Raw genomic sequence first — 72,089 nt, forward strand, 5'->3', positions numbered from 1 at the left:
AGGAAAGTTAACTGGGAAAATGTGGGCAAGCCCTTAGTTCTGGCTTTGCACTAGTGTAATTCACTTGATTTCTAGTAAACTATATCTTTCTCAACAAATGGAGATAAGGATCGTTTTTCCTTAGAAGACCAAGTTGAGGCAGGACTGACAATTGTCTTCGTTCCCAGGTGGTGTTCCTTTGTAGCTCATTTTTGGATTTGGCTCTCAAGTTATACATGACTTTGAAGGGAAAAAAAAATAGTTCATCAAAGATGTAGGGGTGATGTTGACCTGCATTCCAAAATATGGAATCTGAGATTTAATGAAGAACCCTGGTTTATTGATCTTGGGGAATCAGCTGAAAGAATTATCCTAATAAGATGGGAAGGGAGACAATAAGGGAGATCAGACTGATGTTAGCAGGGCTTCAGTGTCATGGCCAAGCTCTGCCCATGTATGACAACACTGCACAAATGCCCCAAAGGATTGGATTTTGTGTTGCAACATTATAATGCCAACTTTGTTACTGTGATGAAAGTGACATGTTCCTGTGGCTACTGCTGGTCCTAAGCAGGTGAAAGAAAGGACTAGATCCCAAAGAGTGGTCCAAGAGATGTGTTTTTGGTCTGTTTGTTTTGAAATATCTTTATATGGTAGAAATGAGAAGATGGAGCAGTCTGTTTCTATATGGTCTAGACCAGGGGTCCCCAACCATGGCAACTTTAAGACCTGTGGACTTCAACTTCCAGAATTCCCCATGCTGGCTGGGGAATTCTGGGAGTTGAAGTCCACAGGTCTTAAAATTGCCAAGGTTGGAGACCCCTGGTCTAGACTTAAAAACATGCCAAGGGACTGAACTAGTTTACAGGGATCTTTCTTCTTCTTTTCCCATTTTCAAAACCTTTCATTCATATTTTAATGTATATGTATGTTCTCACACACTTTCTAACTGTATTGTTTTGGTTTGTTAAATTCGCTAATAAAAAATCTTTTCTTATTAAAACAATACTGGCTGGTAGTTATCCCAGATCGGGATAACTTGATGTAGGTTGGTGCGTTGTGCACTGTCACCTTAACAGCATTATGAACAGTATCTGGGTTCTCCAGCTCAAATCATCACAAGTGTCATACAAGACTTGTTCGTTAGCCTAATTGCAGCAACACTGAAATCTTGTCATACAGGGAAGCAAAGTTCTTGAGTGAGTCAGAAACAAAGGAAACAAGGCATATTGTAGTGTGCCATCAAACATAAACTCATTAAGGGAAGAAATCTTTTATCAGCAGCTTATGAAATAGAGCTACAAAACACATTATCTTTTGGCCACTTAGCTGACAGCCTTTTTTTTATTAACTAGAACACCAACATTTGGATTTACAACTGGGCTGATACATAATATTTATCCCAGGATTATATCTAGGATGATAAAGTCTAGGCAACCATCCCACTGGGAGCTGCCCAAACTGTGCTTTCTTTTTTATCCTCTCTCCTTATGAAAAGAGAAAACTTTTTCTTTTCTCTTTTTCTCCTTCTTTCCTCTCTCCTTGAATAATAATAATAATAATAATAATAATAATAATAATAATAATAATAATGGAGAATCCACCAATGGGTTTTCTCTGTCTACCTGCCAAAACTTGACACATCCCCTCTTGCTAGGGGATCCATTCTTAACTTGGTCTCAGCTCTTGAAGACTCGTTTTGGCTTGGCTCTCAGCTATTTCAGGTTAGACAAAGCAACCATTGGTGAATTCTCCCTAAATTATTGGCTATCTTTTAAAAAATTTACCTTCCCTTAACAAATTCCCCACAGGTTCTGAGATCATCTCTGATCTCAAATTAATTAAGAGGTGGGGTGTGGGGGGGGGAATTTCCATTCCAGCTCCCCATCCCATTCCCAGGGCTCTGGGTGGGGGGAGGGGAAGGAGACATCAGCAGAGACTACTTGCTGTGCTTTTCTCCCCAGCCTTCCCAGCTTTCCTCCCCAGTTTGGGGGAAAGTAGCAAGCTCCAGACTCGGATTCAAAATTTGAATCCGGATCGTCGGAGCTTGCTCAAGCAGCCCAGGGCAACCGTGGGCACCATTTTAATTGCTGTTTCAGGCAACAAAGGCTTATTTTCCCCAATTTGGACTTTAAAGTGGTGAAATTAGAATGCTCAACTAGCGCTGCACCCACAATCCCCCTGGGCACTAGATCTTGCCATAGGGCCATGGAGTCCATTTTTGGAGGAAAATGGGCCACGGCCACCATTTTCCAAACCACAGCGATCAACGGGACTTTTTAATCAATTTTCCTTTGTCCCTACCAACAGTTGGGGAACCAGAACTGTAACTCGGCAGCTTGGGGGTAGGCTCCGGAAGGTAGCTGACCCCAGGATTGCGTGGATTTACCACAGGCCGCTCTCCTACAGCAGTGGATACTCGGATACCACGTGAGGCCTTCTAGGCCTAACGAGGCCACGGGAGGCTTTCTAGGCCTAACAAGGCCTATTTGGCTGTAGGCGTGACCAATTTGAAGCCACATGGTGGCCCAGGGAGGCCCAGCAAGGCCTATGGGCAGGATTATAGCATATTACAGCAAATTATAAATCATAGCAGCAAATTAGACACAAAGCGGGGGGGGGGAGGGAAGCCTGTATCTTCCTTCAGTTTGGTAGCCGCCATTTGGTGTTTTTTTTTTTTTTTTGGTTGATCACTTCAGGCCTCCAAACCTCTTCAAGGTTGCCTTGATTATTTGTTTTTCTTTTACTGGTGCACACTGCCTGGTCACCTAAGGCCTCTGGGCGGAGCCTAGAGAGTGGTTCCAAACGTGCCTTCGGTATCTGCCTCAATTACCGTGACCGTAGCCCAGAGAGAATTTTTATTGGTCGGGTGATCAGGGGAACAGTCTTGGTACTTGTTCCAATCTTCTGCCAACTACTTGCCTGCCACAGCTTCTTCTCGGTGTTTTTTTCCTGGGATTGCTCAAACAGGATGGAGGGACCCTCGTTGCCTCAATCCATGAGCACGACCTCTCCACCTCCCAATTACGGCTGCAATGCTCCTTCTGGCCAGAAGGCGGCAGGCAAGTGCAAAGCGAAAACAAAGCATTCGCTTAAGAAGCCCTCCAAGTTGGCGGAAAAGCAAGCCAGCCATAGGCACCAGGCCCTGGAGAAGGAGTTCTCCAGACTGCAGAGGCAGGCCCAATTGGATTTGGATCAAATGGTGGCCACTGAGATGGAATTACCATTGGGCCCATCAACATCAACTCAGGGCGTATGGTCCATTCCGGGAACACCGCCACCACTGGGCTCGCCTCCCACATCGGCCCAACAAACAGCCACTGTTGCGGGCACTAACACTGAGCCTATCTTGTCACCCATGACCACTGTACTCAGGGGTCATGATATAGGGGACATCCTTTCAGACAGACGTCTGGAGGCTTTATTAACCAAGGTGGTGGACCGCACTCTAGCGCAGCGCTATGTCCAACACGATCAGGGGGCCTCCACATCGGCCATGCCATCCTTTGAAATCGCCACGGAGCCCCCAGTTATCCAGGAGCCCACCTCTCCAGCCCAGTCCTCCATGAGCGGTTATTCCTCACCACAAGAGGAGGAGCAACTGGAAATTACCCTGTCAGAGGATGAGGAACTTCCCCCTGAACCATCCCCCTCAGGGGGTCTATTTAATCCCAACCTATTCCTCATGATCCTCCGCAAGGGCACTCCTACTGCGAACATAGGGGCAGACCAGTTTCCTCAACCGCAGGTGGCACCGGGCACCACGCCCAGGCCTATATTTTTTGAGAAAGTGACAACTGAATACTACGTGCCTTGTCCCTCCATTTTCCTGAAAGGAATCAAGAAACAATGGGATTTACCTTCTTGCTTCCCTTCAGTGAGTGGTACGGACAAAAGAATGTACAGTACATCCACAGATCTCAACGAGGCTCTAGAGATTCCCAAGGTGGACGAAGTCTGGACTCCTTTGGTCTCCCAGACAGCCATGGCTGGGGACCTATTGGAGGCTCTCAATGCTGATGACAAAAGGTGGGAGCAAACCTTCTGCAAAACCCATCAGTCAGCGGCATGGGCCATAAAAACGGCCACCTTGGTCTCCTTTTTTGTTCGGACTACCCTCCTGTGGTTGCAACAACTACAAGCCAGGGTTCCTACTGAGGACATGCGGACTCACCAGGACCTGGCTAAGATGGTGGCGGCCACGGAATATGTCGCAGATGCAACACTCCAATCGGCCATCTTTTCCTCTAGATCCATAGCATCCAATATAATCACCAGGAGATGCTGTGGCTAAAACACTGGCAGGCCGACGCCAGGATTAAGTGGCGCCTAGCGACCGCCCCTTAATTAGGCAGCAACTTGTCGGGTAGGCCCTGGCCCCTTATCTTGTCGAGAACAAGGACAAGCGTAAGGTCATGGCCCATGTAAACAAAAGGTCTGACAAATGCCCTGCGACTTATTTTTGAAGGCAGCCTTTTCGGCAAACGACAACCACGTCTCTCAATCAGACCTCCAAGTCATATACTCCCAGACAGGACAGGCCATACGACCGTCCCTATGACAGACCAGGCTTCCGGCCCAGGCAACAGAACCAGGCGAAGCGGCCATTTCGTGGAACAGGTCGTTCATACCGAAAGGCCAAATGACTCCTACCCCGACCTACCCATTGGGGGAAGGCTAGCCCACTTTTTTCACCAGTGGGAACTAACCTCCACGGACAACTGGGTACTGCAGACCATCCAGTCCAGGTTGTCCCTGGAGTTTCTAGTCACACCTCCAGACTGACTCACCGTCTGCTCAGTCTCCAGGGACCCCATCAAACGCAGGCTTATGCAGGAGGCCATCCAACACCTATTGGATATTCAGGCCATAGAATCGGTTCCAGAAGAATACAGAGGCAGGGGATTTTATTCCATCCTCTTCGTGGTTCCCAAAACCTTAGGAGGATGGAGGGCAATCCTGGACCTCAAAAATCTCAACCGTTACATAACATACAAAAAATTCAAGATGCAATCTCTTCAGTCCATTCTGAGAGGCATCAGACAGGACGACTTCCTGGCATCAATAGATCTCACAGAAGCCTACCTTCACATTCCCATTCATCCAGACCACCATCGGTTCCTATGCTTCTGTTACAAAGGCAAACACTTCCAGTACAGGGCTCTTCCTTTCAGCCTCTCCTCAGCACCCAGGGTGTTTACCAAAATACTGGCAGTAGTAGCTGCCAAACTCAGAAAAATTCCAATATGCGTCCAATGCTACCTGGATGACATTTTAATCCAAGCAACATCCTTCCAGGCAGCTCAGGCGGACATAAGGATGTCATTCATGTCCTTCAGCAACATGGCTTCTCAGTAAATTTCCAGAAGAGCCAGACAGTTCCCTCGTCCAGGCTACTGCATCTGGGAGCCATCATAGACACATCCAACTGCATGGTCTATCTCTCCCAGGAGCGAGTGGTCAGCATCAGGGAACTGGCTCACCGGATATACAGACAACACACAGTTCCTCTGGTAATACTCTCCCAATTACTAGGCAAGATGGTCTCCTGCATAGCCATAGTACCCTGGGCCAGACTTCATCTGCGGGACCTGCAGTGGTTCCTTCTTCCATTCCAACGTCAGAATACCAGCGCATCCAACCGCCTAGTCAGGGTTCCGGCGCACATTCGCAGGGCGCTCCACTGGTGGTGTTTTCAGGCTGTGACCAAGGGGTCACCCAGGTAGACAAAATGCCAAATCTAGTCTGAACATCTGGCTGACTGTGCGATGATTCATAATAATAATAACGTTGGAAGGGACCTTGGAAGTCTTCTAGTTCAATCTTCTAGGAAACCCTATACCATTTCAGGCAAATGGCTATCCAGTCTCTTCTCAAAAATTTCCAGTGTTGGAGCATTCATTTAGTAGAGAGCTCTTGCATTTTCCTTTTCTTTGCATTCCTTGCCCATCAGGGATCCTTTGCAGAAGGGCAGCCAGACCTGGCCCTCCTCCTCCCAGCCACTTCAAAGCAGGGCCTGCCAAGGTGCCTGACAGCAAGCAGGCACAAGGGGTCTCAGGGCGTGGCTTGCATGACCTGGCTGGAAGACCCCTTAACTGGATCTCCACTCCACAACCTGTAAGTCTACAGTGGTGTTCAGTTTTCTGACCTTGCTGGTGGCATCCGTGGCTCTGACACAGTCTTGTAGAGATTCATGGAAGATGCAGTACAGGTGGTCCTCCACTTACAGTCACAGGAACTTCCTGTAGAGCTTGCTAAGTGATGCAATCTTATGTGAGTCATGCCCAATTTTACAACTTCTTTTTTTTTTGCCCTGGTGCTTAAGTCAACCACCATGGTCATTAAGTGAATCCAGCTTCCCCCACTGACTTTGCTTGTTAGAAGAACCCTAGGACAGTAGTGGCGAACCTATGGCACGCATGCCAAAGGCCACACTTGGAGCCCTCTCTGTGGACACGCGTGCTGTCGCCCCAGCCCTGCCTCCCCCCGTGGCCCCCTCCTCACCAACAGCCACCCCAGAGGAGAGTTGCTCCCAGACACGGCCCCCGCGGAGCAGTGCAGCCAAGCACATGGCAGCCGGACAGCAGGGACAAGACTCCTCCCTCATGTCCCATCACTCGAAGTTGATGCTGCGGGGCATGGGCAGAGGGTGTGGCCGCCATGGCACTGCTAGGCCTCTGGGTGATCTGCAGCGGGCTATGGAGGTGGTGGGTGGCCCTACGGGCAGGTGGGGCAGGGCACAGTGGAGGCGGAGCGGGAGGTGGGGATGGACCAGGGGGGGCAGAGCGGGGGCGGGCCAGGGGGCAGAGCAGATTTTGGGCACTTGGTCTCTAAAAGGTTCGCCATCATTGCCCTAGGATGTTGCAAAAGGGAGTCATATGACCCTGGGATGCTGCAACCAGTTGCCAGTTGCCAAGTGCCTGAATTTTGATCACAGGACCACAGGAATGCTGCAATGGTCTTATAAGTGTGAGGACCACTTGTAAGTCACTTTTTTTTTAGTGCCATCTTAACTTGCAATGATCATTAAATAAATGGTGATAAGTTGAGGATTATCTGTATTTTCAACATTTGTTAAGACTTATTGCAGTAGATGTTATTGTCCAGAGTGGAAAAGTTAATTTCATTTGTGGACTCATTTAACAATTAAACTGTTCTTCATGTCAAATAATGTTTCCTTTCTGCCAACTATTGGTTGCCTGGATTTTTGCAGCCCAGATCTGGTATCTCTAATTAAATCACCTAATTTCATTCAGATACTTCATTCAGACAATCTGTATTATAATGTGAGTATGTAAATATGTGTTTCGTTTGTATTTGGTCACAGTCAGCCTGACTCTTTAACAGCTTGTTACACATTTCATTTTTTATGGAAATTGACTGATGATGTTCTATGAATCAATCCATAGCTGCAGAGACCAAAGATGTGAAAATAATGGAGCCCTTTTACAAATACATTTATTATTTAAGTAACAGGAATAGAGAAATGGCATTGAAAGATATTAAACACAGAAGGAAACAGTGACATTCCATTTGAAAGAATGGTGATGGGATTGGAAAGGAAACGTGGGAATCATGAGACCTTGGCTTCAGCTCCACATATTTATTTGATCCCTTGGGTGTGAGGAACAGTGGATCCTCGGCAGTACTGGTGTGGTGGGGAGAGATTTGTATGATACCTGAAGAACAGAGACATATAAGTCACAACCCAGTTTGTCATTTGGCACTGCCTTCTGTGCAGAACAGTCCTTGTGACCACCAGTTACCACACTGCCACCTAATGGTGGGAAGTGAAACATGACATTATTTATTCATAAGCTGTCAGCAGGAGGAACTTCCATCACAAATAAATGACTGAAGTAAAATAACAGGAACTGCTCATTGTTTTACAATATCATGTGCTATATATATATTCTCTTCTCACCTCTATGGGTGGTATGTATCTTCCTCAATCTTGGATCTTCTACCAGAAGTCTGAGAGTTTGGGAGTTTTGTGCAGTAACTTAGCTGTTCCTAGCACAGCACTCTTTTGTTGTTGCTACACATATTGTTCCTGGGATCTGTTGGAGCCATTCTCCCAGCTTAGGAGTCACAACCTTGAGTGCTCTACCATCATTTTGTCTTTTACTTTCCACATTGGGTCTAATTCCTCCTTAGGGCCCTACTGCTGCTCTAACTGCTCATACTCATTCCTCATGTTGCTATGTCTACATCTATTGTCATTGCTGTCTTCTGGTCCTTGCCTGCTACCACAATGTCTGCCTGATTGGTCAGTACTTGCCTGAGTGGATTTGGAAGCTGCACAGGATGTTGGCCTTTTTATTCTATACAACCTTCTGTGGAATCTCCCATTTTGTCTTGGGAGGGTCTATCCCATACACTCTGCAGATATTCCTGTACACAATGCCTGATATCTGATTGGGCTGGTTAGTGCATGCCCTTTCTGCCAGCATCTTTCCTACTGCCTCTAAGTGTTGGACTGTCTCTGAGGCCTCTATGAATAATCTGCACCTTGAGTTCTGATTAGTGTGGTAGGTCCCTTGGTGTGGAAACTTCCATACATTGTGAGGAGTTTTCAGGTCTTCACATTAGCAGCCTCTATGTCCTCCTTTGTTCAGCTCACTATATGGTAGAGTATCTGATGATTGGCAGGGCATCCATGTTGATGGTGTGGATCTTGTTCTTCTCATTGAACTGGTTGTTCAGGGCCTGTCTTAGCATTTGGTGATTCTTGGATGTTGTTGCTTTCCTTGCCTCCTCATTGTTGTTCCTATGTGATTGTGGGATACCAAGCTACTTGTAGCTGATCTGTATGTCTGCTATGTGGCCTGCTGGTAGTTCCACCTCATCAGTCTTAAATGTCTTCTCTCTCTTGACTACTATCCAGCCATTATTTTCCAGTCCAAAAGACATTCCAGTGGACTCACTGTAGATCTGTGTCAGATGGATCGGCAAGTTGATGTATCACTCAGTCTTAGCACACAGCTTGATATCACTCAGGTAGAAGAGGTGTCTGATGGTAGTTCTACTTTGGACTTATATTGTATTCAGTCCATATGATTAACTGACATGGGGGTTCAATTATTTGAAGAACAGTAACAGTACATCACATTGGTGTCACACTTGATGACTGCTTGCATGAGCTGTCTTGAATTGACTTCCAGTGTTGTCTTCCACACTCCCATTGAGTGAAGAAGATCTTTAGTGTCTTGTTGACTATGTATTGCACCAGGCATTCACAGATCCATTTGTGTGGCACTGAGTCATAGGCTTTCCAGTAGTGTGTGTATATATGTGTGTGTACATGATTTCTCGCTATCTCTTCAGATTTAGACATCTGAGTATGTCCTTCAGAAGACCTGAAGTACCTGGTTTGGAAAAACAAGGCAGAGAGAAGAAATAACTGCCCAAATTGAGCAATCAATTATTTAAAATATTGTACAAGCTGCATCAATAAATAAGAAAATGTTTAGTATATTTTGAGCAAAATAGAATAATTTTTATAAATTATTTGATTAAGGGAGTTTCCTTAAGGAAACCAAGTATTTTTGTACAGTACTTAGTAAGAAAAATATTTATTAAGTTGTATTATATCTAGATTGATAGAAGGCCATGGCCAGAGATAGATAGTGATTTGATTAATAGATCATGGTAGTCAGGACTTAAATTCAGTTTGTGTGAAAGGTAATTAAAGAAAAATAAGGAAAATTAATTTAGGCGTATCTTGAATGGGACAATTTGAGTGTGTGTCAGTATACTATATTGCATTTAGTGTCAAATGGGAGAGATGAAGGAAACCATTTGCTTTTGCAATACAGAGTTTTGATAAGATATACTAATTTGCATAGTATAGTGTTAGCCATTCCGTCTAGGCTTTTATTGCATATTTTGTGGTATAATTGGCCAAGATTGACCAGTAATGTCTTTACTGTTAGCAGGGAATGCTATATAGATATACATATAAGAACAATGATAATTGTAAGGATGTAGACAAAAAGAAGAAGGAATGGTTACAAATAAAAGAGACAAAGAAAATGCAGAATGATTTTGAGGGAAGTAAAAAAAAACATTTGGCAAAGGATTGAAAAGGGCTAAACAAGAAGCCACCAGGAGGCTATATCAAATTTAAAGTACAGTGATTCTCATCATTTGCTGTAATTATATAAAGTCATTGCAGACACCCAATTAGTGAATACTGAGTCATTGCTCCTAGAACACCTGTTTACAATATGAGAAAAGAAACAGGAAGAGAGAACATCATTTTGTTCGATCTCAACTAAGAATGTGCACATCGGGTCATTCAATTTTTTCATCAATCTGTTCATTTCTGCAAATAAATGCAAAAGTGATTTGGATTATGGATATATTTTAGCAAGTAGGCAAATTCTCAAATATGGAATTCATAAATAATGAGCATTGACTGTATTTGAAAAAAAATGAAAAAATCATATGCTGAAAGGTTTTATTTTAGATATTTACATGGAATGATATTTATATATTGAAGAGTAGAATTGAAATGAATGATATGCATGTTAGTTCTAAAAATATTAACGAAAAGGAAGTCATAAATGCTAAGAGAATTATGAAAACCTATAAAGGTGCAAGTAATGAGAATGTATTTGTATAATTGTCAAAATATGGATGTAATTTTCTTGTTGAGTTGCTGTGCAAGTTGTTTCATATGTGTCTGAAGTCTGTATTTGTTCCTGCATAGAAAGGGAAAGAGTGTATAGAAAAGCTACAAGACGATTAGTTAAGTCTGCTTGGAATATGTTTGGCAGAATTCTGTTTGAAAGTGTATAAGAGGTGACAGAATTAAAGAAGTACAGTAATATAGCTTTATGCAAATGATGTGTTGTTGGCTGAGAATTCAAGTAATTTAGAGAAGTGTTAGATTGTATAATGCAATAAGGATTATGGATCTAAAAAATTAATGTGTGAAGTATTAAGGAAGAAAATTAGATGACTGTTCACAAGATATATGTGAATAGTGAATAACTGGAACAACTAGTGTACTGTGATAGAAAGCACGCTAAAATAAGAAAACGGAGAAATGTCAAGATGTGCAAATACTTGTAGAATTATAGTGAATAATAGGTAGCCTATTGTCATAAATGAATATTTATCAAATGAAGTATAAATGTCTATGTGTTAAGAGTATGCTTCTGCCCATTTTGCTATATTGAAATGTTAAATGGAAGTGAAAGTTGAGTATATCTGGAAAAACATAACAGTAATCTGAATGTAGCAAGAATTAGATACATAAGAAGCTTGTGCAGAAAAACAGGTGTTGGGATAAGCATGAACTGCGTAGTGAAATAAGTGGGTGAATGATACGAAATTCTCTTGGTTTGGTTGCAGAATGGTAAATGGGTTGAGAGAAAAAGGAAAGAAAGTAATACTTGGATGGAGAGGTTCAGATCATGAAAAAGAGGGACATAAGAAGCTTGGTGTAGTAGTTAAAGGCAGCAGACCAAAAACTGGAAGATTGTGAATTTGGGGTCCTTGGTGCTCTCTGAGCTTTCTGCTTTTCTTGCAGATGTTTCATTATTCAAACTAGGCAACATTTTCAGTGCTAGTAAGGAATGGGGTTTGTTCTCAATTTATATTCTAGTGGCTTGCCATGTCAATGTTGGTGGGGGTGGTCTTGGTGGTTCTTTGATTGTGTTGTGTACTATCAGCTTGTTTGGCATTTCCTTGATTGGGGTATTGTTTACTTCTTGATTGTGAGTTCTTGTCTTATTTAGGCATGAAACCAGCTGGAGGACTTTGAGCTAGGCATTCTCTCTTAAAATTGTCAACAATGCTTTAGTTTCCTTTTAAAATGTGTTGGATAAATATGATGTAAAAATGGTTTATTCTGCTTGATTCCTATCCCTGTCCATAATCTCAAAATCCTAGTTTGATTGGCTGCATTTGTTCTGTTTTGAACACAATCTGTCCAGTGTATATCATTAGTTGCATTCTCCCACATTACTAACTTTGAAACAGAAGAACTGACTGGCATAATACTCTTGATCACCTGGGGACAAGAAGTTAATGCCTGTGAGGGTTTTCTTTTGACATGTGAGGGTTTTCTTTTAAATGCTTGTCAGCAATTCATTTCCTGACTGTGTCCCTAGCAGGGGCTTCAATGTGCTTCCTCCCCTCCTGACCCAGGAGGCAACTGGGTCAAGGTACATCCAGTGAATCAAAGCAGGCCATCCTGAAAGTGGGAATCAGTCTTTTCAAGCCCATCACACTAAGAGGTTATGATATTGTTTAAAACATCCTTTAATCTCCCGCTCAAATAATGGTTAAATCCAGCATTGTGCATATTCAGCGAGAATCAGTAAAGTAAAATCTTTTAAATGGTCTCAAGCTTGCTTGGGGGAGGAGGTGGGGAGAGAGATTGGTGAATTTTGCCATAATCAGAGTTTCTAATCACTGTGGTTTTGCTCCATAGACATTTATGCCAAGTCTATTGATCCTGGAGAAAGCAGAGAGGAATGGGGTAACCGAAAGAAAGAAATGCATAGAAGTAATCAAAACAAGGAAGAGACGAAGGAGATCAGAAGTGATGAACTGGAAGTTATGTGAGAATGAGATGAAAGAGAAACAGGGGAGGGAATGAGTTACCTGACATTTGTACATTCTCAGCATTCAAGAAATGTTCGAGATAAGGTGGATATGATGCAACAACAGAATACACCATAGCCATATTGTATTTATGTCCCTAACACAATTAGTTTGCTATAGTAGTTAAGGCATCAGGCTAGAAACCAGAAGAACCCGAGTTCTACTTTTGCCTCAGGTACAAAGCCAGCTGGATGACTTTGGGCCAAGTTCTGTCTTTCTCAGCCCTAGACTATAGATTAACATCATTGGCAAAATTAGGCCAAACCCTAACTTTCTCTACTATAGGGTCCGAGCATGCTTTTACTGTTTTGGACTGGGAATCCCATCAAAGAATATAATAGTGTGTTTCAGTTGAAAGGGAGGAAACTGAACCAGATGAATGGCAGGCAGGAAGAGATCAAACATATCTTAGCTGTTCACTGCTAGTCAATGAAAAAAAAATATCTTGAGAGGACTTCCGGTTCTACATGGTAGCAACTGGTCGCGGGCTTGTGGACCACCGCATTCCCGCAGCTAATTTTCATCCTGCCTGGAGACCCTAATAGGTCCAAGCTGCTCTGGAGAGGCGGCAAAGAAAGAAGGGTGCCCCGGCAACTCTAGAATGATGGTGGTCATTCCGTTCGTCTTGGGGAAAGCCTTCTAACCAGACAGCAGAAAGGCTGTATTTCACCGATCAGTCCAAGCTACTTGCAACCAAAGCCTAAAAGAACTAACCAGCACGACAGTAAACAGCGTGCTTGAAATTGGATGAGGAATCTGATTTTCCCTTTTCTATTCTACACTTAATTTCCTAGAAAAGATCCCCAAGAAGCAGAATACCTCCCAAAATGAAGGAGGGGGACTTCCACCCTCACCTTTATACTAACAGAAGCGGTGAATTAAAATTTCCATGGAGAATCAAAATATATGGTAGTGAAATAAATTTATAAACTTGAAAGCTAAAATTTAACTTTGGACAAGTTTAAAATTGTTGAATGGTTAAGACTCTCATTTTAAAGACCATTGTTCATATTGAAAACTAAATAGATGCTGACACCTAGTGGTGGATGAAGATTATGACAGTTATGATTTCCATAGAGAACTTGCCAAAACCTGGGAAAAGCTAATAATCTGTGTTTGTGACCTTCAAAGCTTTAAAAACAAAGAACAGCTGTGACAAAAAAGACAACAAACTGGGCTGCAGACAAAGAGAGAATTATAAACTTTAGGGGAAAAAATCTTTTTTGAACTCTTTGGATTACAAATAACTATTTAACCAAGACTCTAAAACTATTTGCAGATAAGAAGGAAAACTTCAACTTTTGGCCATCATGGATCAGAGACATGTAGATAGAACATACCAAGAAAACATAAATACCTCTCAGGAGGAGATATATAGTATACTGCAATTAATTCAAATAACATTGAGTTCAAATCACAAAGAAATCCAAAATAAATTTGAAAATATAATCAATCTATTTCTAAGTTAACTCTACAACAAAAAAGCTTCCAGGAAACAAAAACAGAAAAGGAGCACACAAAACAATAAGTGGACATAAAATTGAAAATAGAGACTTAAAGACAATACTTAAGAAAGTAAGAAAACATGATTTAATCCTAGTGGGAAAAATTTACAAGAAATGGAAAAAACAACTCATCCCTTAAAACTACAAAATAAATCTGAGGACAAAAAAACAGATTGAATAAAATGGAATGTAGAGATGTTGAAAACATCAGAGAGAAAGGAAGTGATAAGAGAAGCAAAGAAGGAGAGAAAGAATTTCAAGAAACATGGAAAGGCAAAAGCCTCATATAAAGATACTTTATTCGATTTACTTCTTATACCTACAGCAACAGTCATGAATATATGGAAAAACTTTTCGATTCAGAAAAAGATTAAAGTGAAAATTAAGAAAATAGATGATGGGATCTACCAGAGAGAATATATAAAAAAGAAATATTTATTTGAATATGGTTAAAGAAATAGAAAAGATTCTGAATACATATGTCATTCTAAGAGGGATGAATTCCTTAAATAATACTGTATGCTTTTTCCCTCTTTTTTATTTTATTTATTGATATAAGTAATACAATACTGTTGAAATGGCTTAGATGAAGGAAATATTTTAGATAATTAAATGTGTTTGAATTTAGGGAAATTATAATGTATAAAAAAGAAAAAAACATTTTGAATAAGAGTTAAAGGATTAGATGATTAGACACATTAAATGGAATATTTAAAGATTAAATATACTTTTAATTATGGTTAAAAGAATAAGAAATTTTGGGAATGAATATATATTAACTTAGGAGGAATACTGTATATATTTTAAGTAGTATTTTACTTTTTATGTTTCTTTACTCTTGCTCTCTTTTCCTTTTGTTTACTGTTTTTATCTATTCTTTAAGAAATGTAAAAGTGTTGAGATGGTTTATATGGGAAAAATGGATTTAAATCTTTAAATGTAATTAACCGTTGAGCAAATCTTAACCAGCAAGAATATGTTGAACTTTATGGGAGAAACAAATCTAAATAAGGATTGTAACAGGATATAAGATGAGGCAACAAAATTATTAGATAGAAAAGAAATATTATATTGATGTGATCATTATTTCTAGGAATATTGGGAAAAAATTCATATATGTAGCTGTTATTTATCAAAATAATAAGAACTGTATTAATTGAAGGTTTGCAAAGAAAACGTTTTGGGGAAAAGGGGAAATCAACTAAATGTACTATGTGGATTGTGGATTATAGAAACCAATTGTTAATGATTTTTCTTTACAAATGTAAACCCAGTAAACACACTGTTTACCAACTATTAAGTGATTTATGTTTTTAAAAAAATCAATAAAATATATGGAAAAAAAGAAAAAAATGTCTTGAAGATGATTTTCTCATCAAAAAAACATCCATTGGGGTTCAATGTGGGCCACCTGGATGGTCATGAGTGCATGTAATAATTCCACTGAAAGGTCTTGTATTTGCAGCTTTTCAATAGCCATTACATGAATTTTCAGCCTGAATGACTTTACTCAGAGCCAAATAGAAGGTCACATGTAGACTTGCATTTGGGTACAAATGCCCACATGTGAACTACACATGCTTGCATATTTAGACAGACCTGTAACTTTGGCAATAGGCAGGATATTGGAATAAACATATTGCAACAGTGCTACAGCACAAAGAGGCAGACACACACAAAAAAGTAGTGTGAGATTAGATTTGAAGCTAATTCAGCTGAATCTCCAAAATAATTGATTTTCCAAGTACAATCAGAAAAGCGAGTTTGGTGATTGAATTGAATTAAATACTTGAGAATGAACGTGACAGCTTGATCGTACAAACTAATTCAGGAAATGGAGTCATTTTGATTTGAATTATGGTGTCAACATTATAACCTAGTAACTATTTGGCTAGATACAAAATAGATTTTATATCTGCAAAACGCATCTTAGAATCCTGAGGAAGCCGCCTTGCACGCAAGACTTAGAAGAAAACATCCAAGCATAACTGCTAACCTATATCCCCGAGGCAAAGGTGCAGCCAAAAAAACTGCAGAAAAGGATTTTTTTCCTGATCTAGAGAGATTAGCTGTTTCATATGGGTCAGCCAGCTTCTTCATTCAGTCGAAAGACCTCACCCTTTCTTATTGCCTGGCTATGGACAAAACATCTCCAGGAACTAGATTTTTTTTCCCCTCCCCACAGGAGATCTCAAACAAACAACCCCTTTTCTATTCTGTTTTCATTTCATCCATGGCCAGCAGACTGTGAGAGAGCTGTTCCAGGATATCCGTGGAGAAAAAAAAAAAAACCTTAAATGGGTTGAGTAAATTCCCTGGGTCCAGCATAAGCAATGTTGGGTGTTGGTTAAGAATATTTAAGAGCTAAAAATGGCTTCAAGCACTGGAATGCAGGGATAGGCCAAGATTCAGGGCCTCTGTTAATATTTCTAAAGCTGACTCTTGGAAGAGGAGTAACTAATATATGACCTGTGAAGATGATAAAATCAAATAAACACTTAGCAGAAAGATTATCCCATACCAAGTGGAGCCTCTTGTTTCTAATGTAGTTGCCACTATAATTTTAGCAAAACTTTTGTACATTGATGGGAACGATTGTCTATTGCATGGGGCTAAGATTGAAAATATCCTGTGCAGTGGGAGAAGAACTGTTGGATTTGATTAAAGCTGAAGGTTATGCTTCATAAGAGCTGAAAATTATGCCATTTTAATGTAGATCATTTCAGCTGTGTCAAATGTTTTCCTGCTTCAAAAGGAGGGGATAGCCTGAAGAGAAGCTTAACCTTCCTGCAGCATGGAAATTGAGAAATTTCTTATCTATACAGAGATTAAGACTATATTCTTTCTCTGCGCTGTTACCCAATTCCTAGTCTTGACTACAGCATTGTGAGTCTAGCAATGTAGCTTGCAAAGTGTTGACCATGAGCTTCCAGCTAGAACATTTCAGTGCCTTTCTGAGCCTTCTCCTTTCAGTGCCTCTGCCACTACAACCCAGTGTGCAAACTGTGACCTGCACAAGAATGCCATTTGGAAAGTGTGACACCACTCGCAATTAAAAATAAAAATTTAAAACAATCAAGAGCCACATGGCACAGTTATATTGAAAGACATAATCCAAGAAACAGAAGGGGATACAATATTTTAAATATATATTTTCACAAGACAGCTGTCAGTTTATGGTCATTCAATGAATCTGGAGGACATCACATTAAGGGAAGTTGGACTGCAAGAATTACATCTACAAACTTTGCTGATGTTGAAACCATGGCTACAATATTCAAAAGCCCCAAACACATCATAGTATTAAATAAAATGCCAACTGGCTCCAATAATCAATTGGATATGGATATCATCCATTCTTATTCTCTGTGATTAAAAATTATGTATTAATTATATATTTAAATCTATGTTCATATTATTTAAAACTTTTATACAGTGCCTGTGAGAATGGCATGTTATATCGATTTTTTTTGTACATAAGATTCATCAGCATTCTTCAAACAGACCTTGATCTGCTATAATTATGCAATCCTTTGCGAGTTGTGTTAAAAACAGAAAAATGACTTGTTTCTGAATAGCCTACCAATAGCCTCTTGGTTCTCTCCCCAAAATCCGGGCAATTGCTTAGCTGGAATTTGGTCCTTGATTCCCAACCATTTGTTTAGTGACTGTTCAAAGTTTCAGCTACACTGAAAAAAAGTGACTTATAACCAGTTTTCACACTTACAAACATAGCATCCCCATGGTCACATGATCAAAATTCGGATGCTTAGCAACTGGCATGTATTTATGACGGATGCACTGTCCAAGGTCATGAGATCACCATTTGTAATCTTCCCAGTCAGCTTCTGACAGCAAAGTCAATGGATGAGGCCAGATTCACTGAACAAGTGCATCACTTAACAACTTCAGTGATTCGCTTAATAACTGTGGCAAAAATGGTAATAAAATGGAGTGATGCTCACTTAACAACTGCCTTGCTTAGCAATGGAAATTTTGGGCTCAATTGTGACCATAAGTTGAAGACTACCTGTGAATGGAATCCCAATTTTATCTGAGAAACATATGTTTGGAAAACGCTGATGTAGAATGTCAGCAGCAAATCTAATTGCAATGTATTTCAGTTTTTATCATCTGAAAATAACCAGTAGAAATGGATGAATCCAAGTTAGGCGCCATGATTAAAAAAAAACTATGGCAATTACTACAAGCCTAGTATCAAACACCCATCACAGATTACTTAGATGAAAAGACTACAGTGAGGGAGCCAGCAAGGAGGATGTGACAGCCTGAGTGTATCATTGGGTTTTGACAATGCCTTATTGTCCAGTTAAAATACATTTTGCCCAATAAAAATAAATAACTGATGCTTAAGACTGGATGAACCTAACGCAGCAGATTCCAATAAGAGTAACTTTTTAAAAATTTTCATTTGAGGGTTGAATGTGATTAGGACATAGTACCTGTAGTTTTTATTCTATTGCCACAACCCAAAATATCTGGGAATAAGATATATAGTTCTGTAGTGATCTAGAATATGAGAAGAAGCAGGGTGGGAGATGTTGTGGCTGGGTCTGATGAGGAAACTCAGGAGGCCCAGAATTGTTGCAAATGGTCCTGGGCATTCTAAAAGCTGCCCGGGACCAGACAGAGCGGTGCCAGCCTTGTGCGCATGCGGAAGGCGTGAAGAAAGAAGAACTCGTATTGGTTCACTCTGTCCGGGTTTCAAGCCCTATAAAAAGGCCTGTGTGCCTTTTGTTTTTTGCTTGGAGTTGGAGTAGGAGAATAAAGCATTGTTAGCTATCACCATGTGTCTTCATCATTCGCACGCGAACAAAGGATTTAACACTGGCGACAAAGGTGGGATCCTTTGCAAGCTGAAACAAAAGATTTAAGGACTTACCCTGGAAGTCCTGAAGAGGGGAAGACGGCGTCTGAATCAGCGTCCCAGCCTGCCAATATAGCATCGCTGGAGGGTGAGCTCCGCTAAAGGACCCTTTCCCCAAACAGCAGCTTGCAGAGGAAGCGAGTGGTGAAGATCGTAAACTTTACAATGTCGAAGATTGGCCGCTTGACTGATTTCGATGTCTCCCACCCAGAGAGATGGAATTCCTACATAGCACGGGTGGAGAACTACTTCAGAGTAAATCAGATTAGATAAGACGGCCTGAAGGCAGCAACTTTTTTGTGTGTCTGTGGACAAGAAGCTTTTGACATCGCAGAAAATTTGGTGGCCCCTGCACCTCTGGAGTCAGTAACGTATGCTGACTTGAAGAAAATGTTGAAGGAACACTTCCAGCTGAAGTTATCCGTCATTGCTTGGAGGCACGCGTTCGAGCATAGAGACCAGAGGCCGGGTGAATCTGCTGCAGATTTTACTGCGGCCTTAAGGCAAGTAGCCAGACCTTGTGAGTTCAAGGATCTGGAAGAGAGGCTGCGAGATCACTTTGTCTGCAGCTTAAGGAGCAGAGACTTACAACAAAAGATTTTTGCAAAAGAAGATGTTTCCTTCCAAGATGTGTTGCAAGAGGTGGCAGCTGAGGAAAGAGCAGGCGGGGCTGTGAAGGCCTTGCACCTTGCCAGGAATCCTCCAGACACAGCTACCGTCCATCAAGAGGATGCTCGAGAAGGATCAGAAGTGGATTCTGAAGAGGAGGTCGATAGACTTCACCAGCCAGCTGTGAGGAGGCAGAAGGGACGTCTGGTGAAGGCCCCAGCATATCTTCAATGCTTTGGGTGCGGAGGACACCACAAGTGAGCTGATTGCCAGTTCTGCTCCGCCATTTGCCGGGTGTGTGGCAGGCAAGGCCACATTGCATCCATCTGTTTGGGTCGCCAGAAGGTTCAACCTGGGGAAGAATTGCTTCAGAAAGGTACCAGGGTCCCCAGCCAACACAGGGTGGGTTTCTGCGCATCACGCAGGAGCATTCTGAGAACAGGGGCACACAAGCCCCTTAAGAAGAAACTTTCCATTAATGTAAGGTTGCAAGGGGTTCCCTTACGGATGGAGTTGGACACTGGGTCCGTTCTTTCCATTATTTCAATTAATACCTTCAAAATGACTTGCAGCAGTAGTGGCCTTTGAGTTAAACTCAGGCCATCGAATCTAATACTCACTGATTTTCAAATTTCTATGGTGTGTGTTAAGGGGGAGGCCACCCTTAAGGTACAGTATAAGGATCTTGAAGGTTCCTTAGATGTGGTGGTTGTTGGGGGTGAACACACGAGTCTTATTGGACTCAATTGGTTCGAGGCTGTGGGAATCCAAGTAACTGGGCTGCACAGCTTGCAAACGCTGGGCCTTGCAGAGGTTTGCAAGGAGTTTGCAGATGTGTTTAGTTCAGAACTAGGATCCTACAAGGGGCCTCCCATTTCACTACAGTTAGACCCAACCATCACGCCCATCAGGGTTAAGCCTAGGCGGGTACCTTTTGTCCTCAAGGGTAAGATAGATGCTGAATTGGACAAATTGCTCCAGCAGGGCATTTTAGAACCTGTGGATTCTAGTCCATGGGAAACACCCATAGTAACGCTTCTAAAGGCTAATGAGGAAATACGTATATGTGCAGACTACAAGTGTACACTGAATAAGGCGTTGCAACAGCATGCTTATCCATTCCCTGTTGTAAGCCACATCCTGGCCGCCCTCAAGCGGGGGCACATTTTTGCGAAACTTGACCTGGCACAGGCCTATCATGTTGATGAGGCAGCTGCAGAGGCACAGACTATTGTAACTCACAGGGGGGCCTTCAAGGTCAAGAGACTGCAATTTGGTGTCAATGTACTCCCTGGCATATTCCAAAGTGTCATGGAGAGCACACTTCAAGGTATTCCTGGGGTCTGTCCCTACTTTGATGACATCCTCATTGCTGGGGAGTCATCTCAAAATTTAGCAGAAAGATTAAGGGCTGTCTTGCTTTATTTTCGAAAAGCAAGCCTTAAGCTAAAGCAGGATAAATGCAAGATAGGAGTCACTTCCACTGACTTCTTAGGTTTCAGGATTGATGCCCAAGGCATTCACCCTGCTGAAGCTAAACCACAAACTATTCAACAGGCCCCGAAGCCCCAAGTCCAAGAGAAAGTTGCAAGCCTTCTTGAGGCTCTTAAATTTTTACCATGCATTTCTCCCACACAAAGTTGCAGTGGCAGAGCCGTTACAAAGGCTCTTAGACAAGCAGGCTCCTTGGCAATGGACTAAAGTCCATGACAAGAGCTTCAATGAGGTTAAGGCCTTGCTCACTTCTAATGCTGTTTTAGCGCATTTCAATGAGCAACTGCCTGTTTGCTTCGCATGCGATGCATCTCCTTATGGGGTGGAAGCAGTACTTAGCCATCTGAAGGCTGATGGAACACAAGTCCCTGTGGCCTATTATTCAAGGACTCTGTCATCTGCAGAGTGGAATTACGCTCAGATTGACAGAGAAGCCTTGGCTATAGTAGCTGGCATAAAGAAATTTCATGATTTCTTATATGGTCGCCACTTCACGATCTATACAGACCATAAGCCTCTGTTGGGTTTGCTTATTACTAACAACAGACATCACATATCATTTCTCCTCGTATGCTGAGATGGTCCATTTTCCTGTCAGCATATGACTACACTCTAGTTCACAAACCTGGAAAAGAAATGGGCCATGCAGATGGCCTAAGCAGATTGCCTTTAACTCAGATAGAAGCAGACCCTGCTCCTGCCATAAATATTCTTTCCATTTAGGAGTTGCCTTAATCTCCCCTCAATGCTAGGGACATGGCTGCTGAATCTGCCACTGATCACATGCTTACACGCATGCTGACATGGGTGTTGTCAGGATGGCCTGACACATGTCCAGATGAGACATTTCAAAGTTTTTGGCAAAGGAGACACGCACTGTCTACCTTTAATGGGTGCCTTTTATGGGGTAGCAGGGTAGTCATCCCAGCCTCATTGAAGTCTAGAGTCTTGATCTGTCTGCATCAGGGACATCCTGGGATACTCAGGATGAAAGCGCTTGCGCACAGCCCTCTTTGGTGACCTGGGCTTGATAAAGCTATCGAGGCTCAGGTGCACAGGTGTCAAGTGTGCCAACAATCACGGCCTGAAATGCCTCAGGCCCCTGTATACAAGTGGGAGGAGACACACACCCCTTGGTCAAGGGTACATTTAGATTATGCTGGGCCCTTCCAGGGGTAATTCTTCCTTATCCTTGTTGATAGCCATTCCAAGTGGCTAGAGGTTGTTCCTGTTTCCTCCACTACTACCGCCAGGACTATCCAGGTGTTAAAAGGAATTTTTGCATCACACAGACTTCCAGATGTCCTGATTTCAGATAATGGCCCTCAATTTACTTCTTCTGAGTTCCAGGCTTTTCTTCAGGCCAACATGATCCGGCATGCAATGTCAGCTCCCTTCCACCCTTCCACCAATGGGCAAGCTGAAAGAATGGTGCACACCACCAAGGAAGCACTCAAAAGACTCATGTTCGGTAGCTGGCATCACAGGTTAGCTGACTTTCTTCTTGCACACCGCACCACACCTTGCATGACCGCTGGGAAGAGCCCAGCTAAACTCCGCTGGTGTCGCAGACTTATTACTAAATTGGACAGGTTGCACCCAGATCGTGTGGCTTCACAGGTGTCACAACCATGGGCACCAAGGAGACTACAGTTGGGTGATCCAGTCTGGGCTAGGAACTATGCTCCTGGTCATCTATGGGTTCCTGCTGTCATCTATAAGATCTCTGGACCTCTCTCATATAAAGTGACCTTGGGAGATGGCCGCGTCCTGTGGCGTCACATCGGATCAACTGCGCTGGCAGTTGTCCCCTGAGGATTCTGCCCCTGCCTCCGCTCTCGGGGGGGAGGGGGCCCAGGAACCAAGTCGAACTTCAGGTCAACCTTCTGAGACACAATCTCACTGTTCCTGGGACGTACTGCAGGTCTCTAGGGATTTCCCAGGGGAGGTGCAAGGGCATCCTCAGAGTTCAGCTATTGCGCTGAACAGGAAGTCATACGTATCTGCAAAAGCTCCAAACAGGAATTCACCTGAGGTGGGGTTTGCCATAGAGGCGGCCCCTGACTCTGGCACCTCGGCCACAGAGGACTGGGAGTATTGGGGCACACTTGCAACACAGATCACGTCCGAGACTGGTTGTGGGCTCGAGGGACTAAGTTCCCTGGAGCCATTCAGGATAGTTAGGGAATCCTCAGCCAATTCATTGGTTTGGGGAATTTCAGCTGCTCTCACGGAGCCTGAGGAGAGCTCTGGCAATTTTGCCAGCACGCCTCACCAGGGGTCACCTGCAAAATTTGTGCATAAAAGTCCTGGTCTAGCGAGCCCAACAGATGGGCCGGTAGGCCAGGCACCCTTAAGAACAAGTCCTGGTCTGCCTAGCCAGGCAGGTGAGCTGACAGGCCAGGCACCCTCCCTAACCTTGTGTAGGTCACAACGGGCTAAGGCCCCTCCTAAGCATCTAGGCGAATATGTGAGGTTCTTGTCAGTACAAGGGACCTTACAGGTCTAGGTTGAGGAGATGGGACTTATGTGGGGCAGAAGATAGACACACGAAGTCCACATTAGAGAGTGGGTTGGTTAGCTAACTCTATTAGTTATAAGAAGGGTGTCTGCATGTGAGCAGACTATTATTTTCTTTTAATTTATTTTATTATCATTGTAAAGAAATTTGGAATTGTGTATGTTCTATCCAGGGGGGAGGGGTGTTGTGTCCTGGGCCTGATGAGGAAACTCAGCAGGCCCAGAATTGTTGCAAATGGCCCCGGGTATTCTAAAAGCTGCCCGGGACCAGACAGAGCAGCGCCAGCCTTGTGCGCATGCGCAAGGCGCGAAGAAAGGAGAACTCGTATTGGTTCATTCTGTCCAGGTTTCAAGCCCTATAAAAAGGCCTGTGTGCCTTTTGTTTTTTGCTTGGAGTTGGAGTAGGAGAATAAAGCATTGTTAGTTGTCACCATGTGTCTTCATCATTCACACGCGAACGAAGGATTTAACAGAAGGCATCTTTAGGCATCTGTGAAATAATCTTCGGTGAGAATAAACCATTTATGAGCTTACCCACAAAAATAAATATTGGAATCAGTTTCACCTCCTTGAGGCATTGATTTATTGTGGCAATTCATAATAGTATCTAAAATCTCTTTTCAACACAAGTTTTGAAGAAGCATTCTTGCTCCCTGAGGCATAAGGTAGAATCTCTGCCAGAAGGCATAAACTAACCTCAACTCCTTGAAACAGTCCAAAATCCTGTGGCCAACTGTGGTTTGCAATCTGGAAATCCAGAGGTATCAACAGGGTCATACTCCCACTGTCTCTTTCTAGTATAGATCATCTGTCAGGATCATCAAGTCTGCCTAAATGCAAAAATACACTTTTTGATCTAAGACTCTAGGCGCTGCAGGACTATCAAGTTTTCCAGCAAGCTGGCCTGCATGTGAAAAGCATTTGAGAGATTATTAGCAAAATGGAGTTCCTACAGGACTTAAAAGCCAAGTTGAAGGGGTTTGACATAATGTATACCTAATGATGCAAACATATCCAGGAATCATATTCACTTCAGGCAAATTTTAATAAATAGTGTGGTAGGTCACAGACTTACAGAGTTAGAAAGTCTATTTAGGCCATCAAAACTAAACCCTGCTCAATGCAGGAATCTGAATTTCAGCATCCCGGATGATCCAATGAAGAGAAGCTCACCATCTTTCTGGATAAATGGTTGCATATCATTATTTTAAATTTTATTTACAATACTTTACCTTGTCCTACCAACTGGAGGAAACCCCATCTCTTTATAGTTTTCTGGAAGGCAAAAATGATAGGGACCTACTGGATCACTGGAGAAGCTGAAATATCTTTTAATTCCTATGTTCCACTTGATGGCAGCATTTAAATGATATGGCCTATCTAGCCTAGTGGAGTGGGTAGATACCTGAAGAAGAGATGGTCCTGCAAATAACCTGATCCCATACCATGTAGAGCCCTAAGGTAATAACCAGCAACTTGAATTACATCCAGAAAGAAACTCAGACTCTGTGCAGTTCACACAGCAGTGATGTAACATGGATATATCAAGGGGCACAAAGCACTGAAAGATCTGGATCTATTTTATTTTCCAGGTGATAATTTGAGCAAGGTTTAGTTTTGATGGCTCTGTATCTTCAAGAACAGTCTCGTGTAGAATACATTGTGATAGTCCAGCACAGAAGTAATCAAGACATGAGTTATCATGAGCAAGATCTCCCAATCCAGAGATGGGTGCAATTGGCACACACAAGACCTAACTGTACAAAGCCCCCCTCCTTGAGAAGAAGCTGCAAGTCCAGAAAGACCCCCAAATTATGCACCAACTACCAGATGCTACCCCAATAACAGTCAAAGATAATACCTCACTGGAGACAGGAAGGGGGGCAAAACCCCAAAGCAAATCCTTCTTGATAGGGTTGACTTAGATTTGGAGTTGGTCCTTCCCATCCAGACCCTCACAATCTCCAGGCAGTGGGTCAGCACCAAAATGGTATCACTTGTCCAACCAAGTGTGGAGATGAATTACTGCATGCTGTTATATGAGCGTAGGTTTCAGGTAGACCTTAAAGAGAAGTGATGAGAGATCCAAGCCCTAAGTCATCCCACATTGCAAGGGACTTGGGCTAGACCTCTCCCCATCAACTGGAACTAGCCACAGAGAAAAGAAGACAGGCACACAAAACAAAGGCTTCCACTTCCAATCCCTGAAGCCAGTCCAGAATACGATGGTTGATAGTATCAGAAACCACCAACAGATCCAAGAGTACCAGGACAGCTTTACAAGTTCCATCCCAAGCTTTCCAGATCAGCCACAAAGTGAAACCAGTGTCATCTCTGTTTTGTAACCTAACCTGAACAGGTTCCAGATAATCCACTTCACCCAGGATCCTATGCAGTTGAGAGCTAACCACTCTTTCCAGAGGGAAGGTTGAAGACTGAATAGAAGTTCTCCAACATGCTCAACTCAAAGGATGGCCTCTTGAGAATGGGGCATATCATTCTTATTCTTGTTTTTAAGAGGTAAATGCTCTTACTTGTAAAAATTTTTTTGGGGTAACTTTCAATTGGACTTTGTCTTCCAGGAATTGAAAATCTAATATTCTGCATCTTGTATTCTGGAACAAGAAAGAACAAGTCCTAACGTTCTTTGTGAGATCTTTTCAGGTGTCTGAAGAGTGTTGCAGCCACTTTTAATTGTCACTTCTTAAGACTAAACATGCTAGTTAATTCAGTCTTTTGTCTTAAAACTTAGTTTCTTATCCACTTATTCTCTTCATTGCCTTCTCTAAACCTGTTCCATTTTATTTGAATTCTTTTTAAAGTTTGGTGCTAAAACTATTCATTGTGCTGCCTGACCAATAAAATTATTACTTCCTGTGATTTGGATGATGATGGTATTTTATTATTTAGCGTCTGGCATCTCATACATGGACTAGCGATATATATTATTAACATTTCACCTAGATTGATTAAACACAATAAAATACAAATGCTAAAAAGATCTATGTTCAAATACCAAATGTTTACACCACCTAACCTCTGAAGCGCAACATCTTTTATGTTAAAAAAAATCATTACACACACATACACACACACACACATACCTATATTTATATATTTATATTTATATAATTTACATTTAAATTATATTTCTGTTGATACAGCCTGTTGATATAGCCTGTAACTGCATTTGTTTTCTTTGCAGTCACCTCAGACTTTGCAATCCACAACTGTTCCAAGATTCTTTTTTACAATTACCATTATCAAGCCAGATATTTCCCATCCTACATGAGTTCAGCAATGCCCGGGTATCATCAAGGTCACGCTGGCTCCAAGTGACAGCTTTTAAACTGCACATAGTGGAACTAAGATGGTATTGGGATATTGGCAACATCCGGGAAGTTCATTTGTCTGGATCTTCACAGCTGCAACCCAGGAGCAAATCCATCATGTTGTCTGCTCCCTGATTGTTAGGATGATGCCTCCTTCATGCCCAGCAGGATTTGCTCTGGATCTGTGCCAGAATCATTCCAGCTGCCTGCCATTAAATGTCATTGCATATAATTGCTGCTTATATAGCAGAGCTGTAAATGAACCTGGGTCACTTCTGATTTCACCTTCCTATCAAAGGAAGAAAGTAAAGATCTTCATTTGATTTATTATTTTGAGATGGAAGTTTTAATCATAATGCTCAGCACTAGAACAGCACATTTAAGTATTTGTGGGGGCATTTGAATGGTCAAAACAGCTGCTGTATTTCACAGCACGGAGTGAAAATTGTAGTAATTTTAAGAACCTCTTGAACTCCAGTAGCTCTTTTGTAATGGTTCAGTGGTGAAGTTTGTGCTACATATGATATCTCCTTTTTTCCTTTCTTTTTTTAAAAAAGCAATTATATTGAAGTGTTTCATCTTGGTCTGTTTTTCTGCTATACTCTACACAACAGGCAGAAAGTTTAAACCTTGTGTGTTAGTGACACAAGCTAATCTTACTTCCTTTCCTAATGCCTTAAATGATTCTAAATTTTACACACACACACACGTCTATGCATGCATACGTGTGATTGCATATGTTTATATATATAGGTGTGTGTTTGTATTAATTCTAAATCACCCATTGGTTATTGTTTTAACACAACATAATGGATTATGAGTGGGGCTGGTGTACTGTTTGAACAGGAAAACCCAGTCAACTTTGTGGTTAAACAAAATGTCTTCCCTAAACAGTTCTGGGATACTTCTGCATTAGATCAATCAGATGGGTCATGCAAATAAACAAGGAAATACAGTATTAACAGAGGAATATTGCTGTCTTCTGGCTGCCAGCACAGAGATGAGTGCCTAGATCAGCTCTGCAAAAGCATGTCATCTCTGGGAACACCATATTTTCTGTTTTTTTCACAGTGATCCTGGCTGGTGATCACGGTGAAAAAAGAGCAGGAGGGGGTGAGGGTGAGCAAGCTATCCCCTACTCTATGTAAAGGGGTTCTGCCTCTCTCAGGCCTCAGTGGATAATTTTGTATTTGTCCTTTGCAGAGGCTGAACTTTCTCCAGAGGTTGCTTTTGGAGTTTTTTTTTTTTTTTTTTTTTTGTGCATCCTTGGCCCTCTGCCAAAAGCACACTGAATGTTTATCCAAGGATAGCAGCAGGTTAGGTTAATTCTTTCACGCAATGCAAGCCTTGAGCCTCACAGTTAACAATTATTACATCTGCACACTTGCCTGATTTTTTTAATTCAAACACAGTAGTGCATTTTAATTTGGACAAATGGTAAATTCTATGCATGATTTTGCAAGAGGCTTGCATCCAGCAGTTCTTCTGGGCTGAGCAAATGTACGGAGAGTCTGGAAGAGTGCTATTTCACAAAGGTCTTTTTCTCTCCAAGGTCCAAGAGCTTGAGTTTCTGAGGAAGAAAAAAATAATCTGTCATTCAGTGCCAAGGGAACCCAAAGTAACATTGACCACTTTTGGCTTCTGTAAGATTAGATAATGATGCTGCTCTGGTGGTCGAAAGGCAATGCTGTTAATTGACAAGAAACATTGAGTTCAGGAGATGAAGCCAATGGTTTTGGGGAAGTGTCTTGGTTATGCAAACCCAGCTTACATCTATTATGGAGAAACGTCTGGTACCCATTTTTGTCTGCAGTTTTTTGGGCTGAAATTGTCTTTCCTCCATACAATAAAACTGCTCTTGGTTTGCTGACAGCTATACAGCAGGGGCCGATCCCTGAAATTAACCCAAGAGGAAGTCTGCTTAATCCACTTTTGAACCTCAGCTCTAAAGGTTTTGGAAAATCTGCAATAAGAGGTATTATCCATTCAACTTTGGAGACAGGAATAGCAATTTGAACTAAGAAACTTGACATTGTAATTCAGTGAACTAAGGCTTGCAGCAAATGTCAAAAATAATAATAAAAAGTTTCTTTCAACATATACAGACATGGTGGCATAGTAGTTAGTATGTAGTATTGCAGGCTAACTCTGCCCGCTGCTGGTTTGATCCTCACCAGCTCAAGGTTGACTCAGCCTTCCATCCTTCCAAGATCGGTAGAATGAAGACCCAGATTGTTGGGGGCAATATGCTGACTCTGTAAACCGTTTAGAGAGGGCTATAAAGCACTATGAAGTGGTATATAAGTCTAAGTGCTATTGCTATATAAAAAATAAGAAAAAAAATCAAAGAAATAATTGGTCCACTAATGGGAGAAGGTGGCAAGGAAGTAACAGGCAGCAGGAAGAAAGCAGACCTGTTTAACTCTTTCTTTGCATCTGTCTTCACAGAAAAAGAAAAAAATAGCCCAACCTACCAAAAACAGAACTGTAAAAGACAGAAATTCTTAGGAATTCAAATTAAAATAGATAAGAAAATGGTAAGAGAACTCCTGTCCATTCTAGACAAGTTCAAATCACCGGGACCTGATGAATTACATCCCAGAGTTCTGAGGAGCTGGCAGATGTGATCTCAGAACCATTGAACCATATCTTTTAAAGATCCTGGAGCACTATCACTTAAATATGAGCCAGCAGTGTGCTGCAGCTGCCAAAAAGACCAACACAGTGCTGGGCTGCATTAACAGAAGGATAGAATCAAGATCACATGAAGTATTAATACCACTTTACAATGCCTTGGTAAGGCCACACTTGGAATACTGCATTCAGTTTTGGTCATCACCATGTAAAAAAGATGTTGAGACTCTAGAAAGAGTACAGAGAAGAGCAACAAAGATGATTAGGGGACTGGAGGCCAAAGCATGTAAGGAAAGGCTGCTGGAATTGGGTATATCTAGTTTAACGAAGAGAAGGACGAGGGGGGACATGATAGCAGTGTTCCAATGTCTCAGGGGCTGCCACAAAGAAGAGGGTGTCAAGCTATTCTCCAAAGCACTTGAAGGCAGGACAAGAAGCAACGGATGGAAACTAATCAAGGAGAGGAGCAACCTAGAACTAAGGAGAAACTTCCTGACAGTTAGAACAATTAACCCGTGGAACAACCTGCCTCCAGAAGTGATGAATGCTCCAACACTGGAAGTTTTTAAGAAGAGACTGGACAGCCATTTGTCTGAAATGATATAGGGTTTCCTGCCTGAGCAGGGGATTGGACTAGATGACCTCCAAGGTCCCTTCCAACTTTATTATTATTATTATATTATTATTATTACTACTAGGGAATTACTAGAGACCTGGACAACAGCTGATGTGGTTCCCATCTTCAAAAAAAAAAAAAAAAAAGGGGGGGGGGGACCTCACAGATCCAGGAAATTACAGACCAATCAGCCTGACATCAATACCTGGGAAGTTCCTGGAAAAGATCAAGTACCACATCTGCAAATACCTAGAAGCAAACAGAGTTATAACCAGAAGCCAACATGGCTTTGTCAAAAACAGATCATACCAAACAAATCTTTGACAAAGTGACTAAAATAGTGGACCAGCAAAATGCTGTGTAACTAGTATACTTGGATTTCAGTAAGGCATTTGACAAAACACACTAGAACCTACTTCTTGGTAAGCTAGTAAAATGTGGGATCATTACCACCAGATGGATTCATATCTGGCTGATAAACTCACTCAGCATTTAATCTTTAATGGAACTACGTGTACATGGAGGGAAGTAAGCATGGGGTACCACAAGGTTCTGTCTGAGGCCCAGTATTATTCAATATCTTCATAAACAATTTAGATGAAGGAATAGAAGGGGAAGCCATCACATTTGCACACGAGATTAAGCTGGTGGGAACAGCCAACACCCTAGAAGGTAGGCTCAAGATCCAGATGGCTCTCAACAGATTTGAACGCTGGGCCCTATCTTACAAAATGAAATTCAATGTAGAGAAAAGCAAGGTTTTATACTTAAGGCAAGGAAAGCAACCTAAAACTAAGGAGAAATTTCCTGGCAATGAGAACAATAAACCAGTGGAACGGCTTGCCATCAGAAGTTGTGGGTGTTCCATCACTGGAGGTTTTTAAAAAGAGATTGGGCAGCCATTTGTCTGAATTGATATAGGGTCTCCTGCTTGAGCAGGGCACTGAACTACCAGTAGAAGATCTCCAAGGTCCCTTCCAACTGGGTTATTCTGTTAAGCCTTATTCAAGTTTCAGAAACATGATTTAATGCTCAAATTCAACACTTCTATCAAGTTTTCATCCAGATTTGCAAATGGATTTAGTCATTTTTAACTTTCCTGATTTACTGTAGGTTAGAGGGATTAACTGTCCAAAGGAGGCAGCTTGAAGTAAAGGAAATCACCTATTTATAGGATTTGTGGCCATCTAAAAGCAGGGCCCCAAATATGTGAAGCAGATTTAATGCAGCTTCCTCCCTTAAAGGCCAACTGAATGTCATTTGATAGGGAGGAACTGTTACTAGCTATTTTGAGTTTGAAGGTTTGACTAAGTGAAACTATTAATCAACTTGCTCTGTTTATTTAATCAATGTCACTGAAAACACCCAAATACTTAGCTTCGGGGCAGATCCTCCTTTTATGTATGTGGCACAACGGAGGCACAAAGCCCCCCCCCCCAACAAATCCTACTAGACCACAAGGATGTTAGTAGGTAAGCGAATTCATCCTCTCAAAAGCCTGGCCAAGTTCATTTTGGCAACACAGGAGAGAAAAGCAGCAAGTTTCCTGAGTTTCCCCTTTTAAGATGGTTAGACCTTTTTTTGAAATATTACCTTGCCTAGTGCAAGGATTAGGGGCATGTCTGGAAAATATATCCTCTGAGGACTGGAAAAACATTGGGCCCTCTAAAGGAAAAAGCATTCACTTTTTTTTTTTTTTTTTTTGGGTTTTAGCCAATTTTGGATTTCTGAGCCACCAAAGGGGTCCCTGGAAGGGAGACATTTTTCTCTTTAAAAATTGTTCCTGTTTGCAAATTGTCTGAATTCAGAACTTTTTTTTAAAAAAAAAGTAAATCCATTTTGCAATTCAGAACTTTTTTTTTTTTTTATAAAAAGTAAATCCATTTTGCAAACATCTATAGATACCATAAGAGTGACAGGTCTGAATCAAATAGGAGGAAGATTATGTATGTTTGCTGCCTTGAGTTATTTTAAAAAAAAATAGTAATAGTGGGATATAAATAATAGTTCAGCCCTGTTAAAATGTTCTATTGGCAGACACTACCCTCTGCTGGCATCTCCAGAAATTACACAAAAACTGGGAGAAAAAAAATCAAAAGGAATTCTACTCTTCTCATGAATATTCTTTAATGTCAATCTAGACAGAAAGCTGATTTGTTAAAACTTTTTTCCCCTATTGCACCAAGTGGTAGAAATAAAGTGTGAAGTGAAAAATTCCTCAACAATTGGCAGAAATACACATTTATGTTTATTTTAACATTGTACAGAAAATGGTTCATTTGACTTTATTGTAAAGAAAATATGTAACTGTACAAAAGTACTACTCTGTACTAATTGTACAGATGGTAGGAGTAGCTTTTTATACATCCCTTGCAAATGCTAAGCTATCCGTGAAGTTTCATCACATAGCCTCAAAATTCCTCCTTTCAACTGTGCAGAGCTGCATCTCCCATTTCCTAATGCAGCAATTCTCTCCTGCAATTGGCTGTTATTACAAAATCAGTTTGTGCTGCTATTCTGAATCGTATGTTGAAAAAGTACAAGCTGACATACTGCTTCCGGTTCATAGTCCCCCATAAATTGATCTTGTTTTCATGTCCATAAAACACACATATACAAAATGCTCTTTTAAAGTGATTTTTCAAGGACTTTTTTAACATTGTATTTTGAAATAAAATAAAAATGCCTTATTTTTTTTATTTGAAAACTATACAGCAAAATTGGGAAAATCTTCCTCTGCACTATAAGCTGTCCTTCAGTCTGGGACCTGTGAATCTGGCTGGTTCCTTTAAAGATAACAGCATAATCTAATTCTTCAGCATCTTAGCCCTGCATCATAGAAAAGGCTGCTTTCAATCTCTTCGACTGACTGAATCTCCTCAGAATCCAGGACAAGATGTGACATTCTCACGCCTGCTGGTATTACGCCCGTTGTGTAGTTTGTAGGTTGTTTTAAAAAGTTTAAAAACCATTTCTTCTTCATGCTCTCTCTTTAAACTTATGCTTCTTTCTGAGACCGATTTTTTGTTGTTGTTCTTAACTCAGAATATAAATGAAAATTAATAGCATTTTTGGACAACTGAGTCTTACTAACAAGGAATTTTTTTTCTTCAGGTAGATGGAGAAACCAACCAGATAAAGTACAAGCCTACTATATATATGTGTAAGAAACGTATTTACACTTAGAAAAAGTGGTAATAGGAAGTAGAAACTCACACCTATCATTTTTTCTGATACACAGTCAAGATATTTTGCTTTTTGCCAGGTTGCACCTTAAATGAATAGCAACTATCTTGTTAGATTAAAATAAAAAAGAAAGCCCACCTTAGAAAAGACAATCAGGGACCACTTTAAATAAAAATGGTCAACATCCCTTCATTTTTCACTACAGTTGGCTGCATCTATATCAGAAACGTAATGGCCTGAAATCTCAACAAACCCTTTTCAGTGGCAGTTATGAGGAAAGAGAAACAGTACTGTAATACTGCAAAGGCAGGAAAGAAAAAAAAAAAAAAAAGGAAAGCACCACCGAATCCTGTGAAACGAGATTTCAGAGCCTGAGAGGGTGGCAGATCCTCATGGGCTCTGCATTCTTCTCACCATGACTGAAGCCAGTACTGAAGAAAGGATAGAATTTGCCAGCCCACAACTGATGGAAAGTAAAGAGGAGTGACATCTCCTCAGCGTTATAAAAAGTTAGCGTTTTGGCCTTGCAGTCCAACAACACCCCCACTTTCCTCAGAAAGTGCTGGGGCCTCAAACGTACCCAGGGAGTTGCTGCAGCCCAATACTCGGAGTCGTTCCACAGTCTTATTGTCCAATAGCCATTATCTGGGCACAGCCGGACTCTGGCTACCCGGTTCACATTGTCTGAAGCCACTCCCAATTCCCACTTGGTCTTGTTGCCCACCCAGACTTCCCAGTAATGCCGCCCGCTTTCAAAGGACTCCATGGCCAACACATTCACGCTCTGCAGGAAACGTCTGGGACTTCTGGGAACTGCCTGAGGTGACTCCTTCTCTGTCACTGAAGTCAGATCTTTGGAGAGGATGAGGTTGGGGTGGGCCGATTCTGGATCCAGGGTCAGAGCAGTAGGAGCTATGGGAACAAGGCACAGAATTAAGTGAGGTCTTTGCTATTTGGGAGCTCTGTTGTATCTCTTTATCCCAAGCTTTCTTGAAACAGGGAAACACACCTGGGCTGATGGATTTCAGCATCTTTCGCCAAATTATGTACTGCAAAGGTCCTCCACATAGCTCCTTGTGCTGTTTTAGACCCAAGGTCAATGTTTCTGGTTGCAGTGCTGGTCTGGAATAGAAAGAAACACAGCTAAGTAAGACAAGAGTATAGACATCACGGCATCCCTCCACTATCAAGTAAAGTGTCTCCAGCCTCAAAGCTTTCCAGTCAATTCACCTGGACACCAAGCAGTACTTTTATTGAGCACAAAGTGCTCAACACTTTTATGTAGCAAATTACCGTGTTCCCAATTTTATAAAGAGATGGCAGTAAAACTATTATAAAGTGGCTCAGCCATACCTGTTTGCTGAGTCCACATAACTGATGGAACGAGGGGGATCAGGACGAAGAGGTGTTTTTAATTAAATCCACCAACCCTATTCCTTCTTCTCCAAGATCAGGAAACTATGCAACCCTTTATTGCCCTCTGAAAGCAGTAGCTAAGGAAAGAGGCCTGGGTTCTTGCTTCTGATTCCAGTACTACTAGGAAACCATACAATTCTTCAACACCTGTTTGAAGAATGAAGCATCCTTGGAAAGTGCCAAATTCCCACAATATTTGTTCAACTTAAATCAGAGGGGAAGTTTCTGATCTGGGCATTCTGCTTCCTTTTCTCAAAGTGGTTTATCGGCCACAACCTGGATGGCCAGGAGAAAGTCCTAAGCATCATGCAAGAAACTAGTTTGCAGACAAACAGAAACATGCACAGTAACAGTATACAAATGGATCTAATAAAAAATAAGCCAAATGCTATTAACAAATTAATTTTAAACTCTTGGTTCCACAGAAAACTCCAGCCATTTCCTTATATGCAAAAATATCTCCCTAGCACAGTGAAGAAGAGAACTGCACAAGCAATCTTTCCCTGTCACCAGTTAACACGAAGGAAACGGATGTCACATCTCCAATTTAATCGTTAGAGCAACTTGGCAGCATCATAATAAAGCAGAACCACAAGATGCATATTGGGATCCAACAGGACCTTGGTAAGTGAGAGATTTGTGTTTCTGTGTATGTTTCCTGCCCAAATGGGTGAAGCTGGAAAGCTCTCCAGGACTGGCACAGCAAAAGAAAAAACAGATTAACTGAGCTCATATTGGATCCGATATCCTGCCAATCTGGCAGGCTAGTCTTTGGTCCATTTAGATTGCTAATCAGTTCTGAAGAATTACAAGTGGAGTTCACTCAAATAGCTCAACCATTTCACAAAAGCTCCTCCTAGCACATCTGTGCAACTGTGTCTAGCATTCAGAGGATACAGATCTACCTGTACATCCTTGGGCTATTCACTGGCTTCCTCCAAACTTTCAGTGCTTTGAATACTAAGGTGACGATATCCCAGTCTCCACCTTGCTGAAAACATCCCCTTATCAGAGCACGTGAGAGAAGAAGAAATTGCAAAAGAGCTTTTTATGTTTCTGTTCTGGACACATACCTGACAGGCACAGTTTCCACCTGCAAAAAAGAAGCAGAGAAAATTAAGAAATATCTCACTTAATTTGTGTGGACTAGTATCAGTAGATCCTCCAGTATTCAGTCCTGAAGTTGGAGAGAAAGACAATTATGATTAAGTGAACATTAAACACAACTCCAAAGGGAAGCTAAATGCTAACGGAATATATTCTGGAGTTGATAAATAAACATTTCACAAAATGAATGAGGAGATGATTTAGTTAACCTTTCAGTCTTTCATTATTCAAGAAACATAATTTTGGGTGTCTTTCTGGCTCTTGATCGTGAAGGAAACCTGTAGTATGTCACCAGCAAAGCAGAAGAGCGTCATCTCTATCTGTACATTATAACTTTAAATTAAACTGGAACCAATTTAAAATACAAAGATGAGAAATACAGTTTATTGTACTTTTGATGATTTAGGGAAAATGTGATAAGGGGAATTGTGGAATGTCGATGGAGATTCTCAGTCATCCAGGTAGAGTTGTTGGAAGTTGAATTGTGGCAACTGGTCTTTTCTTTATTTGAAATGTTTCACTGTTTATCCAAGTAGCTTCTTCAGAAGTCCAGTTGCCATGATGGAAAGTTGACTGCTCATTGTGCTAAAAGTATTATTTGATGAAAGTATATCATACAGGGAAGGAAACAGACAATGTTTCAACTCAAGCAGGCCGTAAGACAAGAATGTAAGTCCTCTTGGTTGTATAATATAATGCTTGTGGTAACATTAGAGGTGTTTTGGGTGTAGACGTGAACAGATGTGCTCCTTTGTTATGCAGACAATGCTATGTTGATGACTGAGAAATCAACCGTGATCAGCTGTAATAAGGAGAATGGATCTGTAAATTAATGCATTAAAGACTAAAGCACTTCTGCAGATCCAATCTGGGTCGGTCACCGGGACACAGAGGTTTTGTCTTCTGAGCTTTTGGACTCTTCAAGATAGGCTCCAGCACGGAAGACGAAACCTGTGTCCCGGTGACCGACCCAGACTGGATCCTGCAACATTATCCTGAGACACATAGATTCGCCTTCATTCGTGTAGAGTGCTTCTACTGAACAGAGAAAACAGAATGAATGACTGCAAATTTTGCACACATGGTAAAAAAACCCATCCTAGAGCAAGTGGCTGAATGTGTTAGTTTGTAGAACAGTTAACATATGGGGGACTGGATGGATGAATTTTAGGATGTGCAAATGGGGACAGAAAGCTAATGGATAATATGTGATCTATTGTGAGGAATGCCTGGTAAACCAAGCAAGAAAGGCTGTGCCTAAGAGCAAGCTTCTGCTTACTTTGTTCTATAAAAGTAAGAGTTGATTTGTCATGAGAAGCATAAATGTTGAATGTGCTGGGGCAATTACACGTACAGTACATGGTAAAACCAGAAGAGACAGAACCAAGATTATTAGGTGTCAAATCCACGTCTGGATTAAAAAGTGAGTTTTACCAGTCCTAAAGAAGTAAGTTGGGATGGTTCAGCCATCTAAACAGAATGAATGATTAGTGAATCATAAAAGAAACACATGGAGGAGTAGTGAAGAGGAAGACTGAGAAAATCATGGTTACATTTCACAAGACCTACAGTAAGAGGATGTAAGAATTCTATTCTATTCTATTCTATTCTATTCTATTCTATTCTATTCTATTCTATTCTATTCTATTCTGTTCTGTTCTGTTCTGTTCTGTTCTGTTCTGTTCTGTTCTGTTCTGTTCTACTCTACTATATTCTATTCCAAAAGGCCCTGGCAGCAATGTGATTTGCAAAGACAGAAAGGTATGGAAAGCTATAATGAACGGAGCTGGTAGAAATGAAATTTAACCATACAGGTAGTCCTTGACTTAAAACCATAATGTGCAGGGTCCATTACGATCATAAGTCTTACTGTCATTAAATAAGTCACTCATGTGACCGACCCAATTTTACAATCTTTTTGTGATGATTGTTAAGTGTATTAAGTAAAGCAATTGTTCACTATGGGCCAGTTATGAGGGATGTGGCTGCTGGAACCGGGCTGTAAATATCTCTGGGGAGAAACATCAAAACTTTGAATATTGCTAAGCAACCAGTCATAAGTCAAGGACTGCCTGCATTTTCTTTTACTGTTTTTACTCCTTTTCTGCCTTTTGCATGTTGCTCATCCTGAAAGAGAATAGCATACAGATAGTCCCCGACTTACAACAGTTCATTTAGTGACCGTTCAGTTACAATGGCACTGAAAAAAGTCACTTGTGACCGTTTTTCACACGACTGTTGCAGCATCCCCAGGGTCATGTGATCAAAATTCAGACGCTTGGCAACTGATTCATATTTATGATGGTTGCAGGGTCACATGATCACCTTTTGTGACGTTATGTCAAGCAAAGTCACTGGGGAAGCCAGGTTCACTTAAGAACTGCGTTACTAACTTAACAACTGCAATGATTTACTTAACAACTGTGGCAAATGCAAGTGACTAGCTGTCTGCAAGCAATATAAATCCTTCCACTCCTCACCATCCAGTCAGAGCTAAAGAAGCTTCTTGGATGAGAAGCGAAACATCTTCAAAGAAAAACAAGAAAGTCCAGTTGCCTCCTGAAAAAACACCTTTACCTTGACCTGGATGACTGAGAATCTCCAGACATTTGCAAATTGGAAGTAAGGTTAAGAATGTGGATGTCACAATTTACCCTGAGAACAAAAGGTCTGACAGTTTTTATATAGATAATCTAGATAAATCCGAGATTAACTCATAAAGCAATCATTATGAAAATACCTGGAAAACAATGTCGTAAGCATGGGTTTTTCAATAGCCTTGCCAGATTATTTTTAACTAATTTTTAATCAGAAATCTCCCTTATAATCTGGTTGAACGTGACATAGGAATGTTTTATGAATCCATGGCTAATACCTCAATTATAGCAGCTGGGTCAATAATCCACAATTAAAATAAACCATGGTTTACCGCAGTATGTAAGTTTAGTGCTAGCTCATTTTCTTGTGTACTGGTAGCTGGTAGATATTCTCCAGGTTTTCAGAGAGGAGCTTTTCTCAGTTCTCTGGGATGGCAAGGATTAAACTTGAGGTGTTTTCAATACAAGGCCTGGGCTTCCTCATCAAACCCTCTGCCTTTTCCCTCATCATCAGATTATTGTTAAGAGACTTTGGGGCGGGGGCATCCTCCGGCTTTTCACCTCCAGTATCAGTTATGATTCTTTCCTTGAACAGCTTTGCTGGATAGAATCCAGAGCCAATATGGCCTCTTTGGGCACTACAAGACTCAATGTCTTGGTATGGCGGAGTTTGCAGTAATTTCTCAAGGCAGACAATTTCCCATACGATTTGTATTAGAGGGAGAATCAGCCATTCGCTTAGCAATCCTGCCACAGTAGCCATAGCAACTTACTGCGATGTAAAAAGATCGCATTAAAACCATGGGTTATCATTTGTGCTGCAGGAAATGGAAATGAAAAGAGCAAAAGCTGTTCCCTGCTGGGGAGGAGAGAAAGAGGATGTCAGCTGAAGTTTACCTTGCCATGTTTGTCAAGACTGCAAGAAATGGGAAAGGGAGGGAAGGAAGGCGAGAGGAAGGAATCCTCATTGATCACCCTGGAGAAAAGGAGAAGAGATGGGAAGACAGGTAGAGATAGCACTATAGATGCCATTAGAAAGCCAAACAGAAAATCACCTGCTCTGGCAGCATGCTGCAAAATATCAAGTCTAGTTACGGACAAGACAGTCAAAAAAGATGAACATTTTCAGACTGTAAATTGGTAAATGGGGACTTCTTGGAGCCCACATTTCTCTCTCTCAGGAGATAACCCATTCTTCTGACTTGTCCCACGCCCTCCTGGTCTACCACTTTCCCTGCACCTCGGTGTGTTTTTGTAGCATGAATAAAACCGAGGAAGGGTAAATTTGATATGGACTCCTAAGTTCAACCCTCATATCTCAAGTGAAGTGTAGGAAGTTTCACCTGCAGCACTGATGAGATCCCCAAGTTGTCGAGACTGCGCTGTACCTGCTCCATGCTCTTCTTCAACTCAGCAATCTCTTCTATGAATTGTATGGAAGCGGTTTCCAGTCTCAGCATACACTGTTCTTCTTCTCCAGCTAGTTCCATCAGCATCCTTCCTTCCTCCTCTTGGAGGATCTGATGAAGATGTTGAAATGCTGCTTGGATCTTCAACTTCAGTTTCCCAGATGTTGTCTGGACAGAGATCACAAGAAATAGAAACAAGGTGTATGTTTGATATATTCAACAGCTATCTATGTTCCCAAAGATATTACGTTGCATATTACATCCATAAAAGTTTTGTGGGCAGCGTATCATCATTTTGTTAAAGAAGAGAGCAAAGCATGCTTTTAAAGCTTTCAGCTATTTTCCTAGTGATCTGCACAGCCATAGGGCGGCAGTTGTATCAATGCTACTGTTTAATCTGGAATTGTCCTGTCTCACTTTTACAGAGAATCCAGATGTTGCAGTTAATTCATCACACCACAATTTCCCCAAGCTATTCCTCGGTCTTCTTTCAAACAGACTTGAAGAATTTTCTCATTTAAAGGCAATTATGGTACTATTCTTTTAGCATGGTCTGGCAGAACACTATTGAGTCTTTTCAGAACTACTGCAACTTTAATTTGAAGCTTCTTTTTTGTGACTTATTTCTCTAATTGCTTCTTGTTCAGTGTAACTGCAAGATTACTTTGTTCCTTGATTGGTCTTTATGTGAACAGTTCCTTTCCCACATGGAATAGTTATAAAGATTTGGCTCTTCTTGTTCGTTTTCTCCTCTATCTTTTATTGAAAAATATTGCTATATTCTTACATTAAAAACAGTCCTATCACAACAGGGTATGACGCAAATGTATAATAACCACTTATCCAGCAATTAATCAGTAATACTATGTTAACAGTGAACAAGAGGCAGAAACTGAATGTATGGGTTTTTCAAAACACCTGGAGGACACCAGATTGAAGTGGGCCTTTTCTGCTTAATGCTCACATTCGTTTTTTTTTTTAAAATCAGATTTATGAAAGGCCTTTTACCATCTTTTGTAAACTTGTGAGCATTTTATTTGCCCCTCTCCAATTTTCTGTAAACACAGCAGTCCACCTGTTTTGAGGATCAATACTGTGATAAAAAAGTCTTGTCTAGTTACATTATCACTGACCTCCTCTCCCCCCTGCCATTCAATTTCATTGTGCACAAAATTATAAAAACAGATTACACACTGCTTATATTCAGGGGCATCAAAACAAGCCCCAATGTTCATCTGTCTTGTATTATTTGATTTCTTTCTTTCTTTATAACACTCCTCTGGTGTACACTGAATGTGAAGCTTTCTATAGTGAGTCTCAATGGGCTCAAAATGATTAGAGTTAATTTTGAATTCTAATTACTCCTTTTGAAGTGAACATTACTTGCTACTTACTGTCATTTCAAACTAGCAACAATTAGACTACCCAAGCCTTTCAAACATTGTCATTATATATTATATATATATAATGAATGAACAACTAATAGAATAATTACAGAAGCTTTCATGAACTTAAATCTAATGCTTCCAAACTTTACCCTAGATAAATTTTGTTGAAGGTGGATTAGATGTACTGTTTCTCTGATAAACTGGAAGACTATTATTACTTATCATGTTCCTACACCTTGATGACTTCAAGGGTAAATCATAGTCTTTAATTTTAAAAAAGCCTATTTAATGATTACTGTTAGCTATTCAGAAACTGCTGCACAATGTTTAATATTATTTCTGACAAGATATCAAGAGGAAAACTAAGATGGTTCAGCAAATATCTCTCCCACACCCAGAAGTATGTGTGTTTAGATTCCTTGGTTGTTAAAAAAAAACTTAATAAAATGTTGGAGTCAAATTTCAATCCAGAAAGGGCATTTTCAGATGATGTACACTTTAATATTCTAATACATAATACATCTGAATGAAGTACATGAGAAAAGCAGAAAGTTGAGTGTTTCTATTTCAGTTTAATTTTTAAATTATTAGCGATTGCTGTATTATCAAGGTGGCCAATGTGGCACAGTCATTAAGACTTTGAACTGGGAAGATCCAAGTTCAAGTCTCATTCAGTCTCAGAATTTGCAATTCCTGGCAAATCATCATTCAGAGGGTTCTGTTACAGATAAAATGGATACCCTACATACTTTACCACAGAAGAAATGCAAAATAGAGATATCATAATAAACAAAGCAAGCCAGCCAATATTTAACATTTTGCCTCATTAAACAAGAATACACCCCCTCCCATACCAACTTAGTTTTCTTGGGGGTAGGACATAAACAATTTGTGAAAGTTCATACAAATCAAAAGTTCATGCAAACCAAGGCAATTCTTCTCCATCAAGCTCCAGTTTAGGGCTGTTTGTTGGCAAGAACCAGCATTTTTAACTGGACTTAAAACACAATGCATGACAATACTGTTAAAAAGGTAGAGTAATGTGATCAGCAAATCACGTGTCAGAAAGAATCAACTGCAAATTCTAAATATTCTATATTTTAATAGTTTAAAAGAAAAATAATCACAAGATGAAGAAAGTGGACAAATATGTCTTCTCTGGTAAAGGGCATACTAGTAGAGTGTAGACAATGACATCCTGATCACAATAGCCTCATAACTGTCTGGGATGAACGCTAAAGCATGCCAAGCTATAAACCTGATTCTTCAAAAGGTGTCATATCTACTCCTATTGCGCATTAGGTTTAATCCATATTGTCGTGAGCTTAATTCTGTTAATTTATCTCTGATGTATCACTGCATCTAGAACCAATAAAGGACATGAACAATCTCCCTGAGTCAAGCTGACCAAGAGGGGAAAAACTGGGTATCCTCAAGCACGATGTTTTCTCCTAGCTTCGTGTGGGTCAGATAAAAGCATAGGGAACAAAACAGACCCATGACAACCTGTCAAGTCCCCAAATCCTTATTGTTTTCCTTGCATATATAGTTTTGTGCTTTTGTTTTGGGGCCTGCCATTCTGCTGGGGAGCGGGGGGGGGGGGATATTTGCTTTCACTTGGGATAACTTTCGCTTTCTGCTTTTCTTCTCCGCCTCTATCCACTTGAGAAAGGAATGTGTCTCCCTGAAAAGAGAAACAAAACTGGAGAAGACTTGAGATGCGTGTCAACTGTGCCAGTTACCAGCACATCATGCCATCTGTGGATTGGCTGGATTTCAAATGGACATTGTGACTTTGGTAGAAGGAGGAATATTGCTAGCTTAACTATACTGTTAAAGCGGGATTTTCTCCAGATCTCGCCTTGACTTCCCTACTGTCACTAACCCCTAATAAAAGTTTCCTTTTGAAACAATGCCTGTTTCAAGGTTTCTGCTGTCTTGGGTGGTTAGCTGAGGTGGGTCCTTACACAACTCCTGACATTAAGCAATAGCCTCCTCCCTAGTCACTAATAAGTCCAACTCCATGGACTGGCTGCATTGCCTCTCATTCTGATGACTACCACTACACACCGAGGGATTCCTAGTAAGTAATTATCCTGCATAAATGATTAGGTGCCTTTTTTCTTCACTGATATGCTATCCATGGAGACAATTACTTAGGGTTAAATGTTCCTTGATCCTTATTTTGCATTCATCCTTCCTGCAATATAAGGAAATTAGAACATTTACACATACTGTATATAGGAGAAAAGAATAAAATATCTTTCTGACTCAGTATAATTTGTTTTCTTGGAAAACCCAGGTTTTCAGCCTGGAATTCTAAACATCCCTGACAATGGCTTCAGAGTAAACTGTTACATGATGTCTGCTTGGGTGCTGAAAAGTCAGAGCACAACGTACTCTGCAAAAGGAATAGAGGCTTGAATAATAGTCCTTGAATTACAACACTTCATTTAGTGACCGTTCAAATTTACAACAACACTGAAAAGTGACTTACGACCATTTTTCACACTTACAACCTTTGGAGCATCCCCATGGTCACGTGATTTACATTCAGATACTTGACAACTGGTTCATATTTATGACGGCAGCGGTGTCTCAGAGTCATGTGATCATATTTTGCCAACTTCTGGCAAGCAAAGTCAAAGAATAGGGAAGTCAGATTCACTTAACAACCTGTGTTACTAATTTAACAACTGCAAGTGATTCACTTAACAAATGTGGCAAGAAAAGTTGTAAAATAGGGTAAAACCTAGCAACATAAATTCCTGGGCTTAACTGTCACTAAGTTGAGGACTACCTGTATACCTGCTTGTTTAAGGAGAGAATGTTATCTCTGAAACCACCATGTGCTGGTAAAGAAATCAGGTGGCCCAGTCCACGCTCAGTTTAAAGATGAAGAGACAAATGCTTTCCATATGTGGAAAGAAACTAGATTAATTTATAACACAGGGGTTCTTAGATGTTTTCAGGCCTGTTAAGTTAACTCTCTGCCCAATTTTTCCATAAATTTTGATCAAGAGGCAAAGCTGTAGTGATATAAAATTGGCAACATTTGAGTGATCCCCTCCTTTTTTTGCTCCTTTTACTCATGGAACCCCATCAAGTTCTTGTGGAGACCTGGGGCTCAGCAGAACAAATTGAGATACCCTGATCTAACCCATATCAGTAATATTACCCCCAAGTTCTTGATATCTTCCTCGTTCTTTCGCTTCATCTTCAACAGTTTGTCGTGTTTCATCTGGTAGGCCTGAAGGACCTTTTGGAACTCCATCTGAAAGTGAATGAATAAATAAAGCATTTGCCTCAATACGTAGGAATAACTTCCAATATTAATTTTGGAATCAGTACAATAGAGATTTGCAGCTTCATCAGAAAGGAAGTTTTTTTCCCCCCAGCCTCACCTATCCCATGAAGTTGCTTGTTAGAACTCCTGACTCTCCCTTGATCTTCCTTAGAGAAAGGATATGAAAATAGTGGCATGCTGTTGTTTTTTTTCCTCTTCACACATTTTATTTCCAGCCACTAACCTCTCCAAAGGCATCCAGAGGGGGGAAAGAATGATAAACCATGTACAGTGACATTGTGATACAAACCTTGCAACCCTACCTCTTTGCATCCAGTGCCAGGACACAAATATGAAAAGGGCGAGATGTAAATATGGAAGCTCCCACTTGGTGCTGACAATGGATGCAAACATTTAAGCTGCAGAGTTGCACTGTGCCTATGAGCCCCACTTTAGTTGCTTTACCACTGTTCCCTAATCAATAATTATTATCACCATCTTTTTTATTCATTTGCTGGAGACCTCTCTCTCTTGCTTCCTCCACCCACCCCACTTATGAGCTAAAGAAGAGGTTCCCATCCTTTTGAGCATTAGGGACTGGTTACGTGGAGAGGTTTTTCTGCGGACTGGAGAGGGCATGGTTTCGTGTGCTGCCTGCATCCCACGGAGGGATGGAGGGAGAAAATAATTTTCTCTCTCAACCCAACTCTCCCAAGGTGGTTGTTGTGGGAAAAATAGGAGAAAAGGAATATTAGGTATGTTTGTTGCCTTAGGTTATTTATGAAAATAATAAAAATATTTAGAAATCGTAAAAATACCATCTATTGCCAAAGTAGACAGAAAATGGGCTAGAGAGGATGGAATTAAAACAAAAATATAAATATCTTGATCGAAAAGTTATCTGACTTTTCTTCTGCAACTTTGTGGTTAAGTATTTGCTAGATTGAAGATGCTAGGCATATTTGCACACCATGGAAAACTACATTTCAGAAATGTGTGGTATGTCCATGGACAATGTTTCAGAACATCTGTTTGCGTATAGCTCAGTAACATCCTTTGATGATTCTATCTGCAATGGACATATCTATCTTTTCATATGAATAGTTCTGGCTTGTCTTCTCCAGGCCAACCAAAATCACAAGCCACGCAAACCAAGAACAATCCATGATGAATGTGTGAAAGAGGAAGAAGCCACAGTTCCTGTTTTACTGACTGTGATACAGGCAGATAAATCATAGACAGAACTAATCAAGTTCATTGATCATGTCTGGAAGAGGCATATTGGCTTATTGCAGGCTTTTTTGGGTGGACTTGAGTCATTGTTGACTCTTTGGCTGCCTGAATTAGTCCTGTAGTTTTCTGGGCAAGGTTTTTCAGATGTGACTTGTTCTTGCCTGCTTTCTAGAACTGAGAGACAGCACAGGGACTGCAGGCTTTGTGCCTAAGGGCAGGACCAGAATTATAATCTTTCAGTTTATAGCCAGATGCCCAAGCTGGATCTCATGTTAAATATGCTACTTGCCAAATGGCCGAAGAAAATTGATTTCATCACATGGTTACTTACTTTGGTTTTCCTTTTGTGCTCCTCAGAGGCAGATCTTCGAACTGTCTCCGCTATATTAGATACAATAAAATTGGGATGAAAGGATCGGGAAGGAAATTTTTGCCGACACTGGGGGCAAGTGGCAATTTTGGGGCATCTATTCCAATATTTTTGGATACACTCTTTACAAAAATGGTGCATGCATTCCAGCATGACAGGGTTCCTGAAGAGGTCATAGCATATGGAACAGGTTAATTCTTCTTCAATGGTCTGCTCCTGGCTCTTGCCAGCCATTTCTGCAAAAATATAAAGTAGGGCCTAAGTTTCAATTCTATGCAAACAAGAGTTTTACAGGTGGAACATACTGGGAAACTCATGATTAGTTTAAATACTTCCCCCAAACACATAAATAACCATTAAGCAGGACTGCATATTCTCCCCTTTGTATAAAATCTTCCGCCTTTAGGCAAATCTGATCAATAAAAACATTTCTTAATATAAAAAACTAGCAAAAAGAAATGCAATATCTTTTAATTTTATTTACAGGTAGCAGGTAAGTACTTTGAATCTGATCCCCCCCCCCGGGTTAATTCGATCTTAACCACAATACATGGGAACGAAAAAGAGCTACTAACTAGATCTCAAAACCGCCAATTGGCAGGGTTTTTCTCTTTACTGCCCGCTAGTGGCCATTTGGAGTTTTGCAGACCAGATTTGCTCGCTCTAAACAGAAATTACACACTCTGAAAAGACAGTCCGATGTAGCAAGCTGCCGTGCCAAAAAAAAAAAAAAAAAAAAAGACATGGCATCTCGGAGACCAAGTTCACATCTCAACAGCCGCCTGCATAGTTTCCTTAGTAGTTTCTCTCCAAAACAACGCGATGCCGAGAATAGTGCCAAGAACACGGGGACGGAACGATTCAGACAATAGCCTTAACACTTAAGGTTCCCTAAACAAAAGCAAATGCTCCTCCCAACCGGCCCATGGAGCTTTAACGCCTGGCTGAAGGGGTACCCGTTGCTGAGTCGAAAGGGGGCTTCCCCACCCCGACTTTGTTCACTACGGGCCGAGACAACGACTGAGCTACCACCCCTTGTCAGCACCAACGTTTTCACTAACCCGCCACGTCGCGCCTTCACCAAGGGACTCGGGTAAAGACCCCAACTTTGACTCCAACCTGCACTTCAGCCTGCTTGAGCGGTGGCGCTTTACACCAATCGGGACAGTCCCTGACGGCCAACCTCGCTCTCTATTGGTTAACTCCTTTGTTGGGCCCCGTCGGTGTTCCGGAGGCTGCTTGATGTTGCCGCGAAAGGCTTCCGGGCGCTCGCTATTGTGTCTGCTCGCCTCTTCCCTGTTTAGGTGTTATTTGTTGCAGAAGAAAGACGTTTGCCGTGACGGGCTCAATAGTAGGGGTTTTTTTTCTGTTGGCTGCAAAACCCGAGGAAGTTTGCATTCAGGACTTAATTCTGTGAACTCTTTTAAGTAGGGAGGAGCAACAGTGGAAGCCTGCGATTGGTCATTTTCCAAACAAACAACTTTTATCTCTTGCGGAGTTGACTAAATTGTACAATCTAATACAGTACTGTGCCGCGCACCTTTGCCCCGTTTTCTTATGTAAGGGGCAAACTCAAAACGACAGCGCCGCAATCTTTCTCATGGGCCAACATTTTGAAAGACCTCGGTAAATGCTGCCCGTTTTCTGTTCTTCTCTATTGCTCCACTAAAAATGAGAAATATAAATACAGCAAATAACAGCTTAAAGGGCTTGTTTTATGCATTGAAATAAACTTTTTTCGATTTGCATACCATCTGACATGTTTTATCTCTTAGCCACCAAAATGATACGTTTGCATTCTGCCTTCTCGGTTGTATAGCTTTGAGCTGCTAATTGCAAAGCTGACAAGTTTCTCATGGTACATAGATATGTTTTTTTACTAGGTTGGCTAAACTGTCCCCCCCCCCCACCGACAACAGTTACAGGGATCATTAGAAGTACATGCATAGCAACAAAAGCATTCGGAAAGCGGGGGGAGGGGGGGAGGGATCATCATCTTTGTGCTTCCAGAACAACTTTCGTAGTAGTCCTGCTGAAATGGATCTTAAAATGGCTTCAGTTCACCATTCAGTTCATTTGTGCATCAGGTGAAAATACTGTCTCTATTGCTTTGCCTTTTTAGTGTACTTCTTCAGAAATAGGGAAGAATTTGGGAATATCATTGATTGATGTGCCATCAAGCTGTTGTTGACTCTTAGCAACCACATACATTTTTCTCCAGGATGATCTATGACCAATCTGGTCTTCCTACAATGCACTAATCACTACTGGAACTGAGACTACCTACTTTGCTGCTGGACATACTCTTTCCTTCACCTTTTCTAGCATTAGAGTTTTCCACAGAGAGCTGTTTTTATTTTTTATTTTTGTATAATGTATCCAAAGTATGATAATTTGAGCCTGGACATTATACCTTGAGTGAAAATTCTGGGACAGTTTGTTCCATGATCCATCAATTTATTTTCTTAGCTATGGAATATCATATAACAACCCAAACATGGAAGCTCTTGAGCTACAGCTGCTTAACAAATTTAACTCATTATTTATTAGATTTATATGCCGCCCATCTTGCCCAGAAGTGACTCTAAGCAGCTTACAACCAAATAAAAACAACACAGAACATTAAAATAATAAATATTAACATTAAAATTGACTTAAAAATTAAATGTGACCCACATTTGAAGGTGATTCTGAAGTGTTCTTGGAATATAGTGTTCAACTCTATGAGCAATTCACACGACTTCACCAGCAAGGTTTGGAAATTAAAACTGGACTCAGATGAGAACATGCTTTCCTATGATGTGACTTCCCTCTTCACCTGCATTCCTACAAATGAAGCTGTCACGGTAGTGAAGAAATGACTGATACAAGACAGCACCTTAGATGACAGAACCAACCTCAATCCAGACTACATATGTGCCATGCTGGACCTCTGCCTGACCACTACCTATTTAAATACAGTGAAGGTTTCTACAGACAAAAACACGGCTGCACTATGGGTTCACCTGTGTCCTCCATTGTGCCAATCTCTACATGGAAGAGGTAGAAACCAAAGCCCCAAACTCCTTCAAAGGAATTCCATCCATTCACTGGTATAGGTATGTGGATGATACTTGGGTCAAGATCAAGACACAGGAATTGGAAGCATTCACCAAACATATCAACTCGATGGACAGATAGATCAAATTTACACATGAAGATGTTAAGGAAAATAGTCTAGCCTTCCTGGACTATGCAATATACATTAAGGAAGACAGAAAACCCCCACACTCAGATCAATATTTACATTTTGATTCTCACCACCCATTGGAGCACAAAATGGGAGTTACCGGAATCCTACACAACTGAGCTGAAGGCCTCTTACCAGCAAAGATGGAAAAGAAAAAGAACTAAAACACATCAAGGAAGCCCTCAGAACTTGTGGCTATCCCAAGGGGGCCTTCATCAAATTCCAAAAAAGACCCAACAGAAGCTCCTCCATAACAGATAAAGAAGAAAGCAATAAATGAAGCAATGTAGTTATTTCATACATTGCAGGAATATCAGAAAAGCTCAGGAGGATCTTCAGCCAACACAACATACATGCACACTTCAAACCCAAGAATACACTCAGGCAGAAGCTGGTCCACTCCAAGGACAAAACACCCGGACACAAACTGAGCAACGTGGTATATGCAATGAGCCATGTGCAGATCTGAACATTGGGGAAACAAAACAACCACTTCATAAACATACGGCACAACATAGGAGAACAAACCCATCAGGACAAGATTTAGTAGTCCATCTGCATTTAAAAGACAAAGGCCACTCTTTCAAAAAAGTCCGCATTTTGGACAGAGAGGATCATTGGTTTGAAAGAGGGGTCAAAGAGGCAATCTATGTCAAAACTGAACAGCCTTCTCTCAATAGAGGGGGAGGGATATGACATAATCTATCTCCAATCTACAACACAGTCCTTTCAATATTTTCGAGAAAGCTCCACACCCATTTGCACTATTCAGGTGACCCTGATGACACAGATAAGACTCCAGGTGACATCAATGTCTCTCTAAAAGAATGCAAATGACCAGCTGTCTGTAAGGAGTATTAATCCTGCCATTCCCCACTATCCAGTCAGAGCTGAAGAAGCTTCTTGGATGAGAAGCGAAATGTCTTCAAAGCGCACTGAAGATATTCCCCTGAATGGAGACAAAATGTTTGCAGTCAAATTGCCAAGCTCAGAAATCAAACCAACAGCTCAATTCCATCTTAGTTTGCTTAGCTGTGGTTTATGCCTGGAGGTCCCAGGACAAAAGGCCATACAAGATATGTATAAATTAGGCCTCTTCATAAGCATTAGTCCTAAGCATAACTCTTCAGCATGTGAAGTTCTGTGGTCAGGGCAGACTTCAATAAGAAGATATTAACATTGGATCATAATTGAGTTTGGGACAGATAAATTCCTAGGGCTTTCCAGTTACACTATGGGGTAATAATAATATATTCCCATTCCACTAAATTGTCAGATTGGGATGTACAGTTTCATTAATTTCAATATTATTGTTTTTCAACGTACTATAGAAGTGGGAAATATAAACCCCACTAAACTCCAAAGCAATATATTCCTCTCCTACTTTACTTTCTGAAGGTTTATTTGCAAACCTACATTTAAATGCTGATTTCAAGTTTTATTTCTCTTGGTCTCTGCAAAGAGGGGGAAATGTGCTTTTTCTAATTGCCTTCATTTGGCAACAGTGGAAAGAAATAATTACAATTATTCAAACCCCGTGAGACAGAGAATCTCTGTTGTACAGAGAGAAACTACCCAGAATCACAGAAAGTGCCCTTCACAAATAAATTTAAGAATGTTATTGCTTTCTATTATTTAAAGCAGTGCAGTTAATAGGAAAACCATCTGGAAAAAGCGGATCCAGAGATTTACTTAGGCACAGAGGTCACTGATGCAAGAAATTATAATTGGCTTTGCTTTGAAGACATACTAAATGATTATTTAACTTTACATTAATTAATATAGGCAGCACTCAACTCATACACTTTCCTCTTCTTTCACCTCTTCTGACAATGGTTGTAGGAGTGCAGAAGTGCTTGCTTTCTGCTTTCTAATTTATTCACAGTACATTGAATTCTTTTAAAAATGCAAATCTTATATCCAAGAGAAGCTAGTCTCTCTCAGCCTAACCTATCTCATAAAATTGTTATGAAGTACTAATGAGTAAATCCCATTTAGGATATCCTGGGTTATAGAAGTTAGGACATGGGAGTCATTGAGTTCATTGATCCACTATAGCCCAAGATTGCTGATAGTGAATCCGTTTCAATCAGCCTTTCAAACAGGATATGGTGTTGAAATTGCTGTGGCCAGCTTGGTGAATTAACCAGTGCTGGAAACTGGATATGGCAAGCACAGCATTGCCAGTTGTATTTGCTACAGGGTTTTTGTTTTTTTTTAGATGCTTGTAGCCTTTCCTCATAGGGAAATTGCTTTAGCTCCAGTATCATTTCATCTATCCTTCCTTGCACTTTCCTAATATTATTTTATAGAGATAATGTCAGAACTGCAGAATACCCCAAATTATGCATCATTGTAAATTTATATGAAAGCATTATTTTTGAGGTAATGATTCCAAGCACAGATTTTACACTTGTTAGAGCTACATACTGAGTTGATCTTTCCCCTGAGATGTGTGCCATGGTTCTAAGATTTCTTAAATTGGTCAATTATTGCTATTAATGTACATGTGAAATCTTAACACACAATATTTTATAGCTGCTAATTTTGAAGGCCATTCTGGGAAAGTCTTGATATGAAGTGTGAACCCAGGGCGTAGCTAGTCATGTGTCCATGTCATGTGCTGGTTTGTAGCTAGTTTGGAGAATGTAGTGGTTTTCATTGGCCTGTAACCTAGGTTTTTTGCACTGGGTAGCTCTGATCTTAATAGCCAGTGGGTATGATTGCATATATTGTCAGCCTCGTGAGGTAGTTCAGACAAGAAGCACACCAAGGAGTACCAGCTCTATCTTTATTGCAAGGTTACATCAACAGAATTTTGCACATCCGAAAGGACATCTCTTCTCCCTCACAGAGATGTTTGCCATACCTAAATTCCTTCTGTGAACTCAGCTGCCTCTTATCTGACCATTGTCTAGTCCAGGGGTAGTCAACCTTGGCTCTTTTATGCCTCATGGACTTCAACTCCCAGAATAAAAATGTTTCCACTGTGACATTCTCCTATCAACTATACATTTATGCAAATATGCATATTTAATTCTATCCATGCTGCTTTTAATTAGAGCTGGAAAATCTAGCCATATCATTACTATAGAATGAAGCCCAACATTCCGCTTTGAATCTTGCTTTGTTGTGTCATTGTGACTGGTATGTGTGTGTGTGTGTGTGTGTGTGTATCTCTGGAAGGGACAAAGAACACAAGAATACACACCAAGAACATTGTCACCCTTGGCAAGGAGATTATCCCAGCTTCCCAAGTTCAATTTGACACTGATAGAACATGCAAGCAAGATGTGCTGCTTGTGAGTGGAGACTGGAATGGCAGAGTTGGAAACTACCCCTGGACTAGTCCAAGGGTCTTCAAACTTGGCCCTTTTATGACTTGTGGACTTCAACTCCCAGAATTCCTCAGATAGCGTGCCTGGCTGAGGAATTCTGGGAGTTGAAGTCCACAAGTCATAAAAGGGCCAAATTTGAAAACCCCTGGTCTAGTCTGTGGCTCTTTCTCCTGTCTCCCAAAGTCATTCCCACATATCATTATATATATGACAGAAGGAGGAAATAGGGTCTGGGCTGCAGTAAACCCGCTCATATGCCTGCCTTCCTCCCCTAGTTTTTATTGATTATTGATTAGCATGTTTAGATTCCATGTCTCTCCTATTCACACGGAAGGATTCGGAACTTCTGACATACATTAGAAGGTGATTTGGAGTTACTTTTCAGCAGTGCAAAATTACATGTTGTGGTCCTATGCGGCAGCCCATAATAGTCAGAAATATTGATTGAAATGCCTTTATCATGCAAAGGGAACATAGCCAAGAATTATTTTGGAGGCCAAGTGTCTCAAAACTGTGGTGAAGAAATTGATGAAACGAAAGTGTATTTGGTACATTGCAAGTCTTACATTCTCCCTGAGGTGGCAGTGTGGCAAATATGATTAGCTTGCAGAAGTTTGAAATATGCTTTATTAACTGGGGGGGGGGGCGGAGTGGAGGGTAGGATGCCCTCCTGCACCAGGTTTTGTGCATTTTTAGCTGCTTACTCTTAAGCAAAGGAAAATGAGGGAGAGAATGTGAGCTGCAGAAAAAGCTAAATTCTAATAAAGGTACTCTTCAACTTACAGCCATTTGTTTAGTGACCATTCAAAGTTACAGTGGCACTGAAAAAAGTGATTTGTGACCATTTTTCACACTTATGACTGTTGCAGCATCCCCATGATCACGTGATCAAAATTTAGATGCTTGGCAATTGGTTCATATTAATGACGGTCGCAGTGTCCCAGGGTCATGTGATCACCTTGTGCAAATAAAATCAAGGGGGAAGCTGCATTCATTTGACAACTTGTTACTAACTTAACAGCTGCAGGGCATTCACTTAACAATTGTGGCACAATAGGTTATAAAATGGGGGAAAAAATCACTTAACGGTCTTGCTTAGAAACAGAAATTTTGATCTCAATTGTGGTCATAAGTCGAGGACTACCTGTAGAGATACCATTAAACGAGCCGCAAAACTCCAGTTGACCACTAGGTGGCAGCCAAGAGAACAGAAATCCCATAGTTTACTTAATCATTCAGGTTTCTGTAACCCAGAGGCAAGAGCCCCAACTCTTGTTGTTTCTCACTTGGGAGTAGAGAGATGAGTCACAGGTTCTCTGTCATCACTTCAAATTTCTGCTGTAAAGATTAAGTGAGAGGAAGCCATTGCAGTAAGATGTGTAAAATTAATACTGTCTCTTTGTCTTGGTGGGGGGAGGGAGTAGGTCAGGGGACATATTTTTGGACATTGTTTTCATACTGGTCGTGCTTTTTTCCTTCTGATCACTGGATGACATCCATTGACACAAATTATCTTCAGTGATATGCATCTCCGTTATGATTCCCCATCATTTCCCCCTTTGAAAAATAATATTATTAGGATATTCAGCTACATACATAAGACCATTAACGCTCCCAATCTATTTCTCACTCTGTTGATGTGCATCCTACCTGCTAAGCACTAGCTCAACACACAATTGCTACCAGGAGTGTGCACAAGGTATGATAAAAATGATGATGCAATTAAAACTGTTTTTTTATGGGTGCTGAGCGTGCTATGCATGTAAAAAGCAGAGTTATGTTCGTACAGTTGCAGATGCCATTTTGACTTTTGTGATCACATTCTGCAGGATACTCTTGACTATTACAACATATCTCAGAGAACAATCAGAGGGAAAAATAAGTATTTCGAAAAGCAAGCAAACATGTGAGGCTTTAACCACAAAAATATTACATATTGGTTTATGACCATGATAAGTCCAACTATCCTTCCACCCACCCACCCATTCATACTACAAATTAAAAATAAAATGAGGAATAAGAATGGGAATGACAAACAATGGTAGATTTGCACAGAATTGAAATGGTGCAAAGTGAAATGATATCAGAATGAAGCAGTCCCATTCTTCCTTGTTACAGCATCCTGATTTGTACATTTATTTTCTGTGAACAGGTGATGTTGAAGAACAGAATATCATTGGGGGGGGGGACGGGGGAAGAGACAGGGAGATTGCTGTTGCATGTTCCCTGCCCCACCAATGAAGAAAGCATGATTCAGCACCAAGATATTCCAGAACCATGATGGAACCAATGATTTTGACAACCAAATTCATGATGACTTAAGTAAGCATGGGTGGTAGTGAGGACAATGGAATCTTTTCATGTAAAAAACTATTTTTTTTTTTTAAAAAAAGTCAAATTCCGTATACTATGTAAATATGTAGATTCACACATAAACACAATTCACAACATGCAATCATGGAGAGAGCAATCCATCTCCATGGTGATGATATGGATGAGGGATTGGAAACTAGTATATGGACTCAGTGATGGGTGCACTGAAGATGGTCTGTGTATGTAATTGCCACTATATGGCACATGAGCAATAGTCAATTATGTGAGCTCCAAATTATCCAAGATATTGAGAAAAACACAATTTGGATAACTTCCCTTTTTAAAATGAATTATTTCCTCTTTTACAAGCGAATCGCCTCAAAAACTCTCTAAAAAGGACATTCTCTGAAAAGAGAACTGGTTTAATGAAAACTACCCTAACCCTTTTCTGGAAAAAGATCCATATTTTGTTTTTTTTAAGTGAGCAACAAACTTTTTAAAATATACTGTTTTCAGAGTAAGTGCTTCTAACAACTGCAAACCCATGAAACACTCTTAGACAATGGCATTATTTCCTTTTCCCATTCTCAAAGCACAGGTACTTGTTTGACCTCAAAATTTTTGTACTTGTGTTTGTGTGTTTCACAAATATTAATTTTTGTGTTTGCAATCAGTCAGTGGAATTGCTATTTCTCAGGCGACTTCTTCTCTCTTTCCTTCCCAGGTAGAAGAGTTCTGAGCAAATGTGGCTTTGATAGGCATTTGAAACTGTCAATCTTACTCAAATTAAGGAACAGATTTAAAGAGTAAATGTTTATTTTCTTTGAATGTTGGTGCTGGTCATGTCCAGGTATATCCTATGCTAGGCATAGTTTCCAGAACAGAGTCCTTCTTATGATTTATGAGGCTTATTCCAAAGGAAGTTTATGCAGAATTGCAGCCTTTAAATGAGTCATTTATTTATCCCGTCATAGCTAATTTAAGCCTCACTGAAATTGATGAGGCAGTTTTTCTATTGGTCCTGGATCAGGCTACAGACTGTGGTCAAATGCCACATGACATGTTTACTAAAGACACTGCAACAGCTACTAATTTCATTCAGGAAGTGGTAGAGGGCTTGGAGGCAATAGGGTGCTTTTTCAGAGTGTCCTGAAGGAAGAAAAAACATACCGTAATTGCTTCTTAGGGTAAGACAGTATATGTTTTGCACATTAAACATGATTTGCTTCATCTATCTCTAGCTGCCATCATAATGAACCCAGCACCTATTAATCATTTTGTTTAACTCCCGAGTAGGCTAAATTGGCATAATTATTTTATTTTTAACTGATCTGCCCTTCTTTCAGACTGAATTTTTGCTAACATTCAATTCAGTTCAATTAGGAATCTTTTATTTGGCATGTGATGGTGATATAAAAAATTAAAGCAGACCCCCTGTTTGTAATCTGTATTTTGTTTTATTGTTGAAATACAAGCTATATAACATAGGATGCCTTCTCTTAAAGCAAATGATCTACAGTGGTTTTTTTTTAAATATCACGGTATGCTTTTCTTTCTGCAAAAAAACACGAATGGATAACACATTAATGTGACTGTCGGGCTTGCCTCTTTAATTCTGTGACAAACAAAACACTTGTCAAAACCATTTGAAAAACATCACTTCAGTAAACCACTATAAAATTGTCACATTGAGCAAAGTAAGCTTTTGAGTGATTTTAATTGACAATCAAGCCATTGTTGTATTTAAGACAGTTGTAAATAGCAAATAAAGCCAGGAGAGTTCATTTTCCTATAATACAGCATTATTAGCTTTGAACATTTTGTTCAGATTCTTATTTTTCAAAGAGAGGTAGTACATCCACACATGCACAATTTTGGGGCTGCAGATGACTGGTGGTAACTCAGAGTTAGCCTAAAGCTCTGAATGATAGTTGCAGAAGCAGAGACGAGAGAAAGATGATTACAGCTACCATTAAGAAAATGACAGGGCCCCTAGTATTATAGAAATTAGATAAAATTGGGGAAAATAACTATAGGATGGTTGCTTTAAAAAATAAGGGCAGCTGCCACTAATATGGGTTAGTGACAGTTGCAGTCTGTTTTAGGGATAAATGACAAGTAATATGTTACCATGGGAACTATATACTCTGGAGCATTTGGGAATGTTCTGTATAGAATGAAAAAAACAGATTATTATTTTTTTTGTAAGAAGAAAGATGGAAAGTTTAACCAAATCCCAGGAAATAGAGCTTTATCTTGTCTGTTGAACTTCATTATAGTATTGGCTATATTTTTACTGATCTGATAGAAAAGCAGGGCATTACTGACAGATTTAAGCAGTATCAAATGTATTTGTAAATAAAGAACAAGTGTTACAAAAATCATTTTGAAAAACCTTTAAATAGGCTTGTGTGTTTTTATTTTGGCCAGGCATTTTAAAAATTCCATAGGAGTTCACTATAACAGGCCTGTCTAGCAGCTGGGGATAAAAGCACGGACAGGATTTAAAAACTCTTAACCTGTCAGATTCAGAAACACTTTATTAAAAAATGGACAAACAATTGGATGATGCAGGTTCACATATGTTAGAAAGTGGCTTTGTCATTACAATTTATGTTTTCACTCAACCATGTTCACAAAAATAAACCCCTACTGAGCAATAGCTATCTAATTGCAGTTTGGGGCAACTTTACATAATTCAGTTATTTGTGTTCTGTCCTTATATCTCACTGACCTAGAGGATAATGTAAGCTTCCTTGCATTCTTCTCTATTCAGGGGAATACTCAGCAGAGATATTTTCTTAAATCACATTTTTCTTAATTATAATTGGTTTGTTGGTTGCAATGCAATCTTGCAACTATGTCAAGGAATAACCGGCTGTGAAAAATACCATGAGCTCTGGGTTTATTTTGAATCTCAACCAACAACTAAATATCAAGGGATTGTAGCAAATGTTATCTTCTGTACTAGTTCTAGGCCTCCTTTTAAGGCTAAACCAAAATAAAAATTTTGAGGCTAGGCAATGTCTTCTGTAGTGGAGGGTGGGGGTGGGGGTGGGGAATATCTCTCTTCAGAAATACTGGTGTCAGTGTTGGTGGCACATAATAGAATAAGAGAACACAAGATTACTTCCCTCAAGGATTTATAACCTCATTTTCAACAGCATGAAAAGTAATAAAGGTAGGAACAAATCACAAAGAGTGAATGTAATATATCATTTGTCCATTGGTGGTCTTCATCATTTTCTTTCTATTCAGAAATAATTTCAAATATATGTGCTCTTTCCCCTAGTGTGCATACCTCTCAAGTAAGCCAATCTATATTCAAAAGAGTAAATGACGATATTTTGAAAGAAACGGCAACATGAGGGGATATTTTCAGATTCCAGGCGTTTATACAGTACATCCATGGCTCTTAGTGTTATGAATCAAAAAGCCATTGCAGAAGTATTACAATTCCTCCCTCTTCAACTTCCTTTTCTAATTAAAAAAAATCCAAAACCTGGCAACAATTAAAAAGTGGGCAAAGAGCTGAGAAAACACATGAGCTTGCAAATGAAAGAAAATTCATCATTAGATGAAGTTCAGTGTGAAGCAGGAAGATTATATGTTCAGAGAAGTGTCTGTACAAGGGCCCTTCGCTTGCCAAAGGGCATGGAAAGGGTAGCAGTTTTTAGCTTCAGCCAGATCCAAGTTTTATTTTTATTTTTTTAAACCTCTCATTAATCAGCTTAAAAAGGTTGGAATGCCAGCGGGGAGTGAGAAAAGGTGCAGGAAAGGTCAGCCCTAATGATTGGTCAGCTGCTATTGCAGACAAAATTATGATATTCGCCCAACAAAAAGGCAAATGAGTTATGTTGCTATTAACAAAAGTCATTCAGCAAAGAATGATAAAAACATCCAGGACAGAGAGAAGGATTTATTTTTATACGATACACAAGACAGTTGTGAAAATTGCTGTCAAAAATGCAGTGATAGCTACTATTATTGATGGATTTTAAAAGGGGAATCACACAAATCCATGACGATTATCATTGGTCTTAGGTAAATGGGCTCCTATCTTTGGAGTGAATCACAATGAGTGGAACACAGCTGCCATAATGAATGGAAAGAATAGGTGGTGGGTATCATCTACCTGCCTTGCTTGTTCAGAGATCCAGAGTTGCATGATTATATATCATCCCTCTTCACCCAAGTGCCAATCAAAGAAGCCTTGACAGCTATCCAAAACAAATATAACCCCCCAAACAATCCTAGATCTGACCAACCACTGCCAATCCAACACATACTTCATCTATAACAGACAAAAATACAAACAAATAGAAGGAGCATCCACGGGATCACCCCTCTCACCTGTCATTGCAAACCTCTACATGGAACACTTTGAAACCCAAGCTCTAGAAAAATCTGATCACAAACCCAAACTCTGGCTCAGATATGTAGACGACACTTTCATAATCTGCCCACATGGGAAAGAAAAACTGGACAACTGCCTCACACACCTCAATACCCTACACCCCAAAGTACAGTTCACCATGGAAACAGAAGCTAATAACCAACTTCCCTTCCTGGATGTCTTAGTCTACAAGAAATCCAATGGCTCCCTAGGACACACCATCTACCAGAAGAAAACACACACAAACCGCTATCTGCACACACTCTCACACCACCACCCAGCACAGATCAACTCCGTAGCCAAGAACAAAATGCTTAGCTAATGAACAACACCTAAAAACCGAACTACACTAATGTACTAACAGCCAACAGATTCCAAAGAAATAAGATTACCAATCTAATCCAAAAAGAAACCCCCACTAAAATCCAAGACAGAGAACAAGAAAACGGCAAAGCCCTCCTCCCATACATAAAAGGCACCACAGACAGAATCAGCAAGATCCTTCACAAACACAACATCAAGACAGCATTCTGCACAAACAGAAAAATATCCACCATCCTAAGAAACCCCAAAGACAAAATTGAGTTAGAAAATCAAGGAGTATATGAAATCCCATGCACTGCTTGCCCCACTACATACATCGGACAAACCAACAGAAGAATAAGTGCACGCATTGAAGAACACAAAAACTCAGTCAAAAAAGAGGAACCAACTTCTTCTCTAGTCCAACACCTTAAAGCCTCAGGACATGAAATTGACTTTCAAAAGACCAGAACTATCGCCAAAACTGAACACTTTAATAACAGAATAATCAGAGAAGCCATCAAGATAGAAAAATGCCCACACAGCATGAACAAATGAGATGATACCTCCCGCCTACCAGCCATTTGGAAACCCGCCCTTATTGACAAACGAGTCCCTAACACAAAGAATGACACCAGACCCACACTCACGAAAACCACACAGGATGTCACATTCACGCAAAAAGCAAACCCAAAGCCACACCGATGATGAGGCACGACCATAAACCAGAAGCCAGACCACAGCTGCATCATTAGCCACTTTAAACCCCTCCAATCCATACATGAAGCAAACTGACACCCACCATGAAGATGAGGCACGACCACGAATGCGAAGCCAAACAACAGCAATGCAGCTCACCATCTCAAACCCTCTGCCACTCAGACTAACCTGAGCACAACAAAGCCCCCACCCAAACAAAACACTCCCCCATCCAATCAGAGCACAGCCAACCCCCCATCCAATCAGAACACAGCCAAGCCCTTAACCAATCAGAACACACCTCCACCCAGTCAGAACACAGCCAAACTCCCACCCAATCAGTTCATACCCCCACTGGCAGTTAAAAGGAAGAAACAGCTACGATCACACATTGCTCCTAGAAGCACGAAGCCGAAAACACCAACCTGAAGATGACGAATGGGACTTCGTCGAAACGTCGCCAAGACACTTCCAATTTTATGCGGGAGAAAACCTGAATAACCAAAGACCTACATACAAACACCCACGAAAACCTCAGAAAACAAATTTATATATATATGTGTGTGTGTGTGTGTGTGTGTGTGTGTGTGTGTATGTGTGTGTGTGTGTTGGCGACCCATTTTACCACAGGGTAACTCTGGGTGGCTTACAATATTAAAAATACTATATTTTATGTAAATAAAATACTACAAAAATACAAAACACAATACACGGCCCTAGCTAAAAGATGGGGAAGAAGGGGGGAGTAGGATGAGTGGGGGGTGGGGAAGGTGGGATCTGATTTTAGTTTATCGACCACCCTAGATGTAAAGCCCGTCCTTTGGAGGCCCAAGTCAACTGGCAGAGCTAGTTCTTGAAGCTCTTGCGGAAGGTCAGGCAGATTGGACCCATCCTCACTCTAAGGGTAAGAAGTTCCCAAGAGCAGGTGCAAGGGCAGAGAAGGCTCTTCTCCTGGACCCCACCACCCAGAATACCCTGGCCGATGGAGCCTGCAGTATGGCTCCTCTGCTGACACGGGAGGGGCGGTCCAATTCCAGTAAGTTGAGTAGCCTGGACTTGAAGGGCTTTAAAAGTGATTACCAACACCTTGAATTGCATCTGGAAGCAAACTGGCAGCCAGTGCAGCTCAAGGAGCAGTGATGTTACATAGACTACTCTTGGGGCACAAGAACTGCCTGTGTCGCTGTACTTTGTACCAGCTATATCTTCCTACTGATTGAGCTGTTATTTCACTACATGCTGAATGGTGTGTACATGTGCAGAATTAGGAGGACTTGTCCTTAGGGATGCAGGAAGAGGTAGTGAAGATGTGTTTGATGGATCTGATTTGTGGGAAGAAACATGCTCCTGACAATCTACACTGTAGTTAAGCAGGGACATCGCATGCTTGTTCTCTCTCATGTATTGGGAGACATACAAAATGGATTGCCTGATTCTGCCCCTTTTTAGAAAATCCTTGGTTACTTGGAAGCTGTTGGCAGGAAATCTCCATTCACACATTTAAGTCTTCCTAAACATTTTAATTTAAATGTTACTGTCTCTTTATGATAATGGTCTAAGACTATGGTCTATGACCACTTAGGAGATCAACATCTACTAAGAGCTGAGGTTTATTTTATTTTTTAAAAGGGGATTCCTTGCATTTTCTATGAATCATTTTGCACCTGCTTCTTTTTCTTCAAACAGGTACAAACTCACCAACAGTATTGTATTCTTTAAGTATTTGTACCGAAGACTGCTATTTCAATAGTATGATTGAAATTGTTACTAGTAATATTAAATCTTGTTTAAATTTTCATATTTATTTGTCTTAAAAAGTTTACATTTATCTATAAGTCTGTCATTATGTAAAAATACTGATACCTGTTTATAATTTGCATTGATCAAAGTGTAGTGTATTTTGTGGATTGGAGGTTTTAATGCAACTTAAAATATCTCATTCATTTCTAAAGAGTAGAACAACTCTTTAACATTTACTGACCACTGTAACAAATAATTGTTTGATTGTTTGGCACTAACTGGCACTAACTACTAAGAGTAAGTTCAGCTTGTCTCTTAAATATTCATGTATCCCCAGCATTTCTGTTGACATAGCATATAATAGTATATCCATAGTCTTTGGAATATCTGTAAAAAAGAACAGATTGGTGAAGATAAGTATTTTACCTACTTGGTAATAATTCACTTGCACAACCAAAGAGAAATAATTCATTAAGGTCTTGTCCAATTCTTGTTTCAAAATAAAATTCCTGATAATGTTGTTTCCTCATTTTCTCATCAGTGTGCAAAATGTATATGAGTATGAGCCAGTTTGGTCTAGCAATTAAGATACCAGGCCAGAAAAACCAGGAGACTATGAGTTCTAATTCAGCATTAGCCATGAAAGCCAATTGAGTGACCCTGGGCCAGCCCCTTTCTCTCAGCCCGACTCACCTCACAAGGTTGTTGTAGGGAAAATAAGAGAAGGAAGGAGTATTAAATATGTTTGCCACTTTGAGTTGTTTATAACAATGATTAAAAAAGGTGGGACAAGAAAGAAAGAAAGAAAGAAAGAGAAGGCTAGGATCCCAATGATTTCACTTGTAATATTTTATTCATTCAAATCAAGGGTTTCTATAGCTGCTGCTACACAGAACCAGTAAAGATGACAAACAAATAATGAAGAAAAAATGATAGCAGTATCTAAAACCCAGATTGCAGGAATTATACAAAATTGAGCAAGCCCAACCTTTCTATTTAAAATGCACATTAACATTTTGTGGACTCACATATTGGAAAATTTGAGAAGCCCTGCTTCATGGGCTTGGAAACACGTGCCAGAAAATGAACTGTTGGCTGTAACTGAGTGAATAATTGAAAATATGTCCTTTACTTTTAATAAATAATATTGTTAACAAAATCTGGTTGTTTTTCAGGATGGGATGGAGCTTGCTGTAGGGGCTGTTTGCGTGAAAATTGTAATATTTTCCTATTCTTTTCCTTGTGTTAAGCCTTCTTCAACATAGTGCCTCAGAGGAAATGAACCTAATGGTGAATGGATTGATAGATCAAGTCTGAGGAGGGCCCCTAAACCACTCTGGGGAAGATATTCTTGTGTTTCATCTAGCTGTTGTTCTATTTTGAGTGCAGATATTGATAGGTGACAGTTCGGTCTCTTTGTTCTTTATGCGCCTTCATTCCGTCTCTAATTCAGCTGAGCATGTTACATCTATTATATAACTCTTTCCCTGAGATACTTCCTGCTCCCCAAAATAATACATTCTATATTTAAACACAAATGCCAATCTCTATTATTGCCTGAAAGAAACATGGCATTTGTCATAGATGGAACAAGGTATTTTGGGGGAGGGAGATGGCAGCAGGGGGGCCCTTTGGCATATAGAAAGATTGGAACAGTTTGCAAAAATTGCCAGATGGATCATTTTTTTCCTTCTATCCGGTAGCTTTTCCACTTCAGGATAGTGAGATTAAAGGAGTCCTAGATCTTTGTTGTTTCAGGCTAAGGTACCTGAATATTCTTCCAGATGTGCAAAGTGCTAATGAGTTGGGCTGCAAGCTCACCAAATTATTTGAGAATGCAAGGAAGCCAATAACCTTAATTGTATTTTGCCTTAGCCAATAGTAAGTGGATATTAACTTTATAATTTTGCATGGATTATCAAGTATGTGGTCATTTCTGCATATTTGTTGGGGGATTGGTATATATGTATTGTTTGCCACCCTTTGCCAGAGGTCTTTTTTAAAAAAGTTGTAATGTGCCTTTTGACTTGCACAAGGAAGGGATTTCATTATTTTGATATCTTATTTGCAGAGCTCATTCTGAAAGAGAATGGTGAGCCATCCACAAACAGGCCTTTAGAAATCAATAATTTATGGGATATTCTTGCATTCTATGTACAACCGCAGTTTATCCAAGACTTTGCAAACAAGCAAATATATTCAGTAAACCAATGGGAAGGCTGCCCTCAAAGCTGAGTGAAACTGCAGAACAGATGAGCTATTAGAAGAACCTGACATGTACTGAAACTTTCTTATCAGCTTCGCTTTTGACCACCTGTTCTATACGCAATTGGCATGTTTTTAAAGAAAATTTCATTTTCCCTCACTGTTGCTTTCTCCGAATGTATTGTAGATGGTAGATATTGTCAAATCTTTCATTAACCACAACATTATCCAGAGAATTTGTATAAGAAATGAAATCTGGTATTAATATTGTTTTTTTAAAATAAAAGTGATAGTAGTAGCTCTAAAAAAGAGGGATAGGAGCATTCATGGTAATCCCTCTATCTCTGTGTAGTAATATAAATATTTCCTTTTGTGAAAATTGAGTCAGTGATGAAACAATTCAGCAAAAGTAGAACAGGGTAACAAAGAACTTTGAGGGTCCAAAAACAAAGCCTCATGAAAACAACTAAAAGAGATGGGTGTTACCCAGCCACAGGCAAAGATGACTGAGCAGGATATGTTAGTAGTCTTCCATTCCCTGAAAGGATGTTACATAGAAGATCAGGACCGTTATTACTATTGAGCAAAGTACCACCTACTATACCTGAGCATTTTTTCTTGCCTAAATGTAGAACCTTGCTGTTTTCACCATTCAGTTTCATTTTGTTAGATAGCGTCCAATGTTCAAGTCTGTCAAGATCCTCCTGTATCTTAAGCCTATCTTCTGGAGTGTTGGCTATTCCTGCCAGCTTGGTGTCTTCTGCAAATTTGATGAGTTCCCCATCTATCCCCTCATCCAAATTGTTGATGAAGATGTTGAAGAGCACTGGGCCCACAACAGAGCCCTGGACACACTTCCCTCCATGTAGATGCGGTTCCATTGAGGACCACACGCTGAGTACGGCCGATCAGCCAGCTACAGATCCATCTGGTGGTGATGCTGTCTAACCCACATTTTTCTATCTTACCAAGTAGTAGATTGTGGTCTGTTTTAGCAAATGCCTTACTGAAGTCTAAGTAAATTATATCCATAGCATTCCTCTGGTCCACTAATTTTGTCACTTGGTCAAAGAATGCAATAAGATTTGTCTGGCATGATCTTTTTTTTTGACAAACCCATGTTGGCTTTTGGTGATGACTTTGTTTGCCTCTAGGTGTTCACTGATTCATTGCTTATCTTTTCCAGAATCTTCTCAGGTATTGAGGTCAGGCTGATAGGTCTGTAGTTTCCTGGATCCATCCCCCCCCCGCCCTTTTGAAGATGGGAACTACATCAGCTCTTTTCCAGTCCTCTGGTAGTTCCCCAATGCTCCAGGATCTTTGAAAGATATAGTTCAGTGGGACTTCAATTTGGGACTTGAAGTCTATACATCTTAAAGTTATGGTTTCAGGTTGAGAACCACTGGTCTAAATGACCCCCCCCCGTATCTGGCTCCATCTATTCCTGCCTGCCTGCCTGCCTGCCTGCCTCCCTATCTATCTATCTATCTATCTATCTATCTATCTATCTATCTATCTATCTATCTATCTATCTATCTATCCATCCATCCATCCATCCATCCATCCATCCATCCATCTACCTATCTATCATCTATTAAATACAGAAGGCTAGTCAACTTCATAAGACCCTGGGGGTATCCAATATTAAAGTGGTAAGAACAAGAAAAACAAAAACAAAAAAAGAAAGAACAAGAAAAACATTCCTCATAACAGCTAAAATCTTATAAGGGGCTTGACACCCATCCTAACCCAAGGCCTAGGAAAACAGCCAGGTTTTCAAGGATTTCTTAAATATCATTGGGGTGAGAGCCATGTGGATCTCAGCTTTGACTGGGACCATTAAAAATAGCAATAGTTTATAACAGATGGTCTTCTGCATTATGTGAAAACCTAATTTCCACTAAGTAGCAAGCCTTTAAAAAAGCTAGAAAAGGAGAAAAAATAACATGGCTGACTTATATAGATAAGGCTTTCATTTCCACAAGAAAGTAACCTTTAGATAATTACTCTTGCAAGCAGAATAGTTGAAAGATTGTTAAATGAGTCCAGTTTAGATCAGATTAGCATAAAAAAGGGTGATAGGGTGATGATTTTATGTTACATGGTTTACTTTGAGCACCTGTCAGTATGGTACAAATGCTGGCAGCCATTTGCATTGGAAATGTAACACAGATCTTGCCCAACCCTTGAATTCTGCAATTATTTCCAGTGTTTTTTCAAAAGTTCAAAATGAACCCTAATTCATGATTCTGCCTCTGGAGAAAATAATGTGTAGCTCATTAAACATATTATATATTAACTTACATTAACTTTGCACTGATAACATTTTCAATGGCAAAATATGGAACTATATTATTTAAAGCATTGGGGTCATTCTCCTATAGCTAATGTTTCCACTGTGACATTCTCCTACCAACTATACATTTATGCAAGTATGCATATTTAATTCTATCCATGCTGCTTTTAATTAGAGCTGGCAAATCTAGCCATATCATTACTATAGAACGAAGCCCAACATTCCGCTTTGAATCTTGCTTTGTTGTGTCATTGTGATTGGTATGTGTGTGTGTGTGTGTGTGTGTGTATCTCTGGAAGGGACAAAGAACACAAGAATACACGCCAAGAACATTGTCACCCTTGGCAAGGAGATTATCCCAGCTTCCCAAGTTCAATTTGACACTGACAGAACATTCAAGCAAGATGTGCTGCTTGTGAGTGGAGACTGGAATGGCAGAGTTGGAAACATGAAATAAGAAAATTAGTTAGATTGTATGGTTCAAGAAACTGAAATGAAACAGGAGAGCAATTTATCATGTAAAGATATTGAAGATGGAAACAGACATGGAAAAAGAAGGAAAGTCTTCCAAAAGATCCCTGAACTTAGAAGGAGGTTCCAACCAGAATTGGTATGATAAATGACACTTGTTAATTCATATCTGTGATCCCATAACTGCCAGAATCCCCAGATTAAAAAGTCAACGAGGAATTCTGGGAATTATATTCCCAAAGGATCAGGAAATTATCTGGTTGAGGATAGCTATTTTAGGCAGAGTACCTCAGATGAAAAGCTACACTATTAAATTATTTTGCAGTTTGCAGAGACCTTACAGCTCAGAAAGTTAATATTTGGTACTGTACAGTAACAGGAAATTAGGATGTGGAACCTAAAAATCTGATGAAACTTGAGGGACAATTTTTAAAATGAGAATTAGCAATGTACTTGCAAGGGTAGATAGAGTTGGCAAATGTCAGCTTCAGGGGGGGAGGGGTTGAGGAGGTTCTTACCTTACAAAAGCTTTGTGCTGGGACTAAAATCCAGAAATACGGGTATTCATTAACTGTGGAATTCTGGGACTCACATATAGTTTAATAACTTGATCCCATTTTCACTACAAGTGAGGTTTGTTTATAGAGGCTACAAAATATAGAATCTGAATCCAGCCCCCAAATGGATCCATTTGTAGAGCCACTTTGGTCCATGTAATAAAACTTTTCTTTCTTCTCAAACAAAGGGCACAAACATCCCTAAAAACAATTCTGAAGGTCTTTGGTCCCAACATTTATAAGTGAAAGGATTTGGCTGAATGTGGATGGATTTTATCCCAAATCCTTCAGAATTATTTGCCCTACATAGTAAACAATCTTATAGATTTCAATGCTGTGGAGACCAGCATGTAAAAAAGAATTGCTTTTGCCTTCTTAAAACAGGCAAAACTAATGCTATATGTAAGGGTCTCCTCTCTTAATAATCATAATCACAACAATAGTCACAGCGCTAACGATGGTGCTCTTTGATAGAATGATAGATTTGCTCCCTTCCCTAACATGGCATTCCCACGTCAGAACTGCTCTAGCATCAGTTACAAATAAAACCTTTTATCCTTTGTATAACTTTAGACTAAAGTAAATACTAAAGTCTTGTTCAGAGCCTTGCTTGGTTGCCCAGCTCCATCAGCCCAAAAGAGCTTTTGTTTGTATGGGTTATATTTACCACATTAAAAATTAAAACCAATGCATTATCTGCCACTACTGCTTCTTCCAACTGTTTGATGGGATTTTAATATTGTATTCTTTTTTTAAGATAAGCTGCCAAATAATTTTGATTTTGTGACCCCTGAGAGGGTCTTAGGGAAACACTGCAATAAACCAGCATTTGCAATGTCAACAAGAAACCCAATTTTATTATTACAAGAATGGATGCCAATTTCTCTGTCTCCATGTTTTTCCCTATAAGTAATTCCATGTCTGGGTATGCTGCTATGATTGCCAAGAGAAAAGATCCTGCTTTTGATTGATTTGCATCCCTGTAAATATAAATTTTCAGACATGCAAGCCAGAGCATCTTCAGACATAGCTGTTAATCTAATTGTTCCCTTTGAGTGGGATTGTGAACATTTTCACATTTTTTTTCATATGCAACAAATCATGTTTTTATTATGGTAAACTGAAGAATTTAGGATTGTAATTATAAATCTAGGTGTCTGTTTATCATTTTTATTTATTATTTATTTTAATGATTTACTTATTTTTTTATATTCACTTAAATTTGTTAATTGCTATGGATTGGTTTGACCACCAATGGGAAGATAGAAACATTATAAACAAACAACTAAACCCGGAGAATGAGTTTGAGAGAGAAGAGAGAAAACACTATTTTGATGCCATTTTATATGCTATTTACTTCATAGAATCATTTCATTTCTCCCCATAACAAATTTTCTACCTAATTCATAATATGTTGTACAAGGAAAAAGTGGAGAGCCATAGAGGACCTTGGAGAAAGTACGGCAGAGATAGTTTCAACAACATATGCATAAACATCCTTCAAGCTGTGGAAGTCAGACTGACTTAGCCTTCACTCTCTGGAATATAAGAGGGAAGGAAGGAAAACACTATCAGATTATTCTAGTTTAGCCTTTCTTATTAAAGTAATATTCCAGTTAATTTAATGGAGTCAGTTTCCTGGTCTGGCCTGGCTTGAAAGGCTGACAGAAAAACTGAGTGAATATAAATTACATTAGTGTCAAGTCAATTTGTACAATTTATTCAAAACTTTTCATTCCAGAAATAAATTTACACATAGAAATAGCTTATACTGGATTGCTTGGTCTTCTATCTTACGTTTTGCATAAATTCATAAGATATGGGGGCCTCTACAGCTGACAAAGTTTCACCAAAACGACAAAACATGGAAGACATCATGAGACAAACTCAGCCTCTTACATTTACTTGTGGGCAATGTTGCGATGCAAATGTAAAAGGGGCAGGGCTTGTATTGTGACATCACAATATATATTTTGTCTTTTGGCCACTTGCTTCTCCTACCCCTGCCCAACTCCCATGTCAAAAAGGAAGTATGGTAGGCTCTTGGAAAAAAACAGTCAAAGGAAGAGTGAGAGGCAATTTTTTTTAAGGGCTGCTGCTTTGGGTTGCCAGCCTATTTTTGGAATGTGTATTTCTATCCTTTTTGTCATTAAGTATTGAACTGAAAAGTTACAGGTCTTTTGCCTGGCGTGGCTTTTCTTCTCCAACAATCACAAAATGATCTGTCAAGGATTTTGGCAAGTTAAGGAGAAATATTTGCCTTTCCAACTCTTGCCTGGGTAACTAGACATTTATGTCTCTATTCCATGTGGAATCCTCACAGTGCCTTGATCTCAGCTACAGAGTCAATGTTTAGTATTGGGAGTATTATATGAGAAAACCTTCTCGCTATCTATATATTTTTTCCATACGTTGCATTATTTCCTAGGTACCATTCAAATTAAATTGGACATTCTGGGTTAGGCTTCGCCAAATTCAAACTAAGAAATCTGAGAAGGCTCTCCTTACTTTTGCTGCACCCAAGTTCAGCAAGATTTTAGGTTTAAGATGATAAACATATTTATTTATTTATTCAATTTCTATTGTTGCCCAGGTCAACCAAGTGACTCTGGGTGGCTTACAGTTTTAAAATTATAAAACAATGAAAACAATTTAAAAGACATTAAAACAATAAAAATACCCACAAAATAAATAAGTACAGTATAAGCAGCAGCCATGATCATTAATTGACTAATAGTAAAGCCAAGTAACAAGACCCCTAAACACTAAATGTGGGCAGGAGAATACTAAATTTTAACACAGCCTAATATTCTTCTGCCTGCCATGAAAAATATCTCAGCTTGAGATTGATTAACAATATGCAAATGAAAAAATATATAGAATAGAATAAAATAGAATAGAATAGAATAGAATAGAATAGAATAACAGAGTTGGAAGGGACCTTGTAGGTCATCTAGTCCAAACCCCTGCTCACGCAGGAGTCCCTACACCATTTCTGACAGGTGGTAGTCCAGTCTCTTGAAAGCCTCCAGTGATGAAACACCAACAACATCTGAAGGCAGTCTGTTCCATTGGTTGATTGTTCTCACTGTCAGGAAATTTCTCCTTATTTTCAGATTGAATCTCTCCTTGATCAGTTTCCATCCATTATTCCTTGTCTGGCCTTCAGGTGCTTTGGAAAATAGGTTGACCCCCTCCTCTCTGTGACAGTCCCTCAAATATTGGAACACTGCTATCATGTCTCCCCTGCTATCATGTCTTCTTCTCACTAGACTCGCCATGCCCAGTTCCTGTAACCGTTCTTCATATGTTTTAGCCCCCAGTCCCCTAATCATCTTTGTTGCTCTTCTCTGCACTTTTTCTAGAGTCTCAACATCTTTTTATAGTGTGTAGACCAAAATTGGTTGCAGTATTATAGGTGTGGTCTTACTAAGACTTTATAGAATGGTATTAGTACCTCATGTGATCTTGATTGTCCTCTGTTAATGCAACTTGCATTACATTGACTTTTTTGGCTGCCGCCACACACTGTTGGCTCATATTTAATTGTTGTACACTAAGACTCTAAGATCCCTCTCACAATTGCTGCTATTAAGCCTGATTTCACCCAAGTTATATGTGTACTTTTGGTTTTTCTTGCCTAAGTATAAGACTTTACTTTTCTCTACATTGAATTTCATTTTGTTAGACAGAGCCCAGTGTTCAAATCTGTCAAGATCCCTCTGGATCTTGATCCTATCATCTAGGGTGTTGGCTATTCCTGCCAGCTTAGTTTTGTCTGCAAATTTGATAAGTTCCCCTTGTATTCCCTCATCTAGGTCATTTATGAAGATGTTGAAACATACTGGGCATAGGACAGAATCTTGTGGTATCCCACTGCTTACTTCCCTCCATGTATATGTAGTATCAGTTAATGTGGGCTAAGTTCATAGGTTGAATAGGTCAGCAAAGGTTTGACAAGAATTCATTAGGACCTTTTAATTATTTGTTTATCTGAAAGTTCAGTACTTATTTATTTGCATTCCTTTGATCCCAAACTAGATATGCTAAATGCAAGAATATTTGTTATGTTTTCCCTCTTTAGCTCTAGCTGGAGATGACATTTCTACCTCTCTTGATTTCTTATAATCACAGTTCTTACTGTCTGATTACTCACAGAAGATGTGAATGGATTGTATCAAAAGGCTTTATTTGAGTTTAATCCATCTTTATTACTTTTATAAGTAAGTCAAGATAGCAAATATACATAATACTCCCATTTTCCATTGTGGTATACTCTAGTGTGGTTCTATTTTACCTGTGTGGTGAGTTGGACTGAGAGAGGAGTACTTGGCTCAAAGTCATTCAGTCAGCTT

At 40.1% G+C, this 72,089-nt stretch overlaps 1 protein-coding gene across 4 annotated transcripts; it reads right to left on the reverse strand.

Annotated features, from left to right (window-relative positions):
- Positions 1 to 32,420: 32,420 nt before the first annotated feature.
- LOC120306866 (zinc-binding protein A33-like) lies at positions 32,421 to 47,896 on the reverse strand. 4 transcript variants are annotated; one of them, XM_039340866.1, is made up of 7 exons: positions 47,249 to 47,896; positions 46,149 to 46,423; positions 44,477 to 44,572; positions 39,890 to 40,078; positions 35,871 to 35,890; positions 34,391 to 34,503; positions 32,421 to 34,293 (listed from the first exon to the last, which is right to left on the reverse strand). In XM_039340866.1, exons 2-7 carry the CDS (start codon positions 46,419 to 46,421, stop codon positions 33,746 to 33,748), a joined length of 1,239 nt encoding a protein of 412 aa, XP_039196800.1. In that variant the 5' UTR covers positions 46,422 to 46,423; positions 47,249 to 47,896; the 3' UTR covers positions 32,421 to 33,745. The 4 variants fall into 4 exon arrangements, with proteins under 4 accessions (XP_039196800.1, XP_039196799.1, XP_039196798.1 ...); XM_039340865.1 differs by having other exon boundaries at positions 39,845 to 40,078; positions 47,371 to 47,894; XM_039340864.1 differs by having other exon boundaries at positions 39,845 to 40,078; positions 47,307 to 47,894.
- Between the last annotated feature and the right edge of the window lie 24,193 nt (positions 47,897 to 72,089).

The sequence above is a fragment of the Crotalus tigris genome, unplaced genomic scaffold, assembly GCF_016545835.1.
Source record: "Crotalus tigris isolate CLP2741 ecotype Arizona unplaced genomic scaffold, ASM1654583v1 scf7180000017754.2947050, whole genome shotgun sequence".
NCBI classification, from domain to species: Eukaryota; Metazoa; Chordata; class Lepidosauria; order Squamata; family Viperidae; genus Crotalus; species Crotalus tigris.

Coding starts and splice junctions, on each gene's coding strand:
- LOC120306866 (XM_039340865.1), bottom strand. CDS start 46,421: ATGGCTGGCAAGAGCCAGGAGCAGACCATTGAAGAAGAATTAACCTGT. Junction 35,891..39,844: donor GGATCTCATCAGTGCTGCAG/GTGAAACTTCCT, acceptor TCTTTTTTGCAG/GTGGAAACTGTGCCTGTCAG. Junction 34,294..34,390: donor GCTGAAATCCATCAGCCCAG/GTGTGTTTCCCT, acceptor TTGTTCCCATAG/CTCCTACTGCTCTGACCCTG.